Raw genomic sequence first — 72089 nt, forward strand, 5'->3', positions numbered from 1 at the left:
CCTCACTCCTGTCAGAATGGCATACATCAAAAAGGACAGCAGCAACAAATGCTGGAGAGGATGTGGGGACAGAGGAACCCTTTTACATTGCTGGTAGGAATGTAAATTGGTACAGCCTCTGTGGAAAGCAGTCTGGAAAACTCTCACAAGGATAGACATGGACCTTCCATATGATCCAGTAATTCCTCTCCTGGGGTTATACCCCAAGGACTCCATAACACCCAACCAAAAAGAGGTGTATACTCCTATGTTCATAGCAGCACAATTCATAATAGCTAAAACCTGGAAGCAACCCAGGTGCCCAACAACAGATGAGTAGCTAAGAAAGCTGTGGTATATATACACAATGGAATACTATGCAGCTATCAAGAACAATGAACCCACCTTCTCTGACCCATCTTGGACAGAGCTAGAAGGAATTATGTTAAGTGAGCTAAGTCAGAAAGATAAAGATGAGTATGGGATGATCCCACTCATCAACAGAAGTTGAGTAAGAAGATCTGAAAGGGAAACTAAAAGCAGGACCTGACCAAATTGTAAGTAGGGCACCAAAGTAAAAGCCCTGTGGTGAGGGGTAGACATGCAGCTTCCTGGGCCATTGGGGGGTGGGATTGGGTGGGAGGGATGGGTCACAGTCTTTTGGTGGTGGGAATGGTGTTTATGTACACTCCTAGAAAAATGTAGACATATAAATCACTAGTTAATTAATATGAGAGGGGGAAAATCAATTGTATGTCTCAAAGTTTTTCAAAACACAAACTGGATCTTTTTAATATATAGGCTGTGTATTTGATATGCGGACTCTCTCAAAAGCCTAGACCAAGTAGATTAGAAGCATCCAATAGCACAGCTATATACAAGATACTGGGTACTGTACAGCAAACCCCAACAAAAGGACTTTTCAAAGTTAACCCAATTACCAAATAATGTGATGATAACATTAACTATCGATTGTCTTTTTGAACCCTAAGACAGCAGGAACCTCACATCTCCACTATAGAGCCCCTACTTCCCCCAGTCCTGGAACCCTTGGATAGGGCCCACTTTCCCACATGCCTCTCCCAATCCATATCAAATAATATTGCATCTGCAGATCACAACCTAACCAACGCAACGATTACCACCTCAACATGCTTCACCTCAGACTGTGTCCAGAGACTTCATGTGTGGAATGACAACCCTTCAGCTTCATTACTCAGGTGAGACCTTTCCTTTCATAGCATTCTCTAATTCCATCCCAGGTGGTTCACTTTCTAACAAAGTCCCAAAACCTAGATATACACTAGTTTCTGTGAGAGACAGCTTATATTCACACGTATCCATAAACTACTGCAAAATATATACCTGAAAGCAGAAGTACACTAGAGTTTGCAGTGAGTACCTCCCTAACACTTCCTCTCCACTATTCCAAGCTTTGGGTCCATGATTGCTCAACAATTTGTTTGGCTTTGTATGTTAACTCTCTTTTCAATCACCAGGTTCCAGATGCCATCAGGATGCTGGCCAGGCTTCCCTGGATTGAAGTGTTTTACAATTTTTTTAAAAAATGTATTTAATTTATTTATTCCCTTTTATTGCCCTTGTTGTTTTATTGTTGTAGTTATTATTGTTGTTGTTGTTGGATAGGACAGAGAGAAATGGAGAGAGGGAGGGGAAGACAGAGAGGAGGAGAGAAAGATAGACACCTGCAGACCTGCTTCACCGCCTGTGAAGCGACTCCCCTGCAGGTGGGGAGCCGGGGTTCGAACCGGGATCCTTATGCCGGTCCTTGTGCTTTGCGCCACCTGCGCTTAACCCGCTGCGCTACAGCCCGACTCCCAGTGTCTTACAATTTTAAAAACATTTTGAAATTATAGGCAAAAATATGTGCTTTTGCTTATTTTCTTACAGAGAATGATTTTGAATGTTTATAAAATATAAAATATTTCTGTCTCCAAAAAGAATAAAATTTCTGACCTCTAGCACGCACAGCTAGAACAAAGGCTATGAAGCAATATTGTTTAGCTATTGCATTGCAAATTACAGCCACAGTGAGAATTTCCTGTGTGTGTGCTGGGGGCAGGGGGACGATGAAGGAACATACAGTTAGTATGTGAGCCATCGAACAAGTTGAGGCTTGAATCCCAGGGCCTTATCATAATAGCAATTTATTTTTCATTCATTTTGATGATCAGTTCAATCAGTGATGGAAGGTGATGTGAAAAGTTGGTATCTGTGAAACTACCTTAAAATGGAGTCAGAGAAGCATCAGAGAAATTTAATGACCCCTTTCCTTGAACTGAACCAAAGACCTTTAAGTTGGCCAAAATCAATTATTTTCAGAAACTATCAAGTAGACAAATGTTTGTAGATTCATCTGGAAAGAGCTAGTATCCTTATAGACTTTTAGTAGAAAGTTAGAGTTTGTCAAATTCCCTTTTCATCCTTTCCAGGGAATCAGTAACACATATGTAAAACCAAGAATAGTTTAAGCTTGATAACACCAATTATATCTCTTTTTAATTTTCTATTACTTTAAAAATATTTTTGAGAGAAAGAGAGAGAGAAAGAAGAAACCAGTGGGGAGTTGGGCAGTAATGCAGCGTGTTAAGCGCAGGTGGCACAAAGCGCAAGGACCAGAGTAAAGATCCGGGTTTGAGCCCCCCACTCCCCACCTGCAGGGCAGTCACTTCACAGGCAGTGAAGCAGGTCTACAGGTGTCTATCTTTCTCTCCCCATCTCTGTCTTCCCTCCTCTATCCATTTCTTGCTGTCCTATCTAACAATGACATAAAAAACAACAGCAATAACTACAACAAGAATAAAAAACAAGGGCAACAAAAGGGAAAATAAATAAATAAATACAAAAAAAATAAAAACAAATGAAACCGGTGTTCTACTCTGGCATATGGATGTGCTAGGGATCAAACTTGGGACCTAATGTATGCAAGTCAAAGCTCCCCTTCTGAGAAAGGAGACGTATTTCTTCACACCAACACCTACATTCATTTACATTTATGTACTTCTCAACTACCTATCTTAAAAAATCCTTTTTCATCAAATGTTTCAATGGAGAGGGGGCTGTTGGGTTGAGTGATCATTTTCCCCCCTGATGCTTAGGATCATTGAGATTTAGCACTAATTTACCTTCTCATTTTTAAACATCATTTAAAATAAATATTTATTTTAATTTTGTATATTTTAATGAGAGAGGGATATAAGAGCACTACTCAGCTTTCTTTATGGTGGTTCTGGGAATTGAACATGGGACCTCAAAGACTGAAGCATAAAAGTCTTTTGTAGAATCATCCTGTCTCACCAGCATGGATCAATGTTCAAAACATGCAGATGCTAGGATTTGCATTCCTTTTTTTTCACTTTCTTTTTAAAAAATATTTATTTATTTTCCCTTTTGTTGTCCGTGTTTTTTTTTTATTGTTGTAGCTATTGTTGTTGTCACTGATATCGTCGTTGTTGGATAGACAGAAAGAAATGGAGAGAGGAGGGGAATATAGAGAGGGGGAGAGAAAGATAAACACCTGCAGACTGTTTCACCCCTTGTGAAGCAACTCCCCTGCAGGTGGGGAGCCAGAGGCTTGAATCGGGATCCTTGAGCCAGTCCTTGCATTTTGTGCCACGTGCGCTTAACCCACTGTGCTATCGCCCAACTCCCTCTTTTCTTTTTTTAAAATAGATTTAATAATGATTTACAAGGTTGTAGGATAAGAGGGCTACAATTCCATGTACTTCCCACCAGAGTTCCCTATCCCATACCCTCAATTGGAAGATTTTCTATTCTTTATTGCTCTGGGAGTATGGACCCAGGATCATTATGGGGTGCAGAAGGTGGAAGGTCTGGCTTCTGTAATTGCTTCTCTACTGGACATGGGTATTGGTGGGTCAATCCATACTCCCAGCCTGTTTATGTCTTTCCCTAGTGGGGTAGGGATCTGGGGAGGTGGGGTTCTGGGACTCATTGGTGAGGTCATCAGCCCAGGGAACTCAGGTTGGTGTCATAGTAGCATTTACAACTTGGTGGTTGAAAAACATTAAGATATAAAACAGAACAAATTGTTTAATAATCAGGAACCTCAAGGTATGAATATAGCAAATGAGATTTGGGGTCTCAATCCTGGAAAAAGATACGAGGTCTATTTTAGGTATATTCCAAATGGTCCATGACTTTACTAATTGATATTTGTCTGAGCCCAACAGCTAACATGCTAACAGATGGGCTAAAGATATTGTCTGGGAAGATAGTGCCAGAGTTGGGAATAAGACTAGAAAACTGGATAAGGGCAGAGAGTAGGTCCCAAATGTGGGAAAAGTATATAAATATTGTTAACTGTAGATCCCATCAATCTGATCTAGGTCCCAAATCTAATCATATTCAGAACAGGAGCATGTGTAACCTCTGCATCCTTGTCAGTCTGAGCTTGCATTCCATGGTCACGGCTAAGAACATTTTAGGCTGCACTCATTTCAGGATCAGTCTTCCTCCTTGAGTAACCGAGTATGTTGATCCAACCTCCCTTCGGAGAGTGGGGCAGTTTCTACCATTGTTATATATTGAGGGCAAGGTCCTGTAAAGGCCCACAATAGGGTTTATGATGTTGTTCCTGAGAGAGATGACCAGTGATGGTGGAGAGGGGGATCTGTGAACGGTCTAGGCCCATGATATCTATGTGGGAATCCTAGGATACCCTGACTAAGGCCCCAGATGATGGGGTGACCTGGTAGTGACCAAAAGGACCATCATTAAAATGTGCTGATCTCTTGCCCTTATCCAGCTTTTGTAGTCCTTACTTAATCTGACACAGTTATACTTAGAACAATTGAGGGAAGTGAAATAGGAAGGTCAGGTGACTATCTAGGTCTAAGTAGAAACTATTTGATTAAGTACTTTATAGTGTCATTTTTAGGTCTTTCTACTTGCTTGCTGTACTTATTGAGCCACTGCAAACTATTGTGCACTTTTACTTTAAGATATATATTTCCCTCTAATGATGTTCACATGTGCTCTATATCACGGGCCCTGGTCTATATCTAGGTTCTGTGGCTTTGTTAGGAAGTGCACCACCAAAATGGAATTAAGGAGTCTTATGAGCTAGGAAATGTCTACCAGAGTAATGGAGCTGAAGGGCTGACATCCCAGGCCTGGCATCTCTGGTCACTGTCCAAAGTGAAAAATGTCGAGGTGGTAATGGTTACATTGATGTTATCTTTTATATAATCACTATGCCATCTTCCTTTATTTTCTGTAAAAATGTACTTCATGTGGAGAGAGGGGCATGTTTTAAGTTTTCTTCCTGAAACTTGGTACTCTGAAATGCAATAATTGAATCTCCAAAAAATATAATTTGTCTTTTTAATTATTTCTTGAAATTTTAGATCAATAGTAGAGAGGTGGGTACTGTGTATCAGTATGTGGAGAGTCTGCTACATACAGTTTGTTAGTGACTGGGATCCTTTCATGCTGTGGGCCTGTCATTTTAACGTGTCATATCAAAGACAACCTGTCATTACCCAGGTAGCAGACACAGGGGAGAGAGAATGTGTAGAAAGAGCATTTGTCTTCTATGGCTTCACAAAGCAGTGGCACATCCCTTCTCATATTTTATTTACACGAAGTGATCATATACTCTCATTTTCAAGAAAATTAAGAAATGTAGTTTATCTGGGTGTGCGGAAAGTATATTTGATGCATATCTAACAATTCTTTGCCATTTCAAGCTCTAAAAACAGAATTATTATTTTCTGGTTACTGTTTTGTCCTAGTTCTAAATTAAAAGGATGTATTTGGTGGGGGTCCAGTGGTACACAGTGGGTTAAGTGTACATGGTGCAAAGCACAAGGACCAGCGTAAGCATCTGGGTTTAAGCCCCTGGCTCCCCACCTGCAGAGGGGTCGCTTCATGGACGGTGAAGCAGGTCTGCAGATGTCTGTCTTTCCCTCTTCCTCTCTGTCTCCCCTCCTCTCTCTATTTCTCTCTGTCCTAGTCAATAACAATGACAGCAGTGACAACTGTAATAACAACAACAAAGGTAACAACAAGGGCAAAAAAAATGGGAAAAATGGCTTCCAGGAGCAGTGGATTTGTAGTGCAGGCACTGAGCCCCAGCAATAACCCTGGAGGCAAAAAAAAAAAAAAAAGAAAGAAAGAAAGAAAAGGACATATTTGAGTTCAATTATTATTTTGTCACCAGGGTTAGAGCAGGGGCTTTGTGTCCGCAAGACTCCACCATTCTAAGTGATCTTTTTTTCTTTCTATTTTTTTTTTATTTAAGAAAGGATAAATTAACAAAACCATAGGGTAGGAGGGGTACAACTCCACACAATTCCCACCACCCAATCTCCATATCCCACCCCCTCCCCTGATAGCTTTCCCACTCTCTATCCCTCTGGGAACAAGGCCCCAGGGTCATTGTGGGGTTGTTTTTTTTTTTTTTTTTTTGATAGAAAGTTTATGGAGTAAAACACAAAGAGACAGAGACAGAGTGAGAAAGAGAGAAAGACAGATGATAGATAACTGTAACACCGCTCCATTGCTTGTGAAACTTGCCTGCAAATGGGGGCCAGGGGTTTAAACCCAGGTCCTTGTGCATGGTAATAGTTCTGCACACATAAAGTCTTTAAAAAACATGTCTTTTATAGAGGTAGAAGGTTTTTTTTTTAAATATACATTTCTGGCTTGGAGACATATACAGTGGAGAAAGATGGCAAGTTGGTAGAGAGTGAGGTATGCTGACATTTGGTATGGGGAGATATGAGAAGTACACTTGAGACAAAAGCCTTGAAAATAAGCATTTTTCCAATGAAGATCTAGAAAAAAATGTGAAAAAAAAGACATGTGTGAGTGCCTGAGGTTTTATCAGTCTTAGGTTTAAACTGTGGCACTCATATCAATATATATCAGTGTTGCTCTTATCTCTCTTTTCTCTCTCATTGTCTATTCCTGATAAAATCAAAGAAACACACAAACAAATACACTCTATTTTTTCCATGTGTCTTTTGTTTAAAAAGAAATCTTAGATCGGAGAAAGACCTGAAAATTCTGAGCCACAACATCTTTAAAGTTCTGCTTCATGGCTCAGGTAGAATGTAGGATAGGGGTGTAAGACTTCAAATGGAACTAAAATTCATCACTTATGGGTCAACCTGCCAATGCTCATGTCCAGTGGAGAAGCATTTACAGAAGCCAGGGCTCCCACCTAATGTACCCCAAGAAGAATTTTGGTCCAGAGGGGAAGAAATTTTGGGGAAGATGACCAGAGGACTTTGAACCTCATCCAGTTTCATCAGAACACTGGAAGAAAGGAGGAAAAAAGGACTATTGGAACTAGTAATAGATATAGTAGGTATGACTTAAAAAAGGAAGAGAAGGCAGGACCATAGGTAAAATAGGTCATATATGTGACTTTGGGAGAACTACTTCAGTTTCCACTGGAGGGAATTGGGACACGAAACTCTAGTGATAGGAATGGTGTGGGATTATACCCCTATTATCTTATGGTCTTATAAATCAATATTAACTCACTAATAAAAATAAATAAAATATATCTTTCAATACACTGATGATAACTAGCAAGGATGAATATGCTTGCTGTCAAATGAGATTAAATTTCTGGAATTACTCTGATAAACTCCTTTTCAAAGCATTAGTCAGAGTGAAAACAGACTGCAGAACAGGTTATTTCCAAAGAGTAATACAAAGATCAAGCTGTGTAGATCAATGAAGAACTGGAACATATTAAAATGCTTTACTGTGAAAAATATTTTCAAGTGACTACTTTAATCATATAGACTTTTGCTAATTAGCCAATTTAAATGCCAGCTCTACTAACTGGATTTTGAGTTACATTTAATTTTAATTGTTCTCATCCTCTAAAAATATACATAAGAGGTTTTTAAATTTTAATTCCACATTTTATGCAGCAGTTAATCTCCCACACAGTTCCAAGAGTTGAAAAAAAGCAGAAATAAGTGCTTATTGAGGGTAAAGTTTCCCAGTTTTAAGCTTTTAAAATTTTATGTTTGAAATGAGTGCAGCCTAGAATGTTCCCAGCTGTGACCATGGATTGCAAGCTCAAACTGACAAAGACTGAGAGGTTACACAGGCTCTTATGCTAAATATGAATATACATGGGCCCTAATTTAGATCAATGTGGTAAAGTTAATTGTATTTATATATTTTCTTTGAGTTTGGTAGCTACTGTCTGCCCTAATCCTGCTTTCTAACCCCATTTTCAACTCTGAAACCATCTTTACAGACATTACTTTTAGGTCACTTTCATATCAGTTGCATACATGTTCCATATTATCCTCAAAGTACCAGCTCAAGAGAGAATTAGAATGGGCAATTAAAACATTTGCTAACACTTTAATACCGGAGACTCTGAGGTCTCAGATTCAATCTCCAGCACCACCATAAGCCAAAAGTGAGTAGTGTTCTGGCATCTATCTGCATCTCTGTTTCTGTCCCTCTGTGTTTATTTTATTAAAATAAAAAATAATATTTGGAGGACCTACAGGGGGTTGTATTGTTATGTGGAAATGTTATGCATGTATAAACTGTTGTATTTTACTGTCAACTATAAACCATTTATTCCCCAGTAAAGAAATTAAAAAAATGAAAAATAAATAATGAAATAAATATTTGATATCTAAAACAAGGTAGACAAATGCATGAGAGGCTGGCTTGAATGCATTCACTACTTTCAGGCATACACATTTTTTTAAGCCTCCACTTCTGCTCCTTCCTCTTTATCCTTGAACCTAGTTTAATAATTCACAAAGTGACTTGAGTTAAAATAACTCACATGGGATCTGGTCAGGTATAGAGAAGGAGAAAATATCCCTGACCCCCACTTGGTACATTTACCCTGGAGATGTGAGATGGAAATGAATTTAGGTGGAGTAGGGCTGTTGGTCCTTCAGACTCTCACCCTGGAGCAATGTGCTAGCACATTTGAAAGACAGACTTCCCATTATTATTATTAATGGTTGGAACCTGAGCAGCCCAAATAAGGCCTGAGCAACATTTAGAGGCTGAGATTATGCAGAATATTTTCACCCTTTAATCCATCTAGTGTTCAGAGATTAGATTGATTGGTTATGAGAAAAAGGGGGATGGCGATAGTGTATCCTTAAGCATATTTCTGGACACCTAAACCTGTTTCATGGCTCCTTCTCAGTTCTGTCTGTTTTAGCCCTTTTATTTTCATGTCAGTCTCCACCACATCCATCAGAGAGACCCCAAAGTCCTACAAAATGTCCATTTTTGGTCTCCAGAGCTTCAGAAGCTGATTGTACTCAACACTTACCAGTGCTAACATTAGTTCCTTGGTGTTCTCCTGGGTGTGTAGTAGCAGGAGGTGGCCTGGTCACTAATGTGAGTTTGGCTAGGGGATATAGTAGAGGAGTATGCAGGGGATATCACAGTTGTCAAAGTGAGCCTGCTGAATTCCTTTAAGTTGGAGGTTATTCCAACATCCATCTGCACCTCACCATAAGGGACAGATTACTCAACATTGCCCTCAGCAATAGGTTTGCATCTTTCATTGCAAAGTACAGACTTAGGAGCGACAAAATGTGATTCTGGAGACCAAATGAAGCTTTCTATAATAACAGAAGCAAGTTCAAAGTAACATGGACCATATATTTGAGAACTATTCACCTCTGTGAAAAGTCATGACATATTTTTCTATGTTTTTCTGTTTCAAAAATGTGTCACTATTTTTCCTATTGTGGGAACCTCAGAGAGATGGGACACGAGGCAGTTAATTAGGAAGCAACATTTATTAGTGCTGGCATTGGCTCAGTGGATTCACTTCTGAAGACTGAGTCTTGAACAAAACAGGGCTGTTTACTTTTATACAATTCCCAACTTCTTTTTTCTCTCCCTTTCTATTTTTATTTGACAGAACAGAAATAAATTGAGAAGGGAGGGGAGGTGGAAAGAGGGAGAAATAAAGACACCTGCAGACCTGCTTCATCGCTTGCGAAGTTTTCCCCCTGCAGATGGGGAGCAGGGGCTTAAACCTAGGTCCTTGTGCATGGTGATATGTGCAGCTAGTCAAGTGTGTCACCACCTGATCCTCCAAGTTTTCAACTTTTTTTTTTTGCTTCCAGGGTTATTGCTGGGGCTCAGTGCCTGCACCATGAATACCCTGCTCCTGGAGGCCATTTTTTTCCTCTTTTGTTGCCCTTGTTGTTGTAGCCTTGTTGTGGTTATTATTGTTGTTGTTGTTGATGTCGTTCGTTGTTGGATAGGACAGAGAGGAATGGAGATAGGAGGGGGAGACAGAGGGGGAGAGAAAGATAGACACCTGCAGACCTGCTTCACCACCTGTGAGATGACTCCCTGTAGATGGGGAGCCAGGGGCTGGAACCGGGATCCTTATGCTTTGCGCCAGTGTGCTTAACCAGCTGTGCTACTGCCCAACCCCCCAGTTTTCAACTTCTTTATAGAAACTTATAGCAATAAGTTTAAAAAACTAGCAACAAGTTTAAAATGTTATTTCTCTTGTCTATATAAAGAGAGTACATATTGATTGACTTATTAGCCCAGTCTGATAACTGGCTTTTGGCAGGTGGAGTAGTAGACTTTGGCAGTTGACCAAGGTCATGTTGATTACAGCAATAGAAAATCCTGTTTATATGGAGGGGTGAGGAAGAGTGCTGGCTAGTTGCATAACTAAGAAATTAACCTTAGTTTCTCTGCCTCATTAAAGAAGTTAACTCTAACTCCCATGCCTCATTCTGAAAACCCAATACATCAATAATGTCTAATAGCAGGTGAACACACATTCCAGGAGAAAATGACACTGATGATGGAGTTTGGCAGAGGAGGGGCTGAAGGAGGACTTAAAGAATTAGTATAAGGGGCTGGAGATAGTATAAGTTACCATGCACAAGGACCCAGGTTCAAGTTCCTGGTCCCTTCTGTGAAGAAAATTCATGAGCAGTGCAGCAGAGATACAGGTCTCTCTCTCTCTCTCTCTCTCTCTTTCTCTCTCTCTCTTCCTCTTCCTCTTTCTACTCCTTATCTCTCAATTTCTTTCTTATCCATCAAAAAGAAAAAAAAAAGAAGGGGGGAAAGAAGGAAAAAGTGGCCATTGGGAGCACTGGATTTGTCATGCAGTCATTAAGTCCCAGCCATATTCCTGGTGGGAAAAAAACTATGAGGAGGATATCAGTAAACCCACAGAGATAGAGATGAATTTGTTCTCATCAAGAAGGATGGGAATAGGGTCAACACATGGAGATCTTGGTGGTAACTCTCCACTCACATCACTTCCATTTGGCTGTTCTTGATGATCCTTGATATAAACTGCAGAGAACAACCAGCAAAGAAGAAGAAGATGATGAAGAAGGACCAGGACGTGAATAAAGTACATATGAATAAAACAGAGTTGGAGTCCTGTTTGGAAGGGCTGACCAATAAAGTTTTCTAAAAATATTAGTTTAATTTATTTTATATAATATAGAAAGAGTTTCACATGTGAGAGAGAAGTCAGAGCCCATTATGATACTTATAGTGCTGGGGATTGAATTGGAAGCTACAGGTGTGCAAATCCTGTGTTCTAGCAGCTGAACTATCTATCCATAGGGCAGCTATATGAGACAGATCTGTAAGATGCAGTCCCAAATCTTAGGCATGTATTTGATACTGTTCTTGGATAACAGCCACACCCTGAACTTGAATGACAGCATTGTCAAGATCAAGATCCAATATGAGGGTTCTCCAATTGCAGCCAAATCAAGACTGAACCCATATGTCAGAGCAAGTATGAAGAGCCACAGATGTTGGATGGGAAGCATGAAGATATGCTCTGTTGCAGTAATATGGAAATTTCCTAGATGAACCTGAATTTCAACTCCTTCTATGCTGTGCTCTTGGGCTTTAGAGGTCAGAGGGCTTCCCTGAGGCCACCATTGTTGATATTCAGTAGTATGGGAAACTGATCACTAAGGATGGCAATTCCAAGCTGGCCAGAGCTGGAGGCTTCCCTACACTGTAGCTGTGAGAGTATCAGGAGCTTGAGAATGGCAGACTTCCTTAGACACAGACTGCTTCTTACCCCAAGCTTCTGGAGGGCAAGGGGAGCGGGCTGGAGTATGGGACACAGAATCTGAGTACCCAGACTGGAACCAGCCATACACTTAGAATTCAAGTGTCTTCTTCAAAATAAAGTGTCAGTTGGTTCTACCAATCCACAAATAAACAAAAAACATATTATCTGATGACTAGCAGTGAAGAATTTAGGTCAGGACAATTGGTACTACTAACCAATTCTTTTAAAAATATATTTATTGATTGATTTAATAGTGATTGACAAAACCATAGGATAACAGGAGTACAATTCCACATAATTTTCACCTCCAGAGTTCCACATCCCATCCCCTCCATTAGAAGCTTTCCTATTCTTTTTTTTTTCTTTAAGCTTTCATATTCTTTATCCCTTTGGTAGTATGGACACAGGAACATTATGGGGTGCGGAAGGTAGAAGGTCTGACTTCTGTAATTGCTTCTCCACTGGACATGGGCTTTGACAGGTCAATCTATACACCCCCCTGTTCATATCTTTCCCTAGTGGGACAGGGTTCTGGGGAGGTGGAGTTCCAGGACACATTAGTGAGGTTATCTGCCCAGGGAAGTCAGGTTGGTGTCATAGTAGCATCTGAAACTTGGTGGCTGAAAAGCATTAAGATATAAAGCAGAACACATTTTTTAATAATCAGGAACCTCAAGGTAATAATATAGCAGATGAGATTTGGGGTCTCCATTTTGTAAAAAGCTAGGAAGTCTATTTTAGGTATATTCCAAGGGACCCATGATTTCACTATTTTTTGTCTGAGCCCTACAATTCTTATATTGGTAGGAATTATAGGATTCCTGATACTCATATCAAGAGCATGTTTCAGAGGACATCTCCTTTACTTAATAAAAATATCTGATTCCCACTTGATACACATTGGTCCTGGAAAGAGATGAGAAATGTATGAATGTAAAGTAGGGCTAGGGGTCATTTGGTCTCATGCTCTGGAGCAATACTGAAGCAGTTTTAAGGAGGAGAATTTCCCACTATCTGATTAATGACTAAGGCATGAGCAGCCTAAATGATGTTTGAGCATCTCTTAGAGGCTGAGATTATGCAGAATCTTTCCACCCTATAATCCAGTCAGAATTCAAGATTGAGGGTGGTTGGGTATGTGGGAAAATGGGATCAGCACAGTGTTCACAATAAGGTTTTCTGCTTTACCCTTAAACATATTTTCTGGATACTTAGAAGCTGTTTATCTTCTTCTCAGATTGGTCTGTTTCAGTCTAATTGTCTTTAGTCTCCCCCATGCCCATTGGAGAGATCCCAGAGTCCTAAAAGATGTCCATTCTGGTTTCCAGAGATTCAGCAATTGCCTGTACTCAAGTGCACCCAGGGTCTACATCAGACAAAGAGTGGAAAGAAGCATATAGGGATTACTGAAATAATAGTATTAAAAATCAATTTATTTATTTATTGGATAGACACAGTGGGAACTTGAGAGAGGAGGGGGAGAGAGAAAGAGAGGGAGAATAATTTCAAGTACCTTGACTCCTTCACTACTCATAAAACTTGATCCCTATAGGTGAGGACCAGGGATTGAACCTGGGTTCTTGTGCATTGTACATGCATGCTCTATTGGTTCCACTACCACCTGGTCCCTGACATAATAATATTCTTACCTCATATGGCAAAATTGTCAAATGTTTTAAGGTCAGGATTCTTTAGGTAAACTCATGTGACATCTAATAACCTGCTAACAACTTCCTACCCTGCAGAATTAGGGTAGGAAGTTCTTTATGGGATGTACCCCCACCTTTTCTCCATCCATCACACTGTACTATAAATACAACTGAACTATTTTATCAACACAGTTGCTTCCTTTTTGGTTCTTGAGCAAAACCCATTTCTTCTGTGAAGTCTCTCATCGACAGCTCATTACTGAAAGCATTCTGAGATGGAAGTGGGAGAAAATATGTGCAAAGTAAAAAGAAATGGGAAAATGTTCAACACATTACTTTCTACCAGTGAGTTTTTTATCCCTTTCTCCACAGCACTGTTTGCCAAAACTGTTGACATTTCAGACTCTGTGGAGATTATGCATAATTGTGACAGCCGTTTCTTTAGTGCTCTAGGATGCAAGTGACAGAGGTTGTTCATTTGAGAAACAGGATGTTTGAATTATTGATTCAGTCACACTGTTTTGACTGAAGTTCCAGAGAAAAATTCTTGGCTGCTTTGCATGTGTCGAGTTGGCCTGCTTCTTGTCCATCAATTCTGGGGGAGATTTTGTTGCCACCATTTGGGTTACATATCACGTCTCAGGCTGTTCTTTCAGAATGTCAGTCACTTCAGCTACTGCTGCTGATTATAAACCTTATCTCAACAGAGAAACTGCTACTGTTTTTGTGGTTGTGACAGTGAAGTAGTTGTTTGGTGCTTTGGGATATCATCTTATCATAGATGACCATAGCTAGCTGTTTCAGTTATTTGTGCTGAGTGGAGACTCACAGAACTGAATGACTGTCCAGTTTTAAATTTCATTTTGCTATAGGTTTTTATGCAGCTTTTTTTGTTTTTATGCAGTTGAGCATAAAAACAAGTCATATTGTACTTTAACCACATTCTTGGCTACTGAGCAATGCTGTGGAGGCATGTCCAACACAGATAATATCCATGTCCATTCAATGATTTTGCTACAGTAGGTTCCAGGTGGAACCCAGGAATCTATATTTTAAACAGTCTGATAACATGGGAAACATAACTATATGGTATTAAAGAGTTAATCCCCCTCTCTGTCTTCCTCTCCTCTCTCCATTTCTCCCTGTCTTATCTAATAATAACGACATCAATAACAACAACAATAATAAAAAACAACAAGGACAACAAAAGGGATAATAAATAAATAAATACATTTTTGAAAAAATAAATACATAAAAACTAAATAAATAGAGCAGATAGTGAGACAAAATCTTTGAATGATCATAGTCTCTGTGAGGATAAAAACCATAGTGCCCCACTAGGAAAAGACAGAAACAGACTGGGAGTATAGATTGACCTGTCAATGCCCATGTCCATCAGAGAAGCAATTACAGAAGCCAGACCTTCCACCTTCTGCATCCCATAATGATCCTGAGTCCACACTCCCTGAAGGATAAAGAATAGGAAAGCCTCTTATGAAGGGGATGACGTGCAGAACTCTGGTTGTGGGGATTGTGTGGAATTGTACTCCTCTTATCCAACAAACTTGTTCATAAGTAAATCAATAAAAAATAATAAAATGTGAACTTTGGGGAGGGGACACCACAGTTTGACCCCTGGGACCATTGGAAAGTATAGTATATATTTTCTACTGAGAGAAGTTAAGCTCTATAAAAAAATGAAATGAGAATAAAACAACCACAAATATTGAAAGCCAATCAGTCCTCAGAATTGCCTTTGAATACAGATGCACATTTAATATTTAAAAAATATAAATAGGGGTATGTTTTATTTTTTCTTCCTACTGGAATATTGTAAGCCTGAAGGTGTTATCTATTATCTGAAATTTACAGTTCCTCTCTCATTTTAAGTAAACATCAAGTACTTAGATAATTAAATGTGATTCTCATAAGGTCTTGTTTATAGGAAAGTGTCAACTTTCAGGATGTTATGTGCAAACCTTGATAGAATTACATTGAAAATGACAGTGTACTTTCTTTTCATAGGCTGACCTTGTGGTCACCACAGCCTGCAAATAGTTCAAAACAAAAAAATAATCCAAGTCTTGACACAAGATAAGATCAAGCTGATGTCACTGTAATTATACCAAGTACCATTCAATCAGTAGATGGAATTTACTCTTGATACCTGGGCTTAGATGTAGATGGGGACATGCAGTTTTTATTAGTCTGCTGGTATAAAAGGCAGGTGGAGACTTTATTAACTGCCGTGACTGAAAAACTACAAGACCCAGCTAAAATTCTACCTTCAAATCTCCAACCAACTGCCCTACACGCAACCTGCCAAAAGCCCAGAGGAAGGTAATGTGACAGAAAATATCTGGGGAATTTTAATAGAGTGAGGAGTAAAATGTTGAGACAATAGGGGAGCTGTGCATGAGCCTTTGCAAAAGGAGAGTTAGATATCTCCACATTCTGTTGTCAGCACTCATAATTGAATTGGGAGGAAGTCTGCAAAATTGTGGTTTGTGATCAGAGGCTAAGATATTATCTATCAGAAGCTAGAAACCAAATATCTCCTGCTGAGATGCTTGAATACCAGTCAGTATCTAAAAAATTTCCTCAGTGATTAGTGGATACCATTTGAAACACTCTTCCTGGGGTCAGTCAGAGGCTGTGTAGACACATTACTATGTAACTTGCTGATAACAGTTTTTATCGCCAGCATTGAAATGATGCATAGCTAACTATATATTCAAGCTAGCTAGATCAACTTATGTGGAAGTAGATAGTAATGGGATTACTTGAACAGGATTTTTTTCTTTCAGAAAATACTACAAAGAGTTAATAATATGTCTCCAACATACAAGTCTTAATAATTTACTTAAATAAAAGCATTAAAAAATTTCTTTACTGGGGGATTAATGGTTTATAGTCTACAGTAAAATACAATAGTTTGTACATACATAGCATTTCCCAGTTTTCCACATAACAATATATCCCCCACCCAACTAGGTCCTCCTCTGCCATCATGCTGCAGTACCTGAATCCTCCCCCAAGTCCACCCTAGAGTCTTTTACTTTGGTGCAATATACTAACTCAGGTCCAAGGAAGTTTTTTTGTTTGTTTGTTTGTTTTTATTTTTGCCTCCAGGTTTATCGCTGGGGCTCGGTCCCTGCACTATGAGTCCACTACTCCTGGAGACCATTTTTTTCCATTTTGTTGCCCTTGTTATTGTTGTTGTCATTGTTGGTATTACTGTTGTTAGGACAGAGAGAAATGGAGAGAGGAGAGGGAAACAGAGGGAGGGAGAGAAAGACACCTGCAGATCTGCTTCACTTCTTGTGAGGAGACCCCAGAGAAGCTGGGAGCTCAAACCGGGATCCTTAAACCAGCCTTTGTGCTTTGCTACATGAGGCTTAATGCTATGTGTTACTGCCTGGCCCCCACATTTTTCCCTAATGAGATTTTCTGGAAACTTCCACTAGCCTGAGTTCTATTGGCATAGACTCTTGTTAAAATGGCAGTTAATTGAAGTGTTGATGATAGAAAACAAAGTGTTCCTTTGTATCTCTTTACTAGTTTGGGCACATGGGAAAAGTTAGGGGCTGATAAATTTTGGGGTTCATTAGAAGTGAAAGAGTTCCATTTCATTTTCATTACAGTCTTTTCTCTATTCAAATGTAAGACATTTTACATGAGGAAACTTTTAAAGCTTATTTCTTTAAATACATTTGTTTGCTTAAGATAAACACAGACAGAAATTGAAAGTGAAGGAAAGATAGGTAGGGAAAGAGAGAGAGACAGACAGAGAGAAAGAGAGAAAGAGAGAGAAAGAGACTTGCAGCACCATTTCACCACTCTAGAAGTTACCCCCCTACAAGGGGGATCAGAGGCTTGAACCTTGATCTTTATGCACTGCACTGTAATGTGTGCCCTTAACCATGTGTACCATGACCTGGCCTCTTTTTAAAATTTCTGAAGATGTCTTCTCACTTTTTAATTTTTATTTATTTATATTTCTGACATCAGGGTTGTCACTGGGGCTCAGCACGTGCATGACAAATCCACCATTCCTGGTGGACATTTTCCTACTTTTTTCTTCCTTCTTTGATTTGATAGGATGGAGAGAAATTGAGAACAAGGTGGGGAAATAGAAAGAGGGAAAGAGAGATGTCTGCTGCAGTGTTTCACCACTTGTGAAACATCCCTTCTTCTTGTAGGGATTGGGGGCTAGAACCAGGGATTTGCACAAGGTCAAGTGTGTATTCAGCTGGGTACACTACCACCCAGACCCCTGAAGATGTCTTTAAAATAATTGCTTAACTCTAATTCAATCACTCAAAATTAAAATTATGTCATTTAAATTTCACAGTAATTTTTGCAATAGTCTTGAATTATTCTGAAAAGATAACCATAAGAGTTTATGAAGAAGTTTGTGTTTTCATTTCAAATTTAACTTTGCTCTGGGTTTATATTTTCTTTCCTTTTTCTCAGTAGTGGAGTTGTTAAACATTTGAGTCATAATTTTTATCATTTCTTACTGAAAACTATAGTATGGGAACAGTGTTAGAAAAGCAATTGGTTATGTCACAGAATGAATTTTCAGTTTTATTGTTCATTTCTTTTTAATGTGGAACTCAGATTTGCATAAAAACTCAAAGAGCTGAGAAATAGAAATGGCAACATTAGATGGTAATGTACATCTTTACCCCAAATAGATCAAGATAATGTTTCCACAGAGAGATGTACAAGAATCAATTGCTATTTCCATGAGAATGCCATGACCTATAGCACCAAAGTTCACTTTTGTATATTGCAAGCTTTAGAGTAGTTGCAAACAGTCTATGGCTCTTGCAGATACTGGCTTGGGTGCCTCACATTTTGGCACTGAGAGCTCTAATGTTGCACACAGTAAAGCAGAAATTCTTGGTTGATCAGTCAGAGTTACATTATAGAAATGTCTTTAATACACTGAGGCTTAAAGAGCGGGTGGGGTCTAGAGTGAACTGAAAGAGAAATCAAAGTTAATAATGGGAAAGAATTTAGAAAAGACAATTGTACTAACATGATTCATATGTGAATCAAAGCCATAAAAGAGGAAATGAAATAACAAAATACTTTGGGGGCAGGAGGTAACCCTTGAGCACATGTGACCCAGACTGAAACCTATATATGGGAGTGTCGGGGGGGGGGCAAACTTCATGAAAGGTGGAGTGGTGTTATAGTGTCTCCTTGTCTCTGTCTCTCACCTTCTATCTAAAAGAAAAAAAAAACTACCTCAGGATCAGTGGGTACTAAGTCCCAGTGATCGCCCTAGTGGAAAAAAGAGAAGAAAAAAAAAAAAAACTACTTGAAGGTAGGTAAAAGGACACTATCTTAGGTTAGATTACTTTCCAGGTGATTTTGGCAGTTTTTCTTTTTATTTTCTAAAATGCAGTTTTACAGTCTAAAAATAGGTTTCCAGGGTAATGTTCTTATACAAATATCAAGAGAGTCAAATAAAGGAATATAGGTGAAAACTAATGCTTCTCTCCATGTTTTTACACTTCCTATCAATCAGACACTAGTCCTTATAACTGGATGAGTCAGAAAATGCCTCTTTAGACATATGGAATGACTTTCCTAAGGTTGTTCTGAAGAAGATGATTTCAGATAAATATTTAAAGCAAAGCATAAATTACAAGGGCAAATTATATTTAAACTGATATAACATAATTTTGCCTTAATAAAATGATATTAGCTTTTTATTCTGGGATAGACCATCTGAAAAAGTTGTTTCAGGAGTTCACAGTGAAAGGGAAAGATTTTAAAAACATTATTTATTTATTTATTCCCTTTTGTTGTCCTTGTTGTTGATATCGTCATTGTTGGATAGGACAGAAAGAAATGGAGAGAGGAGGGGAAGACAGAAAGATAGACACCTGCAGTCCTGCTTCACTGTCTGTGAAGGGACTCCCCTGCAGGTGGAGAGCCGGGGGGCTTGAACTGGGATCCTTACATAGGTCCTTGAACTTAGCACCACGTGCACTTAACCCACTGCACTACCGCCTGAATCCCCATGAAAGGGAAAGATTTGAAAGGAAGTATAGTGAAATGTGGTTCAGAACTTGGAGTTCGGAATTGTCAAGAAAAATTTTAATGTCTTGGGAGCTGGGCGGTGGAGCAGCTGGTTAAGCATACATGACAGAAAGTGCACAGATCGGCATCAGGATCCCGTTTTGAGCCCCTGGCTTCCCACCTGCATGGGGATCACTTCACAAGCAGTGAAGCAGGTCTACAGGAGTCTGTCTTTCTCCCTCTCTCTCTCTCTCTCTCTGTCCTCCTCTCTCGATTTCTCTCTGTCATGTCCAACAACAACGACAACAATAACAACGACGACGATAAACAAGGGCAACAAAAGGAAAAAAATTAAAGTTTTGACTATTCTAGTGATGAATTTTATGGCTTTGTATAGTTTATTTCACCTCTTATTTGCCAAGATAAAAGCAAAACCTCACAGGGTTATGAATATTGGTTATATTTGTATGTTCAGGGCGCTTAAAATAATATTTAGCATACATGAGTGCTCAATTAAACGTAGGTATGATTTTTTCAAGCTTTTTATTATGCAAGTCCAGCATTGCAAATACTGTTAAGAATACTAACTGCAAAAATACTTCATGCTGTGTTATACTTCTCTTAATAGATTCACTGAGTATGTTATATATCTCCACCCCCACCCAATACACTCAGAGGAAACATTTTAGAACCAAGAAAGGACTTCCATATCTCAGACCTTGGAAGATGCACTATTTGTTGTTGTTTTAAAATAGAGCATTTGTTACATCTACTATTTTGGTTCAAAGGACTCTAAAAATTTGTGGGTAAAACAGAAAGTTATGATCCTTCAGAGTTCCATAGGCAGAGTGTGGTCAGCTAGGGATCTCTTAGAATTGTCAAGGATTTTCAATGAAACAGTGGAGGGGGGTAGAGTTTTCTGAAGGCTCCACTGAACTGGGCCATTTATACAAAATGCTGTTTCCATTCATTACTCATGAGTGTCTTTTTTTTTTAAATAACCAGAGTTCCTTTTATTATTTATTTTGTATAAGAGGGATAAGATTCCATACAATTTCCACTACCAGAGTTCCATATCCCATCCCCTTTATTGGAAGCTTCCTTACTTATTTCTTTGGGAGTATGGACCAAAGATCTTTATGGGGAGCAGAGGTGGAAGGTCTGGCTTCTGTAATTGCTTCTTCACTGGACATGGGTGTTGGCAGGTCGAGCCATACTCCCAGCCTGTCTCTCTTTTTCTTAGTGGGGTAAAGTTCTGGGGGAGTTGGAGTTCCAGGACACTGGTGAGGTCATTTGAGGTTGGTGTCATGGTAGCATCTGCAACTTGTAGGCTGAAAGCATTAAGATATAAAACAAAACAAATTGTTCAATAATCAGGAACCCAAAGATAAATGTATAGGAGATGAAATTTGGGGTCTTCATGTTGGAAGAAGCTTGGAAGTGTATTTACCTAAAATAGAGGTATATTTAGATATATTCCACAAGGCTCTGACTTTACTAATTTTTGCCTGAGCCAGCTAACATTGCAGGTTGGCTGAAAGTTTTGTCTGGCAAGATGGTGTCAGAGTTGATATAGGACTAGAAAGCTGGATCAGGACAGAGCTCCCAAATGTGGGAAAGGTATATACATATCATTAACTGTAAACCCCATTGATCTGACCTAGGGCCCAAGTCTATCATATTTAGCACAAGTGCCTGTGCAACTTCTGCATCCCCATCAGTCTGAGCTTTCATTCCATGGTCACAGTTGGAACAGTCTAGGGTACACTCATTTCAGAACTAGTCTTCATCAAGTGGTTAACCCAGCCTCCCTTCAGAGTGAGGAAGTTTCTACCACTGTTGTTCTTCATCGAGGGCAAAATCCTATACAGGCCCACAAGAAGGTTTATATTGTTTTCCTGATGGAGATGACCAATAATGGTGGAGAGAGGGATCTGTTAGAGGTCTAGGCCCATTATATCTATGCTGAAATCCCAGGATTCCCTGACTGAGGCCCCAGATGATAAGACTGCCTGGTAATGACCAAAAAAGCCATCATTACAGTGTGCAGGTCTCTTGCCCTTACCCAGCTTTTGTAGTCCTCACTTTATCTGAGAGGGTTAGACTTAGAGTGATTAAGGGAAGTGAAACAGGGAGTAGGTAAAGAGGGCATCTAGGTCTAAGTAGAAACTATTTGATTAAGTACTTTATTGTATCTTTTTTTTTTTTACATCTTTGTACTTGCTGCACTTACTGAGTCACTGTAGACAATTGTACACTTTTACTTTAAGGTATATATATCCCCAACTTATGGATACATGTGTACATGTGCCCTATCTTATGGGCCCTGGTCTATATCTAGGTTCTGTAACTTTGCTATGAAGTGTGCCACCCAAAATGGAACTAAGGAGCCCTATGAGCTAGGAAAGGTCTCACCAGAATATTGGAGCTGGAAGGTTGACATCCAGGCCTGGTGTCTCTGCACATAGTATGAAGTAAAACATGTTGAGGTGGCACTGGTTGCCTTGATTTGGTTGACCTGAGCAGACACAATGTCAAATGGTATGCATCAAAAGAAGCATGAAGTAAAATAAGCAAAGCCTCAGAGGATCCAGGACTGGGAGAAATAAGGGTTTATAGAGAGTGAGGGGGAGTCGGGCAGTAGCACAGTGGGTTAAGAGCATATGGTGCAAAGTGCAAGGACTGGTGTGAGAATCCTGGTTCCAGCACCCGGTTCCCCACCTGCAAGGGAGTCGCTTCACAGGCAGTGAAGCAGGATTGCAGGTGTCTATCTATCTCTCTTCCCTCTGTCTTCCCCTCCTCTCTCCATTTCTCTTTGTCCTATCTAACAACGATGACATCAATAACAACAATAACTAAAACAACAAAGGCAACAAAAAGGAAATAAATAAATAAATATTAAAAGTATTTACAGAGAATGAGGAAGCTTCTTTGCTGTCTTAGAGTTCAAGAAGGCAATATGTAATTATTACTATAATCAAGTTATTTGGGAACTTGGATTACTATGGAAATCCCATGGTTAAGATTTACTGTAGACCTTACCATGATTTATGTCATTTAATGCTATTTACAAATAACTGACAAGACTGGTTACTTCTGGTCTCCTTGGTCTAAGAGTATAGGTGATTAATATTTCAAAAACAGTTATTATTAGAAATGCATTAACAATTTAAGCCCAATGTTAAAATTCAATCAGTTTACTAAGTTGAAACCTTCAATGCTTAGGTTGAAGAAATATATACTCAGAACTGAAGACTATGCATTAAAAAGCTGGGGGCATTCAATCTATTTTTCTACTCTCATACTGATTAAATAGTGATTTGTAAGATTATAGGTTAATAGAAGCATATATTAACACCATTCTCACCACCAAAATTCTGTCCCTACCTCTACCTCTACAGTGGAGCTGAAAATCCACCCTTCCTCTGTCCTCCAGAGTTCTTTAATTTGGTGCAATACTCCAAACTCAGTCAAATTCTGCTTTCCATTTCCCTTTCTGTTCTTCTTTCTCAATTTCTGTTTGAGTAGGATCATCCCATATTCAGTGCCTTTCTTTTTGTCCATGTGGCATCTTTTTCTCCAGGGCTTCTCTATGAGCTAGAGATCTTTTGCTGTAGTAGCATCTCTCTCTGTCTTCTCTCTCTCTCTCTCCCTTGCTCCTTTCCTCCTTTCTTCCTCTTCTCCTTTACATAGAGATGGAGACACACACACACACACACACACACACACACACACACACACACACAGAGAGAGAGAGAGAGAGAGAGAGAGAGAGACCATAGAAGTTTACTTCCATGCAACAGAGGACAGGTTAAAATCTGTGTTGCATACATGGCAAAACAGTGCATTGAGTGGACTATTTTACCTGCCCAATAATAGTTCTTTCCTAAAAGATGTATTTTGAGTGAGAGAGAGAAACCAGAGAACCAGACTAGTCATGGAAATTGTACCTGGTGCCTCACAAATGGGGACACTGAACTTTACCCACTGAGCCAAACTTCTGGCTGCTGTTTTTACTTTTATTTATAAAATAGAAATATTGATCATAGGATAAGAAGGGTACAATTCCACACAATTCCCACCACCAGTACTCTGTATCCAAATACCCTCTCTTGATAGCTTTCCTATTATTTATCTCTCTGGGAGCATGGACCCAGGATCACTAATGGGATGCAGAAGGTGGAAGGTCTGGCTTCTGTAATTGTTTCCCTGCTGAACATGGGCATTGACATGTTGATCTATACTCCCAGCCTGTCTCTCTTTTTCCCTAGTGGGGCAGACCACTGGGAAGGTGGGACCTCAAAACCTAGATAAAGACCAGGGCCCATGAGATAGGGCATATGTACATGTATCCATAAGTTAGAGGAAAATACGTACCTTAATGCTCTTTTTATTTTAATGAGATCAGTTCTGGGGTGAGGCTGTAGGGAAGCAGGACTCCAGGACACATTGATAGGGTTGTCTGTCCAGGGAAGTCTGGTTGACATCATGCTAGCATCTGGAACCTGGTGGCTGAAAAGAAAGTTAACATATAAAGCCAAACAAGTTGTTGACTAGGGCTTACCTAGATTAAATGGGGTACAAAGGCAGACACGCCCCTGTTTCATGTGAGAGTGGCAGGGTCACACTGCAGAGGGAATAGCAGTTGAGTAGTGTCTTTGTGGTCATCTTTGGGAAGTACCACCTGCCATAGCAGTGAACATGGAGGGGCAATGCACAACAAGGGACTTGCAGCAACTCTGCTCTGTTTGAATCACTGGAAACCCCCTTTCAAAGTGAGGCAGCAGGACAAGAAATCTACAGTCCTGTGCTGTTTATCCAACTATTGAAAGACCTTAGGGAAAATTATGTTTAATTATGTTTTTATGTTCTAGTGCTTTTAAATGGAAATGATTCTCAGCATGTCAAAAGACTGCATGAATAAAAAAATAAATAAAACTGCATGAAAACAGTTCAAATAAATATCACTGAATATAATACACAAAATTTAAAATAAAGATTCATTCACACATTGTAATAGTAAAGTTCCATATTAAAATATTTTCTGCTCAAAACTGAGAATTTAAAAAAAATTTACTTATAGAAAGGAAACACTGACAAAACTATAGGATAAGACAGGTACAACTCCACACAATTCCCACCACCAGAACTTCGTATCCCATCCCCTCCCCTGATAGCGTTCCTATTCTTTAACCCTCTGGGAGTATGGACCCATGGTCATTGTGGGATGCAGAAAGTGGAAGGTCTGGCTTCTGTAATTGCTTCCCCACTGAACATGGATGTTAACAGGTCTATCCATACTCCCAGCCTGTCTCTCTCTTTCCCTAGAGGGCAAGGGCTCTGGGGAATTGGAGCTCCAGGACACATTGGTGGTGTTGTTTGTCTAGGGAAGTCGAGTTGGCATCCTGCTAGCATCTGGAACCTGGTGGCTGAAAAGACAGTTAACATATAAGCCAAACAAATTGTTGACTAATCATAAACCTAAAGGCTGGAGTAGTGCAGAGAAGAATTGGGGGGGGGGGGGTCTCCATTTTGTAGATAGCTAGTAGGCATATTTTAGCTATATTCCAAAGGGTCTGTTACTATACTAGGTTTTTTTTTTTCCCCTGAGCCTGAAATCTGATATGCAGGTGGATCCAAGTTATTGTCTGGGGAGATGATATCGTGGCTGGAAAAAGGACCTGAAAGCTGGATCAGGGAAGAAAGTAGCTCCCAAATATGGAAAAAGTGTATAAATATTGTTTACTGTAAACCCCATTGATTTGATGTGATCTGGGGCTCAGGGTATCTAAGTCTAAGTAGACACTATTTCATTATGAACACTTTTTTAACAGAAGATAAATTTATTGACAAAAAGGCAATATATAAATTGGGAACTTGTCTAACACAGCATAAGTTGCAAAGCAAACAGATATAGTTAGGGTCACAGTCTATACATATGTATGAATCACACATATTTACAAGGAGAAAGGTAGGTGTGTTCAGCAGGAACCTCCCGCTTCCTCTATAGAGTCTGTATCTCCCCCAGTCCTGGAACCTCTAGGGTGGGGCTCACTTTCCTGCATGTTTATCTTAATTCATACCAAATGATATTGTATCCACTGATCCTAGCCTAATCAACACAACGAGTACCACCTCAGCATGCTTCACTTCAGACTGTGTCCAGAGATGTCAGGCATGGAATGTCAACACTTCAGCCTCCTTACTCGGGTGAGACCTTCCCTTTCATAGGATTCTCTAATTCCATTCCAGGTGGTTCACTTCCTAACAAAGTCCCAAAACCTAGATATAGACCAGGTCCCGTGAGATAGAGCATATGTTCACATGTATCCATAAATTATGGCAAATTATATACCTGAAAGCAAAAATACACAATAGTCTGTAGTAAGACAGAATCTTATTTTTGTACCATCACTGAAAAGGAAGCAAATATGGAAAAAAAAAAAAAAAACAGAAAGCAAGCATTGTTTCTCTTATCTGAGAAAGAAAAGGAAAAAAAGGAAAAACACCCAAAAGTAGTAATAGGTGTAGAGGTTACTTAGAAAGGAAGTGAAGGCAGGGCAGTAGAGGAAATGGGCAAACTATGTATAACTATACAGAGATATAAATAAATAGATAGATAGATAGATAGATAGATAGATAGATAGATAGATAGATATAAAATCATCCCATATTTGTCACCTTGGGAGAACTACTGCAGTTTTCAATGGAAGGAATAGTGTTACAGAATTCTGGTGGTGGGCACCGTATGAAATTATACCCCTATTATGGTATAATTTTGTAAATCAATATTATATCACTAAAAACAATAAAAATCTCATTCTTTGGATATTTATTTTTCTGAGCACCCAACTGTTTTGTTTTCCAATAGTACTTATTACTATAATAACATTATTTTACAATTGGGTAGTGTGCCAGATGATTTAATTATGTAAAATGTAGAAAAATAAAACAAAAGAGAAGGCAAAACAAGTCCTTGGACATCAATTTGAAAGCTGAGGTTAAGAGAGGGAAAGAGGGTGGAAAGGGTACAGTGGAAGGTGGGGAGGGTTATTGGTTCTTTAATGGTGGCTATCCTCTGAAAAGTTACATTTAGAGAGCTGTGCTCCTGTGGTTCTAAACCACATTGAGTGATGTAACATTGTTACTCCCATTTAGAAACTGGGTATTTTAAGAAAACAATGTCCATTTGATATTCTTATGGTGAAAATACTATTTCATGGGACATAAAGTTTTTCTTATTAAAATTTCCCATTGATTTAGCATGCCGTCAATTAAAAGAAACTGCTAGTCTTCTAGAAAAATTAGAGGGGTAATGGTAAAATGATTTTAATTACATAATTATGTTGACACTATAAAATATCTTTAAATAGCAACTATAGCACAAAGTGTACAAATAACAAGTCTCTTAAATTTGATCAACAAGAAAAGAATTTTCAAAAACATGATTGTTAAAAAAAGTGATCATGTTCTGGGTCCGTACTCCCAGAGAGATAAAGAATAGGAAACATTCCAATGGATGCAGAACTCTGGAGGTAGGAATTGTGTGAAATTTTACCCCTCTTATCCTACAGTTTTGTTGATCATTACTAAATCAATTTAAAAAAGATAAAGTAAGAAAGAAGAGAAGAAAGGAAGAAAGAGGCATGGATTGAACTGTCAATGCTATATCCGATGGAAAAGCAATTACAAAAGTCAGACCTTTCACCTTCTGTACCCCATAAAGAATTTTGATCCATACTTCCAGCAGGATAAAGAATAGGGAAACTTCCAATGGGGAGGGGTGGAATATGGAACTCTGGTGGTGAGAACTGTATAGAATTGTACCCCTGTTATCTTACAGTCTTGTTAATCATTAAGTCACTAATAATTTTTTTTTAAAAAAAAGGGATAATAAAGGAACTGGCATAGTTTTTACAATTCTATGAATGCTTCTTTTTTTTCTTTCTCTCTAAATCTTGCCTGCATTTGTGCATGTGATTTTTTAACCAAATACATAAAGGTCATCTTTTTTTTTTTTTTTTTTGCTTTTTAATTGTTTTTATTTTCTCTTTACTAGTGGTTAACTTAGTTACCAATGTTCAGAGTTCCTCAAATCACTTTTTATTTTTCCCTGATCCTTCCTTCTAAAGATGCTAATTCTTTATTCATGGCTTATATCTCTCTATTTCATACTTCTTTTTGTTTCTGTTGCTACTACCCCAACACAGTTCTTTGATTTCTAACCAGGATATTTAAATAGACTCATAATTGATTATGAAATTTTGAACCTTTTTCAATAAGAATAAATTTAAGAATACAGTTTTGACCTTGCATTGTTTTTCCTACTCAACCACATCTTGTGTGTATGGATGTTTATAAATATGCTTTCTAAAGTTTCACTAATTTTCTGTAGTTGTTGAGCAGATAATCTAGTAGTTTCCAGGAAAAATGAAAAAAAAAATTCCCAAACTTCACAAACTAACCTTAATTTAAACTATAAGATTATTTATGAATTATTTATGATTCACATAGTTTAGTAGTATAATTTGTCTTAAGTGGTCCATCTTTGCTTAACTTGTATGCTGTGCTTTTGTAAGTGTTCTACAAATCAAATATGTAAATTTAAATAGGTCTAACAGAATATATCTAGCTTACATATTACAATAATAATAAATACTACATGTGATTATCTCACTAATTCATTGATTAAAACAAATACAGAAATAGCTTGTTGATGCAAGAAAATATAAATAAATTGATGAAGTAAAAAAGGCAAAATTATACAAACTTTCAGTTACAAAATAAATCATGGGTATATAAGGAACATCACACTAGCTATAATTAATAATACTGTAGCATATTTGAAAGTTTCTAAGAGTGGAGACTTAAAAGTACTCATCACAAGAAGATAATTTGTAGCTACATTTGGCCATGAATGTTAACTCGAATTATTGTGGGCATTGTTTTACAATATATACAAATATCCAATCTTCATGTTAAACTTATGATTTAACATGAAGCATTAACCCTGAATTAAAAAATAAATACAGTATTGAAAGAAAGATTAATTCGTAGGTAAGGAAATATCTCTCCAAATTTAGTAGCTATTAATCATTAATAACTTAAATGTAGAAGCAGATAAAAATAGTATAATTGAATAATATTATATTACCATAATAATTTAATTATTGTATTGAGGAAAGTATGGTCCTTTTTTTTTCCATTTGCAAAAGGATCAAGCATGCCAAAAAATGTCCCATTGAGACAAATTAAAGGTCATCTTTTAATCTTTCGTTTAAAGATTATTTTATTCATTTTTTCATTTATTGTATAAAGACAGAGAAATCAAGATGGGTGCAGGGATAGAGAGAGAGAGGAAGACAGACATTTGCGGCACTGCTTCACTGCTTGTGGATATATGGGGACCCTGAAGACTGGTCCTTGTGTATTGCAACACGTGTGCTCAACCAAGTGCCCCACTGCTTGGCCCCTTTTCTTCTTCTTCTTCTTTTTTTTTTTCTTTTTCTAATAAAATCACTTTAAAAATGGTCTATAAGATCTATTTTTTTCCAGGCAAGCAAGTCATATTTGGTGATTAATAGTGGTTTACAAGATTGTGAGATTATAAGGTGTAGTTCCACACCTAACCCACCACAAGCGTTCTGTGCCTCCACCCTTTCAACAATAACTACTATAGTACTATAAAATCCCCTTTGTCATTTTCTTTTCACTTCATTTGAAAAACCAGGTTGGGTCTCCTTTAAATTCTTGTGAAGACAGTGAAAACTTGTAAGGAGTTGGTAAATAAATAGAAACTTCACCCCAAATATTTCTGTTAAATTGTGTGATCTGTGATGTCACTTGTTTCTGGATATTGAACCATTTTGGGACATATTCTTTTCTTCTTTCCTTTTCTTTCTTTTTAATTATTGATTTAATAATGATAGACAAGTGGGATAAGAGGGGGGTATAAGAGGCTGGGTCAACATACTCTGCTACTCTAGGAAGACTGGTCCTGAAATGAGTTGGGGACATACGCTTTGCCATTTGGACCTGTTGGGGAAATTATAAGGACTATTAGAAAGTCACAACAATAAAGTACATCTCTCTCTCTCTCTCTCTCTCTCTCTCTCTCTCTCTCTCCTTGCCTCCAGCGTTATCGCTGGGGCTTGGCGCTTGCACTGCAATCCACCGCTCCCAGAGACCATTTTTTCCTCCTTTTTTTTCTGTTTAGTTTGACAGGACAGAGAGAAACTGAGAGGGGAGACAGAGATATGGAGAGAGAAAGAGACACCTGCAAACCTGCTTCACTGCTTGTGAAGTTCTCTGCTGCAGGTGGGGGGCGGGGGTTCTAACAAGGTCCTTGCGTGGGTCCTTGTGTGGGTTCTTGCACATATTACCTGAGCTTAACCAGGTGTACCACTGCCCAACTCCTTACTACTTGCTCTTTATTTTCATCAGTTTTTCATGTTATTCTATCCATGGTCTCAATATATCAAATGTCTCAATGCCTCCAAATACTTTTATTACAGAATTTATTCCTCTAAGTCATAGTTATTTGCCTTTTTATCTGGGCTGGATAGCAGGAAGCTTTCATATTTGTGTCTCCCACACTTGGCACTATGCCTGGAAAGTAGAAGGTATTTATTCAAAGTCTTGCAATCTTTGAAGGTTCATTTTGGACCTTCCAATGTATACTTAATAATATTGAATTCCTGTCAAATTACCCCAAATTCATCTTTTTATAAAGACAGAGGACAACGTTAATCATATACCTCAGAGTGGATGAGGGGAGTATTAAGCAGTCTCCTCCCAGTCACTCACTCATCCTTTGACACCACCTTTGGGAAAAAAATGACAAGTGAATGTCTTAATGAGTCTTAAGATTACCTTAGTAACTGGGAAATTTCTGTCTGAAAGAGTTAGAGGAACTTGGACGATGACTGAAGTTGGGGCCACATCTCACTTCTGGACCTAGAGTTCCAAAATGTATTTCAAGAATAAGTTAAAGACACACTTACTAGAATGTGAAAGCAATTGTCCTGAACAGTAGCTGTATTAGTTATATCAATCTATATGATTGATATTCCTTTAAGGAATTTCACACACGCATTATGGAAGTTAAAATTTAGTCTGAGTTCTAGTCCCAGTCTACTAACTAGCTATGTAAATATAGATAGCTACCTAACCTTTTTAAAAGTCTCATTTTACTTATTTATACATTAATTAACAGAGTTTAAAAGAAAGATTATCAGAGTAACATACACTAATGCTTTTCTGACAGGATAGTTATACAATTAAAGTGAAATACAGTACACAAGACAGGGCTGCTGTGTAATAATACATTTGGTGTATGTTCTGTCATTGTCATCATATTATTAACTATTTAAATTAAAGTAATATTGGAAGATGAAAAAATAACCTAAACAGACAGTTACTACAACTAGAGCACTGAGGAAAGAGAAGTAGTAACCAGGGTTATTCTAAGCTGAGTTTCCTGACCACTGAACAAAGATTTTCTAAATCCAGAGTGACCTGTGTGGTCACTTGACAGAAAGGAAAGGCGAACCTGCTTGGGAGCTGGTAGGATCTCATCAAGAGGGGCTGGGAGTTAGCATAATGGTTATGCAAAAAAAAAAAAGTATTTTCATGCCCGAGGCTCTGAAGTCCCAGGCTCAATCTTTGGCACCACTAGAAGTGGTGGAATTGAATAGTGCTCTGATTTTTTAAAAAAGAGGTAGTGGCTGGCGTTGCACCCAGTAGAGTGCACACATTACTTTATGCAAGGTCTGGGGTATAAGCCCCAGTCTGTATCTGCAGGGGTAAAGTTTCGTGAGTGGTGAAGCAGTGCTGCAGATGTCTCTTTTTGTCTTTTGTCTTATTCCTTACTATCTTGCTCCTCTTTCTCAATTAAAAAATATACATATTTCTAGGCTAAAATGTTATCTTCTGTGGACTAGATAAGATAATAAACTTACAGGCCCAGGGAGGGGCAGTGGCACACCTGACTGTATACATTACCATGAGAAAGGTTTGAGTTGCTGGTCTCCAGAGGTGTCTTTCTTTCTCCCTATTGCCCACTCCCCTCTCAGTTTCTCTGTCCTATCAAATAAAAGGGAAAAAGGCTTACAGGTCTGGTTTCTATGTAGCAGTTATTGTTTTCCCTTATCATTTTTACTTGTAGTTTAATATAATTTTATTAATTATAAGATTTCAGAGTTATAATTTCACAACCATGCATGAACAGTGTGGATCACCAAAACCTCTATCAAAGCGCTGAGCCTCCCCACCACCACCCTCTGTCCCATACTCAGCATAGTTCTCACAAGGTCCAAGGACTGATTATTAATGTCTATCTTGTTCATTGGAATTTAAAGATCTTCCTCCTCCTCCCCCCCTCCACTTCCTTCTCTCCCTCTTCTTCCTCTTTTTTTTTTTTTGTATCTTTTATTTACTTGGTTTTCTCCTCCCCATTTTTAATTAATGATTTAGTAATGGTTCACAAGATTATAAGGTTACAGGGGTGTAGTTCCATACCACACCCACCACTGAAGATCCCCACCCTCACCCCACCCAGTGATAACCACCATAGTTTTTTTTTTGTTTGTTTTCTTCATTCTTTTTTTTTAAATTTTTTATTTAAGAAAGGATTAGTGAACAAAAACATAAGGTAGGAGAGGTACAACTCCACACAATTCCCACCACCCAATCCCCATAACCCACCCCCTCCCATGGTAGCTTTCCCATTCTCTAGCCCTCTGGGAGCATGGACCCAGGGTCGTTGAGGGTTGCAGAAGGTAGAAGGTCTGGCTTCTGTAATTGCTTCCCCGCTGAACATGGGCGTTGACTGGTCGGTCCATACCCCCAGTCTGCCTCTCTCTTTCCCTAGTAAGGTGTGTTTCTGGGGAAGCTGAGCTCCAGGACACATTGGTGGGGTCTTCAATCCAGGGAAGCCTAGCCAGCATCCTGGTGGCATCTGGAACCTGGTGATTGAAAAGAGAGTTAACATATGAAGCCAAACAATTTGTTGAGCAATCATGGATCCCAAGCTGGGGTTATACCCCAAGAACTCCATAACACCCAACCAAAAAGAGGTGTGTACTCCTATGTTCATAGCAGCACAATTCATAATAGCTAAAACCTGGAAGCAACCCAGGTGCCCAACAACAGATGAGTGGCTGAGAAAACCACCATAGTTCTTACAAAGTCTTAGAGATAATTTGGTCGCTTTTTTTTTCAAGTTCTTCTGTTTCAGTTTCCTCCACTCCACATATGAGTGAAATCATTTGTAGTTGTCTTTCACTTCCTTACTTCACTAAGCAAAATCACATCCAGTTCCATCTTTTTTGTCCTGAAAGACACAATATAATCTTTTTAAATTGTAGAGTAGTAGTATATGGATTATATGCCCCATAATCCCTTTATCTAGTCATTTATCAATGGGCATTCAGGTTGGTTCTACTCCTTGGTAATTGTGAATTCATTTATGAACAGGGGTGCATGTATTTCTTTGGATTTGTGTTTTCATGTTAAAGGTCTTACTTCTGATGTTCCATTTCAACTATTATTATTTTGCTTTTTTTCCCCTCTTAGGTGGTTAGCTAGTTGGGCTAGATGGGGTGAATGGAGTGAAACTCTGGTGGGGCTAACCCTCCAAATGTCGGCTATATTTAATTTTTTTAAACAAAATAATCAGGTCTTTAATCCTAGCCAGTCATCTTGAAAATGTGCTATGAGTCAGTTGGACTTCCTGGTGTGGAGAGTATGGGTGAGTCACCTCCCTTTATCACCACCATCAGAAAAACTGAAAATTTTTCTCTGGTTGTGGTGGAGCAATATTAGCATCTTTGCCAAATGAAGGGCAGGATGTCACATTTTTCTAAGCACTTGCAATCTTCTCATAACAGTTTTTATGTATGTGTATGTGTATATAATTTCACACACACATATTATGCATGCATGCATATCTATTTATATGTGTGGGTAGATGTGTATACTTAATATGAAATATATTGCTATATATGTGTTAAATATTCATGTTATATGTCTACTAAATATAGATGTAATATAGATATTTACATTTCATTTGCCTTGAAGTCTTTTTTGTTAATTTCTTTTTATTACTATCAGGGTTATCACTGGGGCTCAGTGCCAGCATGACAAATCCACCACTTGGTGGCCAAGTTTTTCTTTTTTTCTTTCCTTCATTCTATTTTATTTGATAGGACAGATAGAAATTTAGAGAGAAGGGGAAGATCGATAAAGAGAGAGGGAAAGACTCCTAAAGACCTGCTTCACAGCTCCTGAAGTGTCCCCCCTATGGGTTGGCAGTGGGAGCTCCAATGTAGGTCCTTGCTCATGGTAATGTGTGTGTACACTCAACTGGGTGCATCACTGGCTTAGTCCTTGACTTGAGGTTTTCTAATAATAAAATAGACAGGACTAGACTGCATATTTCTTAATCCTAGAAATTTATTTAAAAAGCTTTTGTTTCAATGATACAACCTCAGCGTTGTTCTTTGCTCCTACATTTTCACTGCCCTGTCAAGCTGTATTTCCCAAAGATAACCACAAAGCTATTTCTTAGTTTACATTCTCTCTGCAGTATAATCTTATCACTACCACATCAAAAAGTACTGTGTCTATTTTGGCCCTATTTATTAAATGGAGTGGGTGCATGTGTGTATGTCCTCTCCTATAGGTATTATGCAAGGTTTGTGTGTTGTACCAATAGATTGTTTTTCTCTTTATACATAATTCAATATGCTAAGTATATATAACATCATCTACTAATAGATCATCAACTAATATGTCAAATAATAGTAAGTTGTGGCAAGAATATTATTTTACATTGGTTTCAAGAATGCTTTCTTCACTGTCATAAAATATCAAAAATCTATACATATACACATATTGAGTTTGATATAAACTGAGACACCAGGTTTAATTCCTGAATTCTTAAATATGTTTTTTTAAAAAAATTAATGCTTGCTTTTGAATTTTTATGGCTTAGCTATTTTCAGCATGAACTAGTTCCTCACTCTGTTGTATTTAACTCTTACAGTTACCAATTAGCTAGCTTCAAATTATATGGCTAAATGAGAACATCCTGTCTCTAGTAAATTTATTACCTGAAGATATTTTATCTTATTAAGCATTTATTCTAAATTGTCATTCAATAGTCATCTTGTTCCTCTGTGTGCATGACAGCTCAACCTTAGTTAATTGTAATTGTTGTTATTATTTCAGTTTCACAATCCCAAGGGAACATGTTTGCATATATTTTGTGCAAAGCCTTGTGCTATGTTGGCAGAGGATTAGAATAGTACCCTTAAGAAACTTTCACCGGAGTCGGACGGTGGCGCAGTGGGTTAAGCGCATGTGGCACAAAGCGCAAGGACCGGCATAAGGATCCCGGTTCGGCCCTGGCTCCCCACCTGCAGGGGAGTCACTTCACAGGCGGTGAAGCAGGTCTGCAGGTGTCTGTCCTTCTCTCCCCCTCTCTGTCTTCCCCTCCTCTCTCCATTTCTCTCTGTTCTATCCAACAACGAACAACATCAACAACAGCAATAATAATAACCACAACGAGGTTACAACAACAAGGGCAACAAAAGGGGAAAAAATTGGCTTCCAGGAGCGGTGGATTCATGGTGCAGGCACCGAGCCCACCAATAACCCTGGAGGAAAAAAAAAAAAAAAGAAACTTTCACATGGATAGAGAAACAAACATGTATATAACAGACTAGAACTTCAAGTAATAATTAGAAGTGGAGTGGTAGGTGAAAGCAGTGGTGAGAGATATCTATGTGAATTTGCATCTAGGTAGAAACTACAGAGAAACTGTCAATTGGGCAATTCCTTAAAGGAGTCTTGGGTGTATAGGTCAGATGGGGGAGAAAGACATTATAGGCTAAACTGAGAAAACACAAATTCTCTTGAACTCATTATTCTGGCAGAAGACACTGTAGTTACTTATTATTGTAGACACAATGAGTAGACATTGTATTGCAGAATTGAGTATATAGTGCTTGTGGCATCTGTCAGACACTCTTTTCAACTGGCAAGAATCCAAGATCAGCACATCTGATTTATATTGAGAATATTTTGCAAAATGAGTATAGATTTAGAAGAATATTTTTCTGCCTTCACTTTTAATATTTTTTTTCCAAATTCTGAAACAGAAACAGCTGAAGATTATTAGGATAATACAAAACTTTATTAAAATATTTCCAAAAGCACCTAGCATTTGAGTGTGATTAGCATTGAGTGTGATTTATGGTTGGTTGGCTTCATTTCTTGTAAAAAGAAGGACAAATTTATTTCAGTTATCGAAAGCTACAGCAATGGTGAGTTTTGTTTAGCTTTTTCAATTTTCCCTTCACTTTATCATAAAGAGAATTCAAAAATATGCCTTGATTCCATGCTCTTACATTTTCCAATCTTGTTATAAATGTTTCTATCTGAATTAATTCTGATATAATGGTTCACTGCATAATGCTTAATTTTCATAATATATGAGCTGCAACATCAAAGTACAAAAATGATACAAGTTTTAAAAAGGAAACCAGTCTTAATTTTGGAAATTCTTTTTTTTGGTTTTATATGTCATTTAGGCAATGGGTTCCAAACATTTGGCATCAGAATTCTTATGCACTCTTAACAATTTTTGAGAGTTCAAAATTATAATTAATAATTTTAAAAAGTTATACTAGAAAACATTTTACAATTGTTTATTTAGGTATATAACAAAACTTGGACCAAAGAGGCTGCTTGACAGCATGGTACATTGAAAGATCCTCAGTTCATTCCCAGTTTCTTCATGAAGAAGCTGTTTATTTTATTTTTATAAAATTTATTGGGAATATTTATGGGGGATAATGAATTACAGTACAGTTGATAACATATGGGTACAATTTCTCATCTCTCTGTGCTAGGTGTCTACAAAACACTCTCACACCCAACTAGGTCCTTTTCCACTTTTATGCACAAGGATCCCAAATCCTTTCTCCTTCCCTTCGCCTCCTCTCCCAGAGTTCTTTATTATTTTTTTTATTTTTATTTTTTGCAATACATCACATTCAGGCCAAGTTTCACCTTGTGTTTTCCCTTTTTGTCCTTGCTTCTCCCTCCCCCCCCACAACCCCCCCCGCCTTTTTTTTTTTTTTTTTTTTACCAGAACACTGGTCATCTGTGGTTTGTGATGGTGCTGGGGATTGAATCTAGCACCTCAGAGCCTCACGCATGAAAATCATTTGTATAACTGTATGATATCTCCCCAGACTTTATCTTTGTTTCTTAAATTCTAGACATGGGTGAAATTATCTGGTATTTATCCTTCTTTTTTTGGTTTATCTCAATTAACATGGTTCCTTCAAGTTTCATCTAGGATAGGATAAAGGAGGTGACTTCATCACTTTTAATAGCTGAGAGAATATATATATAAAGTTGATATATATATCAACTTTATTAGCCATTCATCTGTGTTGTGTATCTGGGTTACTTGCAGGTTTGGGCTATTACAAACTCTGCTGTCATGAACATAAGTGTGCAGAGATCTCTTTGAATAGGTGTATTTGCTTCCTTTGGATATATACCAGGGAGAGGAATTGCTGGGTCATAGGTTAGGTCTATAAAAACAACAATCATAACTTCACCTCATGTTAACAAAAATAACATATATTTACAAAAAATGGCAATTTACTAAACTAAAATCAGAAAATAACTGTTTTGTATTTTTGTGCTATTTACGTTTTTTGTGCTATCTTTAAAAGTCTGACTTAATTCTACACAACTACAATCTCCTGTGGTATGGGGTATTGAACATGGAATTTTAGGCATGATAGCCTTTTTGCATAAACATTATGCTATCTAGCCCACCCCATCATTATTTTTTGTTTGAGGTATTTTGATATGTGTGAATATTTCATTGCATTCTTTGTCTTCATTCCCTTAAAGGCTGATGATGCTGAATAAATTGTATGTACTTCTTATTTGTACAGGCTCTCCAGGGTAACACACATTTTTTAACTGGATTTTTTTCTGTTGAGTTTTGAAAATTCTTTATATATTCTAGAAAACACTCCTCTGTTCACTTACAAATACATAGCCCCCTTCCCCAGTCTTGCTGTTGTATTTTGATCTTGGAACAGAGGACAATCTGTAATTTAGATAGGGGCCAATTTATCATTTTGTAGATTATGCTGTCATTGCTAACTTTAAAAGTTCATCACCCATTAGTCTCAAATAATTCTTCTACTTTTTTCTTACTTTTTATAGTTTCAGATTATTTATTTATTTATTTATTATTTAAGAAAGGATAAATTAACAAAACCATAGGGTAGGAGGGGTACAACTCCACACAATTCCCACCACCCAATCTCCATATCCCATAACACAGATGAATGGCTAATAAAGTTGATATATATATATATTCTCTAAGCTATTAAAAGCAGAGCTCCAGGAGACATTGGTGGGGTCTTCAATCCAGGGAAGCCTGGCCAGCATCCTGAAGACATCTGGAACCTGGTGACTGAAAAAAGAGTTAACATACAAAGCCAAACAAATTGTTGAGCAATCATGGACCCAAAGCTTGGAAGAGTGGAGAGGAAGTGTTAGGGGGATACTCACTGCAAACTCTAGTGTACTTCTGATTTCAGGTATATATTTTGCAGTAGTTTATGGATACGTGTGAACATATGCTAACTCTCACAGAAACTGGTGTATATCTAGGTTTTGGAACTTTGTTAGAAAGTGAACCACCTGAGATGGAATTAGAGTATACTATGAAAGGAAAGGTCTCACCCGAGTAATGAAGCTGAAGGGTTGTCATTCCACACATGAAGTCTCTGGACACAGTCTGAAGTGAAGCATGTTGAGGTGGCAATCGTTTCATTGATTAGGTTGTGATCGGCAGATGCAATAGTATTTGATATGGATTGGGAGAGGCATACGGGAAAGTGGGACCTATCCAAGGGTTCCAGGACTGGGGGAAGTAGAGGCTCTATAGTGGAGATGTGAGGTTCCTGCTATAATTTGGTCAGGTCATGCTTTTAGTTTCCCTTTCAGATCTTCTTACTCAACTTCTGTTGATGAGTGGGATCATCCCATACTCATCTTTATCTTTCTGACTTAGCTCACTTAACATAATTCCTTCTAGCTCTGTCCAAGATGGGTCAGAGAAGGTGGGTTCATTGTTCTTGATAGCTGCATAGTATTCCATTGTGTATATAGACCACAGCTTTCTCAGCCACTTATCTGTTGTTGGGCACCTGGGTTGCTTCCAGGTTTTAGCTATTATGAATTGTGCTGCTATGAACATAGGAGTATACACCTCTTTTTGGTTGGGTGTTATGGAGTCCTTGGGGTATAACCCCAGGAGAGGAATTACTGGATCATATGGAAGGTCCATGTCTAGCCTTCTGAGAGTTTTCCAGATTGCTCTCCACAGAGGCTGTACCAATTTACATTCCCACCAGCAATGCAAAAGGATTCCTCTGTCCCCACATCCTCTCCAGCATTTGTTGCTGCTGTCCTTTTTGATGTATGCCATTCTTACAGGAGTGAGGTGGTATCTTAGTGTTGTCTTAATTTGCATTTCTCTGACAATCAACAAACTGGAGCAGTTTTTCATATGTTTGTTAGCCTTTTGGATCTCCTCTGTAGTGAATGTTTTGTTCATATCCTCTGCCCATTTTTGGATGGGGTCATTTGCTTTTTTGGTGCTAAGTTTGCTGAGCTCTTTATATATTTTGGTGATTAGCTTCTTGTCTGATGTATGGCATGTGAGGATCTTCTCCCATTCTGTGAGGGGTCTCTTGGTTTGGGTAGTGGTTTATTTGGATGTGCAGAAGCTTTTCAATTTGATGTAGTCCCATTGGCTTGTTCTGCTTTAGTCTTCCTTGCAATTGGGTTTGATTCATCAAAGATGTCCTTGAGGTGTAGGTGGGAAACTGTTTTACCAATGTTTTCCTCTAAGTATTTGATTGTTTCTGGTCTGACATCCAGGTCGCTGATCCATTTGGAGTTTATTTTTGTTTCTGGTGAGATAAAGTGGTTCAATTTCATTTTTCTGCATGTTACAACCCAGTTTTCCCAGCACCATTTGTTGAAGAGAGCCTCCTTTTTCCATTTAATCCTTTGGCCCACCTTATCAAAGATTAGATGTCCATAGGTGTGGGGATTTATTTCTGGGCTATCAATTCTGTTCCACTGGTCTGTGTGCCTATTTTTGTTCCAGTACCATGCTGTTTTGATGATTATGGCTTTATAATATAGTTTAAGGTCTGGGAGTGTGATGCCTCCATTTCTGTTTCTTTTCCTCAAGATGGTTTTGGCAATTCTAGGTGTTTTCAGGTTCCAGATAAATGATTATAGTGTTTGTTCTATTCTCTAAAAGAAGCTTGGTGGAACTTTGATGGGTATTGCATTAAATTCGTATATGGCTCTGGGGACAATATTCATTTTGATGATATTTATCCTTCCAATCCATGAGCATGGGATATCTTTCCATTTCTTGGTATCAGTTTCTATTTCCTTGAGTAGCGACTCATAGTTTTCAGTATCCAAGTCTTTCACTTCTTTGGTCAACTTTATTCCTAGGTATTTGATGATTTTGCTGAAACAGTAAATGGGAATGATTTCTGGATGTCTTCTTCTTCAGATTTAGTGTTTGCATAAAGAAATGCCACTGATTTTTGTACATTGATTTTGTAGCCTGATACCTTGCTATATTGCCTAATAACTTCCAGTAATTTTCTGCTGGATTCTTTAGGTCTTTCTATGTATACTATCATATCATCTGCAAATAGTGAGAGCTTGACTTCTTCCCTTCCAATCTGTATTCCTTTGATTTCTTTCTCTTGCCTGATTGCTATGGCAAGAACTTCCAATACTATGTTGAAGAGTAACGGTGACAGTGGACAGCCCTGTCTAGTCCCCGATCTGAGGGGGAGTGCTTTCAGCTTCTGTCCATTGAGTATGATGTTGGCTGTAGGTTTGCTATATATAGACTCCACTATCTTGAGGAATTTCCCATCTATTCCCATTTTTTGTAGAGTTTTGAGCATGCATGAGTGTTGGATCTTGTCAAAGGCTTTCTCTGCATCTATTGAGATAATCATGTGGTTTTTGGCTTTGCTTTTATTGATGTGGTGAATGACATTGATTGACTTATGGATGTTGAACCAGCCTTACATTCCTGGGATGAATCCCACTTGGTTGTGATGAACAATCTTTTTGATATGTTGCTGTATCCGGTTGGCTAAGATCTTGTTTAATATTTTGGCATCTATGTTCATCAGAGATATTGGTCTGTAGTTTTCCTTTTTTGTTCTGTCCCTATCTGCTTTTGGTAACAGGGTGATGTTGGCTTCATAGAAGGTGGAAGGGAGTATTCCTGTTTCTTCAATCTTATGGAAAAGCTTAAGGAGTATGGGTACTAACTGTTTCCTGAAAGTTTTGTAGAATTAGTTTGTGAAGCCATCTGGTCCAGGACTTTTGTTGTTGGAGAGATTCTTAATTATGGTTTCAATTTCTTTGTCTGTGATTGGTACATTTAGATTTTGTAGTTCTTCTTGGTTCAGTTTTGGAAGGGCATATGCTTCTAGGAATTGTTCCATTTCTTCCAGATTCTCTAGCTTGGTGGCGTAAAGTTCTTTATAGAAGTTTCGCAGGATTCTCTGGATTTCTGTGGTGTCAGTTGTGATATCTCCTCCATTGTTTACAATTCTATTAATTTGAGTCTTCTCTCTTTTTTGTTTGGTGAGTCTGGCTAGGGGTTTGTCAATTTTGTTTAATCTTTCAAAGAACCAACTTTTGGCTTCATTGATCTTTTGTATGGTTCTTTTAATTTCGATGTTGTTTATTTCTGCTCTAATTTTAGTGATTTCTGTCCTTCTCATTGCTTTAGGCTTCCTTTGTTCCTCTTCCTCTATGTCCTTGAGGTGTGCAGTGAGGTCGTTCAATTGAGCTTTTTCTTGGTGTTTAATATGTATGTCTATAAGTTTCCCTCTCAGTACTGCTTTAGCTGTGTCCCAAATATTTTGATAGCTTGTGTCTTCATTTTCATTTGTTTCCAGGAACATTTGAATTTTCTGCTTGAGTGAGTCTCTGACCCAGTGGTTCCTAAGGAGTATGTTGTTTAGTTTCCAAATTCTGTGACTTTTAATAATTGTCTGTTTGTTGTTAAATGTTAGTTTTACTCCACTGTGGTCTGAGAAGATACTTGGGATGATTTCGATGCTCTTGAATTTATTGATGCTGTCTTTGTGGCCTAACATGTGTTCTATCCTTGAGTATGTGTTATGTGGATTTGAAAAAAAAGTGTATTCCAGTTTTGTGGGGTGAAGGACTCTGAAAATGTCCAAGAGGTTTAGTCTGTCAATCTCTTCATTCAATTCTTTTGTATCTGTTTTCATTCTCTGCATTGTTGATCTGTCTAAGTGTGAGAGTGGGGTATTGAAGTCTCCCACTATTACTGTATTACTATTGATGTATTTTTGAAAATCAGTAAGTGCTTGACGTATTTAGATGGCCCCTCATTGGGTACATAGATGTTAATGATTGTTAAGTCTTCTTGGCTGATTTATCCTCTAATAATTATGTAATGTTCCTTGCCTGTCTTTTATTACTTTATTTAATTTAAAATCTATTGTGTCTGAGATGAGAATGGCTGTTCCTGCCCTTTTTTGTGGTCTGTTAGCCTGTATGATAGTTTTCCATCCTTTCACTTTAAGTCTGTGTTTATCTTGCTGTGACAGATAGGATTCTTGCAAGCAGCATATGTTTGGGTTATGTTTTCTGATCCATCCCCCCACTCTGTGCCTTTTGATGGGTGAGTTTAAGCCAGTGACATTTATTGATATTATGGATTTAATGTATTGTAGTGCCGTTGTTCAAAAAAAATTTTATTTGCTCTAATATATTGCCAGTATTATAGTGATGTTCTTGTTTATAAGATGTCTTTTAGAACCTCTTTCAGGGCTGGCTTGGTGATGGTTGCCTCCTTTAACTGTTGTTTGTCTAAGAAGGTTTTGATCCCTCCATCTAGTTTGAATGAAAGTCTAGCAGGATATATTATCCTTGGCTGAAACCCTTTTTCATTCAGGGCTCGATAGATATCTTGCCATTCTCTTCTGGCTTTTAGAGTTTGAGTGGAGAAATCTGCAGATAATCTTATGGGTTTTCCCTTGTATGTGACTTTTTGTTTCTCTCTTGCAGCCTTTAGGATCCTTTCTTTATCCTTACTCCTTCTCATTGTGACTATGATGTGTCTTGGTGTCTTCAGGTCTGGGTTGATTCTGTTTGGAACTCTCTGGGCCTGTTGAATCTTGATGTCCTTTCTGTTATTCAGGTCTGGGAAGTTTTCTTCTATTATTTCCTCTAGAATGTTTGCTTCCCCTTCCTCTTTTTCTTCCTCTGGCAGGCCATTTATACGAATGTTACTTCTTTTGAGATCATCCCATATGTCTCTGTTGTTGTTTTCAGTGTCTCTCAATCTATTTTTGAGCTCTTTCACTTCTTTCTTAGTTTTCTCTAACTCATCCTCTGTCTGACTAATTCTGTTTTCTGCTTCTGTTAGTCTGCTTTCCCTTGCCTCAGCTTCTTTCTTCATTACAGCTATTTCAGCTTTCAGTTCTCTAATTGCCTCAAGATAATCAGTATTTTCCTTGGAGGTCTCAACTGTTGTTTCCCTAATACTGCCATTCCTTTCCTCCCATGTTGTTTTCATTTCTGTGATTAATAAGTTTATTATTGCTTGCATACTTTTCTTATCTATGGTTGCTTCTGGCTGATTTGCAGTTTCTTCTGGGCTCTTGTCTTCATTCATTGGAGTAGCAGTTTATTTGTTTTTCATCTACCCATTTTTTTGATTTATGTGTTTCTTTTTTATGCTCTGTTGTTCCTCAGTTGTTGTGTCTTGAGTACAAGCAACACTGTACTAAATACCTTTATGACAATTGCACTCACCAACCTCAGGAATTACAGTAGCAACTGAAGCAAGTATTGAAGCAGTTTAATCACTACCAGTTAGCCAAACAATGTCCCCAGTCCGTGAAAAAATAGTAACCAAATCCCAGTGAAGAAGAAAGAGAAAAGAAAGAAAGGATAGCAAGAATAGACAGTTATGCAAATCTACTATCCACTGTATATTCTAAGGGTAATAAGAGGGCAAAGTGAAGTAGAGCAGAGAGAGAGTCCACTCTGAGTCAGATTTCTTCCCCAAAATAATTCACAAATTCAGAAAGGCAAAGAAGAAGGAAGGAAGAAGTGTATGACAAGATAAAAAAAAAATAAACAAGAGAGAGAAAAGAGAAAAGATAAGAAAAAGAGCTGTAATTAAAAAGCAGTGAAAGGAAAGTTTTTTGATTACTTTATTTTTAATTAAATTAAATTTTTTAATTAGCTAGGAGGAGGAGGAAGGGGAGAGTCTGTAGAGGAGGTAGGAGTAACGAGACAAGTTCCTCCCACAATAGATAACATGCCCATTACCCTAGCAATGAAAGATACCCTAAGAGTTAATTCTGATCAACCTAAAGGGGGGGGAGATATATGCCTTTATATAATATTAATAATAAAATAGAGCAGGGTAAAAAACAAACCCTGTCCCAGATTACCTCAAACCTTGTGAGCAGAGGCAGCTGATTGTTAAGAAAGAAAAAAACAAATGACCAGTCAATGCCCATGTTCAGCGGGGAAGCAATTAAAGAAGCCAGACCTTCTACCTTCTGCAACCCATAATGACCCTGGGTCCATGCTCCCAGAGGGATAGAGATTGGGAAAGCCATCAGGGCAGGGGGTGGTATATGGAGATTGGGTTGTTGGGAATTGTGTGGAATTGTACCCCTCCTACCCTATGGTTTTGTTAATTAATCCTTTCTTAAGTAAAAAAGGAAAAAAAGAAAAAGAAAAAAAAACAAATAAAAAAACCTTCAGGACTAGACAAGGATAGCTGGAATAGACAGTTATGCAAATCTACTATCCACTGTATATTCTAGGGGTAGCTAAAGGAGGAAGGGAAGTTGAGCAGAGATACTATCAGTGAGAGTCCATTCTGAGTCAGAATTCTTACCCAAAATAATTCCCAAACGTGTATCAGTGAATTCAGTAAAAGCACACTGTTTGGTGGTGTGGGGGATGGGGCCTGTGGCTTTGGAAGCTGTAGGATTAAGGAAGAAAGGATGACAAGAATGAGAAAAAGAAAAAAAGAAAGAGAGAGAAAAAAGAAAAAGATAAGAAAAAGAACAGTAATAAAAGAGCAGTGTAAGGAAAGAGCTTTTTATTTATTTATTTTTTATTATTTAATTAGCTATGCTGGGGTCAGTGGGGGGGTTGGATACTTAGAAAGAAAAAAGGCCAGAGGTTTCAGAAGGGAATAGATTTAGAATGAATGATACTCCCTGGTAGGACAGGAATCTAGGTAAAGAAAGAAGCTCAGCAGCGGAGCCTGCTAGGAGCTGGTCCCCAGGGACTGGTTATGGGGGGGGAGATGGGGAGGAGGTGTGCTTCGGGAATAATAATTTAAAAGAAAAAAATTTTTTTCCCTTTTTTTTCTACTCTATTTTTAACCCAAATTAAGTTATAGTCACCTCCTTGGTATCACCACTAGGACCCCTTATTGACTGGCCTACTAAAGGCATAAAATCCTACCGTTTTCAGATGATGTGATCAGAGCTCAAGCCACTAGCAGCTTCTCAGTCCGCCATCTTCCCGGAAAGACCTATAGTTTCAGATTTTTAAAAATTTCTCTATTGGGTGATTAATGGTTAACAGTTGACAGTCTAATATAATAGTTTGTACATACATAACATTTCACAGTTTTCCACATAACAGTACAACTCCCACTAGTTTCAAATTTTATGTCTGTGGTCATTTTGAGTTAATTTGTATGTAAGGTGTGAGGTTTACATTGAGGAGATATATATATTTGTTATAGCAGGCATTATTGAAATAGTTGAATTTTTGATAAATTGATATGTATCTTTGTCAAAAGCCAGATGGGCATATTATATAGGTCTATTTCTGGGTTATCTAGTATTTTCCATTGGTCTCTGTATCTGTCCACCTCCACCCCCCCACCCCAACACCATGCTATTTTGATTATCATAGATAGTGAGACTTAGAGCTAAGAAGAATAATTTCTGCCACTTATTTCACAAGCTGTATATTTTTAAACTTTTTTTTACATCCTTTGACTCCTCAGTAATAATCCCATATATATTTGCAAAAGTTGCATTACTTTCGTAGGCTTTCACTAAACATAGAGTTCAGTTTTGGGAATTACCAGCTTTATTGTGTTAAGTCTTCTACTCTGAACATGATATCTCACTCTAGTTATTTAGGTTTTTGATTTATCTCATCATTAATCTGTAATTTTCAGTGTACAACCTGTAAAAATTTTGTTAAATATATGCACACTTATTTTGTATTCTTTGAAAGAATTTTAAATGGTATCACATTTATAATTTGTTGGAGCTGGGGTAGATAGCATAATGGTTATGCAAAGAGACTATTATGCTTGAAACTCAAAAATTCCAGGTTCATTCTCTAGCACCACCATAAACCAGAACTGAGCATTGCTCCATAACAAAAGAAGAAAAAGAAAGAAAGAAAGAAAGAAGAGAAAAAAGAAAACAAAGAAGAGGAAAGATTGCATTTAAAATTTGTGTTCACATTATTATTTGTAGTATATAGAAGTGTAATAGGTGTATGTATGTTGATCTATGTCATGCAAACTGTAACACATTCACTTAAAATGAGGACTAAAAATTTGTCTCCTTTTTGTTATTTATTTATTTTATTAGTGATTTAATAATGATCAACAAGATTGTGGGATAAGAGGGGTACAATTCCCTACAATTTCCACCACCAGAGTTCCATATCCCATCCCCTCTATTGGAAGCTTCCCTATTCTTTATCCCTTAGGGTATGGACCAAAGATTTTTATGGGGAGCAGGTGGAAGGTCTGTCTTCTGTAGTTGCTTCTCCACTGGACATGGGCATTGGCAGGTTAGTCCATACCCACAGCCTGTTTCTGTCTTTCCCTAGTGGGATAGGGCTTTGGGGAGGTGGGGTTCCAGGACACACTGGTGAGGTCATCTGCCCAGGGAAGTCAGGTTGGTGTTATGGTTACTTGTTGGCTGAAAACATTAAGGTATAAAACAGAACAAATTGTTTAATAATCAGGAACCTAAAGGTAAGAGTATAGTAGATGAGATTTGAAGTATTCATATTGGAAGAAGCTAGGAAGTCTATTTTAGGTATATTCCAAAGGGCCCATAACTTTACTAATTTTTGTCTGAGCCCAACAGCTAACATGCAGGTGGGCTAGGAGTATTGTCTGGGACAATGCTGTCAGATTTGAGAATAGGACTAGCAAACTGGATCAGGACAGAGATTAGCTCCCAAATGTGGGGAAAGTATATAAATAACATTAGCTATAAACCCCATTGATCTGACCTAGGGCCCAAGTCTATTCATATTTATCACAGAAGCCTGTATAACTACTGCATACCCATCAGTCCGAGCTTGCATTCCATGGTCACAGTTAGGAACAGTCTAGAGTGCACTAATTTCAGGATCTATCTTCATCAAGTGGTTTAAGCCAGCCTCCCTTCAGAGAGTGGGGCAATTTCTACCACTGCTGTTCTACATCGAGGGCAAGGTCCTATAGAGGCCCAAAAGAGGGTTTATGATGCTGTTCCTGATGATCAGTGATGGTGGAGATAGGGATCTGTTAGAGGCCCATCATATCTATGTGGGAATACCAGGACTCTCTGACTAGGGCCCCAGATGATGGGGTGGCCTGGTAGTGACCAAAAGGCCAACATTAAAGTGTTCTGTTCTCTTGCCCTTATCCAGATTTTGTAGTCCTTACTCTATCCGACAGGGATAGTCTTAGAATGACTGAAGGAAGTGAAATAGGTAGTAGGTGAGGAGGACTTCTAGGTCTAAGTAGAAACTATTTGATTAAGTATTTTATGGTGTCCTTTTTTGGTCTTTCAACCTATTTCCCCTCTCTTGTATTGATTAGTGATTTATAAAATTATAAGTTAACAGGAGTATGTGTTAACACCATTCCTGCCACCAAATATCTGTGTCCCTACCTCCAGCCCCTACAGTAGAGCTGAAAATCTACCTCCCCCCCACCCCAGAGTTTTTTACTTCGGTACAATACTCCAAACTCAGTCAAATTCTGCTTTGAGTTTCCCTTTCTGCCTCCCCCCCCCAGCTTCTGTTTATGAGTGGGATTATCCCATACTCCTCTTACTCTTTCATCTTATTTCACTCAATATTATTCTTTCTAGCTCCATCCAAGATGGGTTGAAAAAGGTGGATTCATTATTCTTCATAGCTAAGTCATATTCCATTGTGTATATATACCACAACTTTCTGTTGTTGGACACCTGGGTTGTTTCAAGGTTTTGGCTATTACAAATTGTGCTGCTATGAACACAGGTGTACATATATCTTTTTGGATGGGTGTGTTTAACTCCTTTGGATATATCCCTAGAAGAGAAATTACCAGGTCATAAGGAATGTCCATTTCTAGACTTGTGAGGGTTCTCCAGACTGTTCTCCACAGGGGTTGGACCAATTTACATTCCCACCAGCAGTACAGGAGGGCTCCTTTGTCCTCACAGCCTCTTCAGAATTTTTTACTACTGGCGTTTTTGATGTTGACATTCTCTCATTTTTGTCTTTATTTGCATTTCTCTGACCACCAGTGACTTAGAGCAATTTTCTTTTTATTTTATTTTATTTATAAAAAGAAAACACTGACAAATCCATAGGTACAACTCCACACAATTCCCACCACCAGAACTCCGTATCCCATCCCATCCCTTGATAGCTTTCCTATTCTTTAACCCTCTGGGAGTATAGACTCATGGTCATTGTAGGTTGCAGAAGGTGGAAGGTCTGGCTTCTGTAATTGCTTCCCTGCTGAACATGGTATTGACAGGTCAATCTATACTCCAAGCCTGCCTCTCTCTTTCCCTAGTGGGTGGGACTCTAGGGAAACGGAGCTCCAGGACACATTGGTAGGGTTGTCTGTCCAGGGAAGTCTGGTTGGCATCATGCTAGCATCTGGAACCTGGTGGCTGAAAAGAGTATTAACATATAAAGTCAAAAAAGTTGTTGACTAATCATAAACCTAAAGGCTGGAATAGTGCAGATGAAGAGTTGGGGGGGGGGTCTCCATTTTGTAGATAGCTAGTAGGCATATTTTAGTTATATTTCAAAGGGCCTGTAGCTATATTAGTGTTTTTTTTTTTCTTTTTTGCCTGAGCCTGAAATCTGATATGCAGGTGGATCCAAGTTATTGTCTGGGGAGATGATGTCATGGCTGGAAAAAGGACCAGAAAGCTGGATTAGGGAAGAAAGTAACTCCCATATATATGGGAAAGGGGTATAAATATTGTTGACGGTAAACCCCATCGAACTGATGTGATCTGGGGCCCATATTCAGCTTAAGAGACTATGTGACCTATGCATCATTGTAGATCTGAGCTCACATTCTGTGGTCATGAGTAGGAATGTTCTAAGCTGCCCCAATATCAGGACCCGTCTTCCTCAGGTGTATCATAGAATATGTTGTCCATCCTCTCTTCGGAGGATGGAACATTCTCTACTGTTGATGCAAGTCGAGGGCAAGGTCCTATGGGCTCCCACAGGGGTCTGTTTTATTTTTCCAGATAGAGATGACCAGTAACAATGGAGGGAGGGGTTTATTCAAGATCTAGGCCCATCATGTCTATTTGGGAATCTCAGGACTCCCCGACTAGGGCTGCAGCTGATGGGGTGGCCTGATAGTGACTAGAGAGTCATTGTTAAAGTACGCCAGTCTCTTGCCCTTATTCAGCTTCTGCAGTCCTTGCTTTGATAAGGATATCTTGGGAGTGAGTGAGGGAAGTATAATAGGAAATAGGTGAGGAGGGTATCTAAGGAGACACTATTTCATTATGAACTTCATACTGACTCACTTTAGACTATTGTGTGCTTTAGAGAAATTTTTCATGTGTCTATTGGCCTTTTGTTTCTCTTCTGTAGTGAATATTCTGTTCATATCCTTTCCCAACTTTTGGATTGGGGAAAAGTTTGATGAGCTCTTTATATAATTTAGTTATTAGTTTTATGTCTGATGCATGGCATGTGAAGGTCTTCTATTCTGAGAGTGGTCTCTTTGTTTGGGTAATGGTTTCTTTTGCTGTGCAGAAGCTTTTCAATTTGATGTAGTCTCATTGTTTTTTTTTTTTTGTCTTAGTCTTCCTTGCCCTTGAGCTTTAGATGGGAAAGAGTTCCACCAATATTTTCCTCTAAGTTTTGATAGTTTCTGGTCTAACATCCAGGTCCTTCATCCATTTGGAGTTTACGTTTGTTTCTGGTGAGAAATAGTTCATCTTCATTCTTTTGCATATTTCAATCTTTTTTTTTCCCTGCACCATTTATTGAAGAGAGCCTCCTTCCTCCATTGAATACTTTGGGTCCCCTTATCAAAAATTTGATGCCAGGCGGGGGTAGATCGCATAATGGCTATGCAAAAAGACTCTCATGCTTGAGGCTCCAAAGTCCCAGGTTCAAGCCCTTGCACCACCATAAACCAGAGCTGAACAGTGCTCTGGTTAAAAAAAAAAAACTGATGACCACAGTTTTGGAAACTTTCTACCTTCTATCTTACATGAAATTTTTTGAGGATGTGTTGGTATACAATCTAGTACCTTACATTCTCAGATACAGTGAAATCAATGTCTGGATCTAGTTCAGCACTTAGCTGACTTTAAACAGCCTGTCCCCACAAACTCGAATTGTTTAGGTAAAACTTCATCTATAGGTACAAATAAATCAAGAATTACACTTAGTGAAATTTTGATTAACTGTTTCTGCTGCTACTCCTGTGACAGTTACAGTGAAGCTTTGAACTTACTCCCTACCAGTGAATAAAAGAGTGGAAGAGAAATTGTCCACTCTCTCTATTCTGCAGCCTGAGAAAGTGGAAATGGAATGGATTTAGCATATCTTATATATCATACACAAGTCTATATCTATCATCTAGCTCCATATAAAATGCATTCACATTATTAAGTATTAGTTTAAGTTTTGTATTTTACAAATAAGGACACTGAGATTTCTTAACAGAATCATAGGTTTAATAAGATAATTTATTGCTGCTATCATTAAGTCCTATTTCATTATATGTGAGAAAGTGGAAGGCTCAGCATTCTACCTACTTCTTCCAGAGAATAAAAAAAAAATACATGGTTTAGAAAATGTGTTGGGAGCTGTAAGCAGAAGTATGAAAACACTGGTAACTAATACTAGTAGAAATGTTAAAATTACTAGGTATTGTTATAACTAGTAAACCAATTTTAGATGAATTTGCCCATGTCTGTTTTGCAGGAGAGTCATGGATTCCTACAGAAAATATGCAGCTGTCATTCTGGCCATGCTGTCTGTGTTTCTGCATATTCTACATTCCTTTCCTGATGGAGAGTTTACAATGCAAGGTACATGTAACCAAAGTTGGGTTGAAAAAAGAAAAAAAAACTTGTATTGTTATGGACAATAATTCATTATTGATATTCAATAATTGTTCTAATTGCATCTCCACCTTTTCAAACAGGACAAATCTTTGCTGCAAAATACATATCTAGGTGCATATAGACTGTGAAAAAAATTAGGTTCATAAAATGACATCTTACATGCACATTTAAGTAGCAGTCTGTGCTGCTTCATCCAAAATAGATAATTCTTTATCTGTATTTTACAAGCAGAAAGTTCTCTTTATTCAGTTAGCTCAGTTTTATTTAAACATTTCTTCCAGAATATCTGAGATTTTGACAGTTCCTTTGTAGACAAATGTTTCACATCCATTAACAAGTGAGAAAAACAAAACTGTTTCATGCAGTAAATTGGTCTTGTCTCATTGTTTGAAAAAATCATATACAGAAAGGGCTAAAATTCCATCTGCTATAAAATTATGAGCTACTTTTGGTCATGTTTTTTTTTTCTCCAAACAGTGGTAATATTTTAATTCCAAGTTCTAATTACAGAAGTTTGATTGGCTCTCAGGTTCTCTGCACTCACCAAGATTACTTTTCTTTTCTTTTTTTTTTTAATATTTTATTTATTTATTAATGAAGAAGGTAGGAGGAGAGAGAGAGAGTTGAGAGAAAGGAAAGAGAGAGAGAGAGAGAACTAGACATACTTTGGTACGTGTGCTGTCAGGGACTGAACTCAGCACCTCACACTTGAGAGTCTAATGCTTGATCAACTGTGCCACCACCCAGACCACTTTTTAAAAATTTTTTCCAAGTGATTGAATAATGATTAACAATATTGTAAGATAACAGGGGTACAATTTCACACAGTTCCCACCACTGTGTCCTGTCCCCTCCATAGGAAGCTTCCCTATTCTTTATCTCTCTGGGAATATGGATAAAAATTCTTTATGGGGTGCAGAAGGTGGAAGGTCTGGCTTCTTTAATTGTTTCTCTGTTTGACAGGGACATTAGCAGGTCAATCCATACCCGAAGTCTTTTTCTATCTTTCCTTAGGAGGGTAGGGTTCTTGAGAAATGAGACTTTGGGACACATTGCTGAGTTTGTCTGCCCAGGGAAGTCAGGATGGCATCATTCACCAAGATTTATTAATTATGACATATTATTCCCTATCAGTATTTGTTTCTATAGAAAGAAACAATAGCAAGTTCTAAAGGGAAAACATTTTGCCTTTTGGTAAAATTTCCTTTTCAGAAGAGCATGGTGTTTTCATCTGTAAAGTTCCATATTTTCTATAGACACACCATTAACATCATTAAAAGAAATTCATACTTGAAGAGAGAAGCTGCCATTATTGACCTTTCTTACACATATATGCACATTTTTTCCCATGAAAATGATTGTGAAAGTTTAAATAGATGGCTCCAGTCAGTGGTGCACCTGATACAGTGCACACATTACCACTCACAGGGACTCAGGTTCAAGCTCCTGGTCTCCACTGGCAGGGGAAGCTTCATGAGTGGTGAACCAGTGATGCAGGTGTATCTCCTTCTCTTCTCCCCTTTCCTTTGAATTTTTCTCTGTTTATATCTATATCAATCAATCAATCAATCTATCTATCTATCACATACACACACACACACACACATATATATATATGAAGAGAGAGAGAGAGAGGGAGAGAAGTAGGAAAGAAAGCAAAAAAAGGTGACCAAGACTGGTGGATTCATCATGCCCAGAAGATAAATCTGGTGGTGGAAAAAACAAAAATAAACAAAAATGTAAGTAAGTATCATGTGTGAAGACTAACAAACAGCCCAAAGTCTTTCTTCTCAACTGAAAAGAAGAAAATTTAATTTACCATAATGGTGAAAATTGGTAGTCTCCTTTTGAATTTGTTTTTGCAGTTATTTTAATTTTACCCTCCCTTTAAAAAAAAAATTATAACAGGTTGTCCAGAGTGCAGGCTAAAGGAAAACAAATACTTCTCCAAGCTGGGTGCCCCAATCTATCAATGCATGGGCTGCTGCTTCTCTAGAGCATATCCCACACCAGCAAGGTCCAAGAAGACAATGTTGGTACCAAAGAACATCACCTCAGAAGCCACATGCTGTGTGGCCAAAGCATTTACCAAGGTGAGCACTTAAAGGGTCCCAGAGATTTTTTAAAAGTATTGGGGGGAGGGCAGGTGGTGGCACAATTGGTAAGAGTGCACTCAATACCATGCATAAAGATCAGGGTTCAAATTCCCAGTCTCCAACTGCAAGTGTGAAGCTTCATGAGTGCTGAAGCATTGCTGCAGGTCTCTCTCTCTCTCTTTCTCTCTCTCCCTCTCCCCTTCCCTATCAGTTTCTCTCTGTCATATCAAATGAAAGAAGGTGGATGGGGGGAGAAAAGAAAAGAAAAAAAAAGGCAACCAGGAGAAGTGGATTTGTTATGCAAGTACCAAGCCTCAGTGACAACACAGGTAGCAAAACAAAAACAAACAAAAAAATTTATTCCTCACATCTGTGTGTGTATAAAAGAAACAAGCCAGAGCATTACTCTGGTATATGCAGTTCCAGGACTTGAACCTCAGGCATGAAAATCCCTATCAGTTGAGCTATCTTCCTTGTAACCTAGAAGCTTTCCAAGAGCTCAGCCAGAGAAATATCCCAGAACACATCCGTGGATTTAATTCAGAAAAGTCTAATGATTCATTTTGCTGCTTATGTGTATGAGGGAGTGGAATGTATTTGTTACCTTTCATCAAAAGATTCTTTTTTAAAATTTTTTTATTTCTCAAAAAAAAAAAAAAAAACACTGGCAAAAACCTTAGGATAAGAGGGGTACAACTCCACACAATTCCCGTCACCAGAACTCCTTATCCCATCCCCTCCCCTGATAGCTTTCCTATTCTTTATCCCTCTGGGAGTATGGACCCAGGGTCATTATGGGATGCAGAAGGTGGAAGGTCTGGCTTCTGTTGGCAGGTTGATTCATACTCCCAGCCTGTCTCTTTCCCTAGTGGGGCAGGGCTCTGGGGAAGCAGGGCTCCAGGACACATTGGTGAGGTTGTCGGCCCAGGGAAATAGAGCTGGAATCATGTTAGCATCTGGAACCTGGTGGCTGAAAAAAGAGTTAACATATAAATCTGAGCAAATTGTTGACTAATCATGAACCTAAAGGTTGAAATATTGCAGATAAAGATTTGGAGGTCTCCATTTTGGAGATAGCTAGTAGGCCTATTTTAGCTATATTCCATAGGGCACTTGACTATACTAGTTTTTTCCTGAGCCTGATGTCTGATATGCTGGTGGACTGAAGTTGTTGTCTGGGGAGATGAAGTCATGGCTGGAAAAAGGGCTAGAAAGCTGGGTCAGGAAGAAAGTAGCTCCCAAATATGGGAAAGGTGTATAAATATTGTTGACTGTAAACCTCATCAATTTGATGTAATCTGGGGCCCATATTCAGCTTCGGAGCCTATGTAACCTCTTCATCCCTGTAGGTCTGAGCTTGCATTCTGTGGTCATGAGTATGAACATTCCAAGCTTTCTCAAATTCAGGACCCATCTTCCTCAGGTGTAGCATAGAGTATTTTGTCCAGCCTCCCTTCAGAGAATGGAGCATTTTCTACTGTTGTTGATTCACATTGAGGGCAGAGTTCTTTGGGGGCCCACAAAGGGGTCTATTGTGTTGTTCCTGATGGAGATGACCTGTAAAAGTGAAGAGTGGGATCTATTCGAGGTCTAAGCCCATCAGGTCTGTGTGGAAACCTCAGGACTCCCTGACTAGGACCCCAGCTGACGGGGTGGCCTGATAGTGACTAAAAAGAGTCATCATTAAAGTATACCAGTCTCTTGCCCTTATTAAGGTTAGTTTTGGAGTAACTGAGGGAAGTGTAATAGGAAGTAGGTGAGGAGGGTGTCTAGGTATAAGTAGAGACTATTTCATTAGAAACTTTGTGATGCCTTTTTAAGTCTTTCTATTTGCCTCTTGCGTATATTGACTCATTGTAGACTATTGTGCACTTTTGCTTTCAGGTATATATTTTACCCTAATTTGTGGATACATGTGTACATCTGCCCTATCTCATAGGACCTTGTCTATATCTAGATTTTGGGTATTTGTTAGGAAGTGAGCCACCCAAAAATGGAATTAGAGAATCTTTTGAGAAAGGCAAGGTCTCACCCAGGTAGTGATCCTGGAGTTGACATTCCACTCCTGATGTCTCTGGACACAGTCTGAAGGGAAGTGTTGTTAAAATTCGGAGGCTCCAGCTGGCTGGGCTAGCTTCACGGGTGGATAACAGAGACTTGAGATCACACGGCTGGGCAGAGAAGCTGTATTTCTTTATTCAAGAACAACGATTTATAAACTAAGACAAACTAATCACCAAACAGAACTCTCCTGCATCCTTCTCACATGGTGGTGCCAAGAACTCTGGAACTCTGGAACTCTGGAACTCTGTAGGGGTTCCTTGGGGCGGGGACAAGCGGGCCTGTGAAACTAGCAGGACTGAACCAATTTTCTTGGCAGGGGGAGAGCTAGAACAACCCAATGTAAAGCATACAACAGGGAAGCATGCCGAGGTGGTACTCGCTGCATTGATTAGGTTGGGATCAGTAGATGCAGTATCATTTGGTATGAGTTGAGAGAAGCATGCAGGAAAGTGAGCTCCACCCTAGAGGTTCCAGGACTGGGGGAGCTATAGACTTTATAGAGGAAGCAGGACGTTCCTACTGTCTTAGGGTTTAAGAAGGAAATAGATAGTTATTGCTATAATGAAATTATTTGCCAATTGGGTGTACTTTGAAAATCCCATTGTTAGGATTTGCTGTATCACCATGATTTATGTCCTTTGACATTATTTATATATTATATATATTATATTTTTAATATATTTATAAAGTAATGCCACAGATTGCTTCTGTTCTCCCTGGTCTAAGCTTTTAGAAGAGTCAACATTTCAAAGAACAAGTCATTATTAGAAAGGTATTAAAAATTTGAGACCACTGTTAAAATTCATTCTGATTACATGTTTGAAGTCTTAAATGCTTAGATTAATGGAACATATACTCAGCCTATGGTGTGCATTAAAAAGTTTGAGACATCTAATCAGTTTTTTCCCTCTCATATTAATTAAATAGTGATTTACTATTTAATAACAAGTTAATAGCAAGTTAATAGGAGTGTACATCAACACCATTCTCACCACCAAAGGACTGTGTCAGGATCCCCCCTCCCTCACCCTCCCCTTTCCCCAGAGAAGCTGAACATCAACTCTCACTCTCCACCCAGAGATTACTTTGGTGTCCTACTCCAATCACCAAATGATTCTTATGTGTGCCGGGTGGTGGATCACCTGTACAATGTACAAGGAACTGGTTTGAGCCCCCAGTCCCCACCTGCAGTGGGAAAGTTTTGTGAGTAGTGAAACAATGTTGCAGGAGCCTCTGTCTCTCTCCCTCTCTCTTTCCCCCTTCCCTCTCCATTTCTGGCTGTCTCTATCCAATAAATAAAGATAATACAAAAAATTTTAAAAGGGCAGGGGTAGATAATGTAATGATTATACAAAGAGATTCTCATGCCTGAGGCTTAAAAGTCCTAGGTTAAACCCCTCCACACCACCATAAACCAGAGCTGACTAGTAGAAAAAAATCGTATGCTAGGTACAATTTGGATTTATTTATAAGGAAAAGAATGGGGTGGAGGTTATAATGGGGTATGTTGGGAAAAGGAATAGCAGTGCACTGGAAGAAGGCAACTTCAGAGCAATTTGTTTAACAGCCCAAACCTGGAAGCAACTTGGGTGTCGAACAATAGATGAGTGGTTTAGTAAACTGTGGTATGTATATACACATAATATAATACTGCTCAGCTATGAAAATGATGATTTCATCTTCACTTCTTCTTGGATGGCACTTGAAGGAATGATGTTAAGTGAGATATACCACAAAGAGAAGGGTGAATATGGGGTGATCTCATTCATAGATAGAAGTTGAGAAATAAGAACAGAAGGGAAAACACTAAGCAGAATTTGTACTGGGTTGGGTATATTGCACCAGAATAAAGGGGTGGAGGTTCACCCAGTGCATGGTAGTGGAGAAGGACATAACTAGGTAGTGCGTTGTAGAACACTGAGACATTTTACACATGTAACAACAACTGTATTTACTGTGACTAAATCATTACTCCCTCCAATTAAAAAAATGCAATATAGCTAAAAGTAAGATTATACAAATGCAGCAATCATCTATTTAGTTCAGCTGATTACAGATAATTTAACTTAAGTTTTCAACTGTCTATCTACCTAAATTGTTTTCCCTCCCTTTCCAGGCCACAGTGATGGGGAATGCCAGAGTGGAGAACCACACGGAGTGCCACTGCAGTACTTGTTACTACCACAAATCTTAAATATTTTTTCAAAGTTCCCTGTTGATGACTGATGATTTCTGGAATGGAGAATTAATATGTTCCATGTTTACAGACGTGGGAGATAAAGCCCCTTTCCCCCCTTATTGTCCCTTTTTTGACAAGCTTCAAGGATATACTGCAGCTCTATTGCCTTTCTCTATCTTATGGTATAATCAATAGTCAACCTCTTTTTATTTGGAATGAAATACAGCATTTTGCAGGACCATAAAAGGCAGTTTCTGCAGGAAATAAAGTCTTTTAAATCATTATTCTATTGCTGGATTATATTCTTTTTCTGAAAGTTTGAAGCCAGTCATTTCTGATAGTTCCTTTTGGAGAAGTGAGGCAGAGGGTAGAGGAGTCCCATGGACTCAGCAACTGGACACTGATGAAGCTTCCCAGCTCAGTCTTTCAGAGCATGCTGTAAATCTCTCCTTTAATAGGCTAGCTATAAGTCAGACTACTGAGTGAGGAAAGAAAATGTAAGCTGTTTCCATTCCTTTTTTATCACTCCTTTATAATTCCAATTTGATGCATTTATATAAAAACACAGTTATATCGTAGGAGTACATATGTACAACTTATAAATAAAAATTAATGCAAAGATTGGCAATAATTTGTAAAAACAAACAAACAAACCTTTTTTGGAATCAGATCCTCATGCATCCATGATTTCATCACTCCTCAATCAGTTTTTAAAATTATTATTTATTTATTTATAAAATAAAAATAGAAAATATTGACAAAACCATAGAATATGGGGGTAAATTTTCACACATTTATCACCACCAGGGTTACATATCCCATCCCCTCCACTGGAAGCTTTCCTACTCTTTTTTGAGTGTGAACTCAAAATCATTATGGGGTGCAGAAGGTGGAAATCTGGCTTCTGTAACTGCTTCTCCGCTGAACATGGGCATTGGCAGGTTGATCCATATTCCCAGCCTGTTTCTATCTTTCCCTAGGGGGGCAGGGCTCTGGAGAGATGGGCTTCCAGGATACGTTGGTAAAGTCTTCTGCCTAGGGAATTCAGGTTGGCATCATGGTAGCATCTGCAACTTGGTGTCTGAAAAAGCATTAATATATAAAAAGAACAAATTGTTCAATAATCTGAATCTTTTAAAGGCACGAATATAGCAGGTGAGATTTGAGGTCTCCATTTTGGAAAAAGTTAGTAGGTCTATTTTAGATATATTCCAAGAGGCCCATCACTCTACTAATTTTTGCTGGAGCCAGATAGCTAACATGCAGGTGGGCCAAAAGTATTATCTGGGGGGTGGTGTCAGGGTTGGAAATAGGACTTGAAAGCTGGATCAGGGAAGCAAGTAGCTCCCAAATCTTGGAAAAGTATATAAATACCTTAACTGTAAACCCCATCAATTTGATCTGGAGACATCACAACATTGGAAGTTCTCCTTATGCCATGGCACTACTCTTATAACAAACACCAGGACTTGAATAAAAGTTGCACTCATGGCAGAGCAGGTGCCACACATGGTGAGCTATCTCTCATACCTGATGAGAATCATATTATTTGCAGAAGTGTTCTTCCTAAGTATTCTCTTGAGCTCTCACTCTGGGTTAGGTGAAGTGCCCATCACTTTCTATTAGCTCTAGTCAAGTGCTTCAGAGCAGTGCTATGGTTCAAGGTCACATTTATTGAGCACTTCTTAAAGACAGAGGTATTCCTTCAATTGAGGACCATGGTTTATATCCAGTTAGTTATATTAGTTATGGCAAAGATTAAAGCTACCCAAAAGTTCTACTCCTAGAGGATCCCTAAATGAAAAACAAGAACAAAATCACACTGGTCACAAAAAAGTGTTTCCAAAAACTTTCTCAGTTACCATCAGCTTGAAAAGAAAGAAAAAAAAAAGAGCAAAGGGAATCAGAAAGGAAATGGATTGGAATCACATCCCTGGTGAGCCAGGAATCTTGGTAAAGAAACAAGCTCAGTGGGGAGCCTGCTATTAGCAGCTCTCCAACCCCCTGGGGTCTGGTTATAGGGTGGGGGAGAGGGGTGCACTTCAGAAATAATAAAAAAATTTCTTTTTTCTGTGTTTTCTAACCCAAATTGAGCTATAGTCACCTCCTTGGTGTCATACTTAGGACCCCTTATTCACCGTCATGCTGATGACCAGGTATCTTACCCTTTCCAACAGTTGTTGTCAGAGCTCATGCCTGCAGCTGCCTCCAAGTCATCATCTTGGCTCCGCCTATGCATGTACTTTTTAAGAAACACCAAAATACACATGTAGACTACTTCATTTCTTCATTCTTTCTGGTATATTCACTTAATGTCTGTAAGTGTTGACACATTTTAGATAGTGGAGATTCAGTGATATCAGTGCTCACAAGATGATATATTTGAGAAAATAAAATGTAACTTCAATCCAGAAAACAATATTGCCAATCATTGATTCATTCAAATATTTAACAGATATGCACTGAGCATTTCCTATGTGCTGGGAAATTGTGCAGATGCAGTCACATCTGCCATGTCCCCTCAGGCTATTGTTAGTTCCTGCGAGAGTTGGGACATTCTCTGAGCACCTGTTCTGCCATGTTGTGCCCTCAGGGCATTGTCAATTCCCCGCCATAGTTGGAGTGCTTTGGTTACTCCTCCCACTTCCCATTCTCATGAGAGCTATTCCCATAAAAGCCCTTCTTCTTCTGCCCCTTGCTCTCTTGCCCGCCTTTCACTTTGGTGATTAGACGCAGGGAAGGTTGCAGCGCGAGGCGGCCATTTTTGCTACCTCCACGTGGCCCAAACTGCTGCTCTCTCACCCAAATCTGAGGCACCAGCTCAAATAAAGGACTGTGCTCCCTTTCTGCTCCAAACCTCCTTTTTCTACCTCCTGCCGCTGCCGCAAGTAACACCTATGTATCAGGTCTTTGGAGCTTGTTAGGAGAATTTATCAGGAGTGTAGAGCTGCTGATATCCTCTTGGCTGGAGTGCTCTTGTCCATCTAAGTGATTCCAGGTGGCCTGGGAAGACAAGGACTCATGGAGGGAGGGCCAATATAATAGTGATGACTCCAGTGCACCATTTTTTTTTCTCTTGAGAGTGAGAGAAAAGGATGGTACAGAAATATTGTTAGATGGGGACTGGAAAGTAGTACACCCAATAGAGTAGATATGTTACAACATGAAAGAACACAGGTTCAAACCCTTGGTCCCCACTTGCAGGAAAGCAGCTTTATGAATGGTGAAACAGTGCTGCAGGTGTCTCTATCTCTACCTCTTTATTTCCCACTTCCCTCTCAATTTTTCTATTCAATAAATAAGTAAATGAAATATTTAAAAAAAGAAAGAACAGTATTTAAGAGATAAGGGAATAAAAGAATGTGGACATAAAGTAAAGAAGGAGAAAGAAGGAAGAAAAGACTGCTTGGGGGCAGTTTATAGCCTTAGCAGCAGCCAAATTAAATGAAAACAGAAAAAAGAAAGAAAGCCATAAGTTTGCTTTTTTTACCTCTTTCCCAACTGCTCTTAGAATTTATGTTTATATTAAACTATGTTTAACTCATAGTCAAGATCTCTAACCTTTGTGCAAATTGGTAAAAGATGCCCCTTTTTGACTATGATGGTTATCATTGGGGGAAGGAGTGAGTGTACAGAACTTTGGTGGTATGGACAGTATAGAACTACACATTTATTATCTCATGATTTTGTAAATCACTATTAAATCAACACTAATTTTTTAAAAAGATGCCCAGTTATGTTGAGCACTTTGGACAGATGACTTCACCATTAAATGGCTCAGAAAAGTGCCTATCAGTGGGCCATCACTAGGTGAACTTTATGAAGTACACACACATTGCAGTCATGCCCACCACACTATATGACCACAGTTGCCTTTTGAAAAATCTAAAATTGGTGAGCATTAGTTGACATCTAAGATGCCAGATATTAAAGTCTAAACTATCCATATACCAATGGGAGAAAATCTTTTCTAGGGAAATATTGCCCCAAATACTTTTTATGTTCTTTTACCATAAGTGATGCAGGAGGGAGGCAGCAGAATACCTGTTTGTAATCTTGTCCAACAGGAAGGTAAAACCAAAATATCCACCTGCAAATGACCAAGAAGCAGATGTGAAGAAGTTGGTTAGAACCACAAACCTCAAGAGGCCCAGAGAAATTCATTTACTTGACAAAAAAGTTAAATAACCAAAGTCAAACCACCTGATATTCACACTCTACTTTTACTTTCTCAGAGATTTCTGTGTCAAATGTGTGAATTACTGTCACTCTATCCCTTGGGGTCTGCAAAGCAGAACAAGTTCTCCGACTTCCATTGACAGTTGGGTAAATGGAGGCACAGAAACTTTCAGTTGTACAAGGACTGAGAAGGTATGCAGTTGGGTCTCTGGTCTCCCAGTTTTATTGATTCTTTCAAATTCTAATTTCTTCTAAAGGTGTTATTATAATTACTATTCTTTGCCTTTACCTCCTGTGATTACAAAGCAGCAACTCTGAGTTTGTGCCCAGCCATTTGACAGTATTCCTGCTCACATTCAGGGTTTGAGCAATGAGAGAAGCTTCAGCTTAGGATCGCACCACATGTATGCACTATGTTTTTTTTTCCCCCATTGGACACCTTTTAAAAAAATCATTACTATTGAGGAAATAATAATTTACAGAATAGTTATTGATACATGGGGTTTGGACACCTTTTAAAATAACCAGGTAATAAACACATACTGATTTTCAGTAATGTAGACCTGAAACTTCTACTATGATCTACTTTAACAAAAATGCTATTACAAATTAAAAATAAAAACTCATGGTATTTTTATTTATATTAATTTATTGGTATTGTGCTATCACTGGGGCTTTCCTTTTTATTTTTCCTTCCTTTTCACTGATAGAAGAGAAAGAAATTGAGAGAGGAGGGAGACAGCGGAGAGAAAAGAAGATAGGCCTACAGCACTGCTTCACCACTTGTGAAGTTTCCCCGTGCAGACTAGGAGTGGGGGCTTGAACCCAGGTCCTTGTGCATGCTTACGTATGTGCTCAACCAGGTACACTATTGCCCAGCCCCCAAATTAAAAATAAGAACTTAAAAAAAATCACTAGGGAGTTGGGCGGTAGCACAGTGGGTTAAGTGCACATGGTGCAAAGTGCAAGGACTGGCGTAAGGATCCGGGTTCGAGCCCCAGGCTCCCCACCTGTAAGGGAGTCACTTCACAAGAAGTAAAGCAGGTCTGCATCTGTCTTTCTTCCCCTTCTCTGTCTTCCCCTCCTCTCTCCATTTCTCTCTGTCCTATCCAACAATGATGATAGCAATAATAACTACAACAATAAAGCAACAAGGGCAAGAAAAAGGAATAAATAAATAAATATTTAAAAAATTTCAAAAAAAAAAAGGGAAGAAAAAAGTGAAAATTGAATTGTCCAGTAATGTTTTGTCTAGAAACTTGGGCTTGAACTTCCCCTTTATAGCTCTTGTTTCATGCAATACCTCCTCCACTTTGTTTTAAAACTTAACTAGGAGAAACACAGTGTTTTCTTCTGAAAGCTAGTTATGTTATCCATATTCCCCTCCTGGAAAGTCGCATAGCAAGTAGAATTGTAAATATTAAGTACTGAGTTTCTTTAGAGCAAAAAGAGAAGTTCATTATTGAATAAAACTTCAAAATGAAAGAAATAAAGAGGAAATTGTTATAGGGTCTCTTAAAAAAGAATTTCCTTTTTAAGCCCCACAAAACACATGTTCTGAAGAGTACTTTGCCATTCAGTGTGATGCCCATGACTGAAGGACTTAAAAGGTAGAGCTCTGAGGGCTGGGGGTGGTGGTGGTGCAGTAGTGTGGGGGTTAATTGCACATAGTAGGAAGCTCAAGGATCCCAGTACAGCCCATCTGCCGGGTGGGGTCACTTTGTAAGCAGTGAAGCAGGTCTGCAGGTGTCTCTTCCCCCTCCCCCTCCTTTCTCAATTTCTCTCTGTCCTATCCAGCAACAAAGACAACAATAACAACAACAATAGCTGAGAAAAGAAATAATGAGAAAAGATGGACACCAGGAGCAGTGGGTTTGTAGTGTAAGCACTGAGCCTGGAGGCAAAAAAAAAGTAGAGTTCGGGGGAGAGAATGAAGCATCTGAGGGTCAGGGAAGGATTATCTAAGAAGCAGCTGAAAGCTTGTCACATAATGAAAATTTGTCAGAATGTTTCTAATGAAAATATTCCATTTCTTCAAAGCCACTTCCATTAATGGAATGTTTATAGTAGACAGTAAGACAGACACACACACACCCTTACCTGCCAGTTGTCTTAAAATTATCTTGATCAGAAAACATTTGAATTATAATCATTTACTCAACATACATACACAATTTTTCTTCTACATATGCACCTTTTTCAAAATTACAACTCATATTGAGGATAATTAGAAGTAGATAACAATAGGAATAGGCCTGGGAAATGGAGGTGATCTGGGAGGCAGAGCAAAAGTATTGGCTTACTTAAGACAATCTCAGGGGAATAGAGGAAGACAAGAAAGGAAATTTGGGCTTGACCTAGCAATGCACTCTGTCTGAATAAAGATGGAGGAAGTAGAGTGGAAGTAAGTGGTTTCTGGCAGATGCTTGGGTGGAAGTTATGGTGGGAAGAATTTAAAGTCTTAATTTTTAGTATTTTGGAAATAATTTGTTTACTTGTTTATTTGTTTATACCAGAGCACAACACAGCTCTGGTGATTGGTGGTGCTAGGGATTGAACCTGAAACTTCTCACATCTAAGTCTTGTGTGCTACCACTGCACTATTTCCTTGGTCGAGAGAATTAATTAACTATCTAAGTTGAACTATGATTATTTAGTGCCTCTGTGTCTTTGGTACCTCCTTCTGATATGGAAGAAAGTCAAGATCAGAGATATATTATAGTTATAACTTGTGTGGGCAGAGAAGGCTCCAGAGTGTACTCTGTTTTCTGAAGCTCAAGGCTTTATCACTACACTATGAAATTGAGTGGAGCCAGAAAGTCTCCTTACCACCAACCCTCTCCATAGTCCATCAATCAGAGGTACTGTTGCCTCTAGTGAACAAGGCATTAACAAATTTTGCAGGAATTTTTGGGCATTGGGGGTGGGGGTTAGGGTTTATGTCTGCTTTTCCAGGGACACATGGTGTCACGTTGTCTTCTTTTTAGTTGTTTCTAATGTGCACTGTAAGTAACATTCAATTAATCACAGTGTTACAGCTCCAGTGCATGGACACCTAGATAGTTACAACTTTGGGGTAGATAGCATAATGGTTATGCAAGCTGACTCTCATACCTGAAGCTCCCTCAAGTCCCAGGTTCAGTCCCCCACACTACCATAGTGAAAGCTGAGCAGTACTCTGGTAAAAAAAAAAAAAAAAAAGACAGTAGTTACAACTTCAACATTATTTAGAATTGTCTTCAAGCTAAGGTTAAAAACCCATTCACAAATTAATTCCAAGTCACGTTTGTCAAAGAAATAAGAGAAAATGGCCAGGGCAATGACTCCATCTCTTTATCTCCCATAAAATAAATGTTAAAAACAAAACCACTAGTTCCTCAAATATATTAAATTTTATTTATAAATTTTTGAATGATTGTGAAATTAATGGTCTTAAGACCTAACTTTCTTCATTCCTTCCTCCCTCCCTCTTTCCTTTCTTCCTTCCTTTGTTATTGCTGAGAATTCACTGATCTGAGCCTTTTCAAATATATATATATATATATACACATATATATATATAGAGAGAGAGACAGAAGAACAGAATGAAAGACACTATAGGACTTAAATTTCCTCCAGTGTGGTGGAGGCTGGATTGAACCTGGGTTTTATGCACAATAAAGGAGATACACTATCCAGGTGAGTTATCTTGACACTCCAAAACTTTTCTTCTTAACTGAAAGCATACAAACTTTCACTAGTAAGAGATATCAAAAATTTGAAGAAACTGTCATTTTAAAATCTTAATGAATTTCATGCAACTATTTTAATTACAAAGCCTGACAAAAAGTTAAAAAGAACTCAATAAAAGCTCAGCTTTCCCAAACAACAAAAGTCCTGGACCAGATGGCTTCACAAACTAATTCTACAAAACCTTCAGGAAACAGTTAATACCTATACTTCTAAAGCTTTTCCACAAGATCAGAGAAACAGAAACACTTCCTTCTACCTTCTATGAAGCCAACATCATCCTGATACCAAAAGCAGATAGAGACACAACAAAAAAAGGAAAACTACAGACCAATATCTTTGATGAACATAGACGCCAAAATATTAAACAAGATCCTGGCTAACTGAATACAGCAGTATATAAAAAAGATTGCTCATCATGATCAAGTGGGATTTATCCCAGGAATGCAAGGCTGGTTCAACATACATAAGTCAATCAATGTCATTTACCATATCAATAAAAGCAAAACAAAAACCACATGATCATCTCAATAGATGAAGAGAAAGCCTTTGGCAAAATCCAAGAAATGAAAAACAAGAAATGGAAAGACATCCCATGCTCATTGATTAGAAGAATAAATATCATCAAAATGAATATTATCTCCAGAGCCATATACAAATTTAATGCGATACCCATTAAAGTTCCACCAAGCTTCTTTAAGAGAATAGAACAAAAACTACAATCATTTATCTGGAACCAGAAAACACCTAGAATTACCAAAACCATCTAGAGAAAAAGAAACGGAAATGGAGGCATCACCCTGCCAGATCTCAAACTATATTATAAGGCCATCATAAACAAAACAGCCTGGTACTGGAACAAAAATAGGCACACAGATCAGTGGAACAGATTTGAAAGCCTGGATCTAAACCCCCACATCTATGGACATCTAATCTTTGATAAGGGGGCCCAAAGTATTAAATGGAAGAAGGAGGCCCTCTTCAATAAATGGTGCTGGGAAAACTGGGTTGTAACATGCATGAAATTGAACCACCTTATCTCACCAGAAACAGAAATCAACTCCAAATGGATCAAGGACCTGGATGTCAGACCGGAAACTATCAAATACTTAGAGGAAAACATTGGTGGAACACTTTCTCACCTAAACCTCAAGGGCATTTTTGATGAAACAAACCCAACTGCAAGGAAGACTAAAGCAGAAACAGACCAGTGGGACTACATCAAATTGAAAAGCTTCTGCACAGCCAAAGAAACTATCACACAAACAAAGAGACCCCTCACAGGATGGGAGAAGATCTTCACATGTCATACATCAGACAAGAAACTAATCACCAAAATATACAAAGAGCTCAGCAAACTTAGCACCAAAAAAGCAAATGACCCCATCAAAAAATGGGAAGAGGATATGAACAAGACATTCACTTCAGATCCAAAAGGCTAACAAACATGAAAAACTGCTCCAGGTCGCTGATTGTCAGAGAGATGCAAATAAAGACAACATTAAGATACCACCTCACTCCTGTGAGAATGGCATACATCAAAAGGACAGCAGCAACAAATGTTGGAGAGGCTGTGGGGACAGAGGAACCCTTCTGCACTGCTGGTGTGAATGTGAATTGGTCCAGCCTCTGTGGAGAGCAGTCTGGAGAACTCTCAGAAGGCTAGACATAGATGTTCCACATGACCCAGCAATTTCTCTCCTGGTGATATACCCCAAGGATTCCATAATTCCCAACCAAAAAGATATGTGTACACCTATGTTTATAGCAGCACAATTCATACTAGCTAAAACCTGGAAGCAACCCAGGTGAAAGCTGTGGTCTATATACACAATGGAATACTATGCAGCTATTAAGAACAATAAACCCACCTTATCTGATCCATTTTGGACAGAGCTAGAAGGAATTATGTTAAGTTAACTAAGTCAGAAAGATAAAAACTGCTGGGAAATTGTGCAGATGCAGTCACATCTGTCATGTTGCCCCCTCAGGCTATTGCTAGTTCCTGCGAGAGATGGGACATTCTTGGAGTGCCTTCTCCGCCATGTTGTGCCCTCAGGGAATTGTCAATTCCCCGCGTGATAGTTGGAGTGCTTTGGTTACTCCTTCCCCTTCCCATTTCTGTGAGAGTTATTATCCTACCCTGGAGTGCTATGGTTACTCCGCCCCTTTTCATTCTCAAGAGAGCTATTCCCATAAAAGCCCTTCTTCGGTACCTCACTCTCTTGCCCGCTTTTCACTTTGGTGATTAGATGAAGGGAAGGTTGCTGTGCGAGGTGGCCATTTTTGCTACCTCCACGTGGCCCAAACTGCTGCTCTCTCACCCAACTCTGAGGTGCCAGCGCAAATAAAAGATTGTTTTCCCTTTCTGCTCCAAACCTCCTTTTTCTGCATCCCGCCACTGCCACCAGTGATAAAAGATGAGTATGGGATGATCCCACTCATCAACAGAAGTTGAGAAAGAAGAACAGAAAGGGAAACTAAAACAGAATCTGATTAAATGGAGAGTAGGGCAACAAAGTAAAAACCCTGTGGTGAGGGGGAGGTTGGACATTCAGCTTCCCGTGTGTGGGCGGGTGGGTGGTTGGGATGGGACACAGTCTTTTGGTGGTGGGAATGGTATTTATGTACACTCCTATTAAAGTGTAGTCATATAAACCACTATTCAATTAATATGAGAGGGGAAAAATTGATTTTATGTCTCAAAATCTTTAAAGCACAGACTGAATCTTTTTAATACATAGGCTGAGTCCTTGATATGTTGACTCTCTCAAAAGCCTAGACCAGGGAGAACAGAAGCAACCGGTGGCACAGCTATATACAAGACATTGGGTATTATACAGCAAACCCTAAAAAAGGGACTTTTCAAAGTTAACCCAATTACCAAATAAATGTGATGATAACAATAACTATCCATTGTCTTCTTGAACCCTATTTCCCCCAGTCCTGGAACCTTAGGGTGGGGCATACTTTCCTGCATGCTTCTCTCAATTCATATCAAATAATATTGCACCCACCGATCGCAACCTAATCAACGCAACTAGTGCCACCCCAGCATGCTTCACTTCATACTGTGTCCAGAGACTTCAGGTGTGGAATGATAACCCTTCAGCTTCATCCCTCTGGTGAGACCTTTCCTTTCATAGTATTCTCTAATTTCATTACAGGTGTTCCACTCCCCAATAAAGTCTCCAAACCTAGATATAGACCAGGTCCCCTGAGATAGAGCATATGTTCACACATGTCCATAAGCCAGGGAAAAATATATACCTGAAAGCAGAAGTACACAAAAGTCTGCAGAGAGTACCCCCCCAACACTTCATCTGCACTATTCCAGCCTTTAGGTCCATGATCGTTGAACAATTTGTTTGGCTTTGTATGTTAACTCTTTTCAGCCACCAGGTTCCAGATGCCATTATGATGCCGACCAGACTTCCCTGGATTGAGGACCCCACCAATGTGTCCTGGAGCTCCACTTTCCCAGAGACCCACCCTACTATGGAAAGAGGGAGGCAGACTGGGTGTATGGATCAACCAGTCAATGCCCATGTTCAGCAGGGAAGCAATTACAGATACCAGACTTTCCACCTTTTGCAACCAACAATGACCCTGGGTCCATACTCCCAGAGGGATAGAGAATGGGAAAGCTATCAGGGGAGGGGATGGGATATGGAGACTGGGTGATGGGAATTGTGTGGAGTTGTACCCCTCCTATCCTACAGTTTTGTTAGTGTCTCCTTTCTTAAATAAAAAGAAACTTAAAAGAATTTTTTAAAAAGCTCAGCTTTCTCTCCAAAACATTTGAGACTAAAGTATTAAATAAATTTGATATCTCTCATTTTCTCATAACTATACTTATTCCTTAGGAATATCCCAGATATATTCCAGTTCACTCCATGCAATGGCATGAACATTTGAAAAACAGTGAGATAGAGGATTAGGTAAAAACAAATAAATTGTGTCTGGTTGCCACCAAAATAAAATAAAGGGCATGCAAAAGCATCTATCGAAAACTCAAAAAAGGGAGATTCAGAAAAAATGTTCATCAAACTTATAATGGGATATAGAATTAATTATATATTAAGCTGCTGTTATTACTTTAAGATGTGTGAAATGACATTAACATCATCCTCTTCTGATTCAGTTTATTTACTGTCTTCAATTAGTGAACATAAACATATTTATAAGTGCTTTAATAGGTTCATTCTGTCATGCCCATTTTCTCCCCTGGGAGAAGGCCACACATATTTATATCATGGGCTCATCTACTCACATGTCAATATAATTGAATAAGAGAGTCAATTTTGGAGAACAAGAAATGATTTCACAATCAAGGTGAGTTCTCCCTCTAAAATAAAGATTGGGAAAAAAAATAATAAAACACCAGGGGAGACCACCTAGCAGTTGTATCATCCATTTATAAGGCCTGAAACTGCATGAAAAAAAGAACTAAATTAAAAGAAAAATAGTAATTTAAGACTTATTAAAGACCTAGATTAAGGGAAGAATTCAAGGAGGACCTATCATTATTATAAAAAGCCATGATCCAGGAGGGAGGAAGATATGGAGGTCTGAGAACTTCTCTGCTTGCCCCTAAATCCAGCTCCTGGTTTTCCAACCCCCTCTTTCTACTTATATAAATTATTACTGAAAATGAAGAGAGGGAATGCTTATTTGAGCATAGGTCTTCTCTTCATTGGGGGTTCATACTGCAGTAGAGGAGCATTTTACCCCTTATGCAAAAGTTGGTATAACAGGGCTGGCTTTCTGTGGCACCAGACAGTACACCTGTATTTGGTTTTGGAAGGCTGTAACTCAGCAACAGTCTGGTGGAAGAGACAAGGAAGTATATGGGGAAAATGGCATGGAGTTTCCATCCACCTCCAAGTGCACCATTCCTCAAACCTACATTTTTTATTAAATTTATTTATTTGATAGAGACAGCTAGAAGTCGAGAGGAAGGAGGAAACAGAAAGGAAGAGAGACAGAGACACCTGCAATACTGCTTTACCACTGGAAAAACTTTCCCCCTGCAGGTGGGGACTGGGCTGTTGAACCTAGGTCCTTAAGCACTGTAACGTATACACTCAACCAGGTGTACCACCACCCAGCCCCTAAACAGAGATAGTCCTTTAGAAAGGGACACTTTTTTTTCTTTTTCTTTTTTTTTTTTTTACCAGAGCACTGCTCAGCTCTGGTTTATGGTGGTATGGGGGATTTAAACATGAGACTTCAGAGCCTCAGGCATGAGAGTCTCTTTGTATAACCATTGTGTTATCTACTCCCACCTCTTAGCCCACAAGCTCTTCAAGCCCCATTCTTTGTTGTTTTTTTTTTTTAATGATTCTATTTTTTAAACATTTTTATATTTATTTATTTTCTCTTTTGGGTGCCACATGCACTTAACCTGCTGCTCTGCCACCCAGCCACCCCCACCCCCAACTGCTTTTTTTTTTAATTTCTTTATTGGGGAATTAATGTTTTACATTCAACAGTAAATACAATAGTTTGTAAATGCATAACATTTCCCAGTTTTCCGTATAACTATACAACCCACACTAGGTCCTCTGTCATCCTTCTTGGATCTGTATTCTCCCCATCCACCCACTCCAGAGTCTTTTACTTTGGTGCAATATGCCAAATTCAGTTCAGGTTCTACTTGTGTTTTTTCTGATCTTGTTTTTCAACTTCTGCCTGTGAGTGAGATCATCTCATATTCATCCTTCTGTTTCTGACTTATTTCACATAACATGAATGTTTCAAGGTCCATCCAAGATTGGCTGAAAACAGTGAAGTCACCATTAAAAAAATAGCTGAGTAGTATTCCATTGTGTATATATACCACAACTTGCTCAGCCACTCATCTGTTGTTGGATACCTGGGTTGCTTCCAGGTTTTGGCTATTACAAATTGTGCTGCTAAGAACATGTGTGTACACACATCTTTTTGGATGGGTGTGTTGGGTTCCTTAGGATCTATCCCCAGGAGAGGAATTGCAGAATCATAGGGTACGTCCATTTCTAGCCTTCCAAGAGTTCTCCAGACTGTTCTCCACAGAGGTTGGACCAATTGACATTCCCACCAGCAGTGTAGGAGGGTTGCTTTGACCTTACAACCTTTCCAGCATTTGCTGCTGTTACCTTCTCTTATGTATGACATTCTCACAGGAGTGAAGTGGTATCTCATTGTTGTTTTTATTTGCATTTCTCTGACAATCAGAGATCCAGTCACTTTCAAAGCCAGCAACAAGCAGACATCAGGCTCAACCTGACGCTGTTGACTGGCTACGGAAGAAGGGCAAACGCTAGAAGAAGAAGAAGAGACTTGGAGCATTTTTTCATGTGTTTCTTGGCCTTTTGGATCTCTTTTGTGGTGAATATTCTGTCCATATCCTCCCCCCATTTTTGTATGGGGTTATGTGTTGTCTTGTTGTTGAGATTTGCAAGTTCTTCATATATTCTGGTTATTAGCCTCTTGTCTGATGCATGGCATGTAAAGATATTCTCCCATTCTGTGAGTGGTCTCTTGGTTTGGGTAGTAGTTTCTTTAGCTGTGCTTTCTAATTTGATGTAGTCCCAT

The 72089-nt window shown here is 38.6% G+C and overlaps 1 protein-coding gene across 1 annotated transcript; it reads left to right on the top strand.

The window, feature by feature from the left end:
- The first annotated feature begins 15944 nt into the window (after positions 1 to 15944).
- LOC103118494 (glycoprotein hormones alpha chain) lies at positions 15945 to 57847 on the top strand. Its single transcript, XM_007528716.2, has 4 exons — positions 15945 to 16044; positions 51121 to 51227; positions 53172 to 53356; positions 57540 to 57847. Exons 2-4 carry the CDS (start codon positions 51128 to 51130, stop codon positions 57615 to 57617), a joined length of 363 nt encoding a protein of 120 aa, XP_007528778.1. The 5' UTR covers positions 15945 to 16044; positions 51121 to 51127; the 3' UTR covers positions 57618 to 57847.
- The last annotated feature ends 14242 nt before the right edge of the window (positions 57848 to 72089 follow it).

Source organism: Erinaceus europaeus, chromosome 13, assembly GCF_950295315.1.
Source record: "Erinaceus europaeus chromosome 13, mEriEur2.1, whole genome shotgun sequence".
NCBI classification, from domain to species: Eukaryota; Metazoa; Chordata; class Mammalia; order Eulipotyphla; family Erinaceidae; genus Erinaceus; species Erinaceus europaeus.

Bases quoted from the DNA above. Each gene is read 5' to 3' on its own strand.
- LOC103118494 (XM_007528716.2), top strand. From the start codon at position 51,128: ATGGATTCCTACAGAAAATATGCAGCTGTCATTCTGGCCATGCTGTCT. The intron at 51,228-53,171 runs GTACATGTAACC...AAATTATAACAG, and splicing joins TGGAGAGTTTACAATGCAAG to GTTGTCCAGAGTGCAGGCTA. The intron at 53,357-57,539 runs GTGAGCACTTAA...CTCCCTTTCCAG, and splicing joins TGGCCAAAGCATTTACCAAG to GCCACAGTGATGGGGAATGC.